Source organism: Aegilops tauschii, chromosome 5 (genome assembly GCF_002575655.3).
Source record: "Aegilops tauschii subsp. strangulata cultivar AL8/78 chromosome 5, Aet v6.0, whole genome shotgun sequence".
In the NCBI taxonomy this organism is placed as follows: domain Eukaryota; kingdom Viridiplantae; phylum Streptophyta; class Magnoliopsida; order Poales; family Poaceae; genus Aegilops; species Aegilops tauschii.
Window position 1 is genome coordinate 575,448,085 of NC_053039.3, and position 72,089 is coordinate 575,520,173.

At 43.4% G+C, this 72,089-nt stretch overlaps 3 protein-coding genes across 4 annotated transcripts; 2 read left to right on the plus strand and 1 right to left on the minus strand.

Moving 5' to 3' along the window:
• The first annotated feature begins 1,390 nt into the window (after positions 1-1,390).
• On the plus strand, positions 1,391-4,858 carry LOC109747419 (uncharacterized). 2 transcript variants are annotated; one of them, XR_006664800.1, is made up of 8 exons: positions 1,391-1,616; positions 1,720-1,776; positions 1,915-2,040; positions 3,201-3,276; positions 3,371-3,463; positions 3,560-3,673; positions 3,755-3,905; positions 4,565-4,858. XR_006664800.1 is itself a non-coding variant. In XM_020306480.3 (8 exons), the coding sequence occupies exons 1-7, from the start codon at positions 1,504-1,506 to the stop codon at positions 3,806-3,808; spliced, it is 633 nt and encodes a 210-aa protein (XP_020162069.3). In that variant the 5' UTR covers positions 1,391-1,503; the 3' UTR covers positions 3,809-3,842; positions 4,565-4,858. The 2 variants fall into 2 exon arrangements, 1 of the variants encoding a protein (XP_020162069.3); XM_020306480.3 differs by having other exon boundaries at positions 3,755-3,842.
• Positions 4,859-9,489: 4,631 nt separating this feature from the next.
• LOC109747417 (protein PSK SIMULATOR 2) lies at positions 9,490-11,664 on the plus strand. The gene has a single exon (XM_020306478.3). It carries the CDS (start codon positions 9,831-9,833, stop codon positions 11,457-11,459), a length of 1,629 nt encoding a protein of 542 aa, XP_020162067.1. The 5' UTR covers positions 9,490-9,830; the 3' UTR covers positions 11,460-11,664.
• Positions 11,665-19,570: 7,906 nt separating this feature from the next.
• On the minus strand, positions 19,571-24,491 carry LOC109747418 (uncharacterized). Its single transcript, XM_020306479.4, has 10 exons — positions 24,132-24,491; positions 23,666-23,771; positions 23,104-23,164; positions 22,739-23,034; positions 21,348-21,487; positions 21,188-21,262; positions 21,015-21,105; positions 20,416-20,619; positions 20,273-20,317; positions 19,571-19,973 (listed from the first exon to the last, which is right to left on the minus strand). The coding sequence occupies exons 1-10, from the start codon at positions 24,375-24,377 to the stop codon at positions 19,888-19,890; spliced, it is 1,350 nt and encodes a 449-aa protein (XP_020162068.3). The 5' UTR covers positions 24,378-24,491; the 3' UTR covers positions 19,571-19,887.
• Between the last annotated feature and the right edge of the window lie 47,598 nt (positions 24,492-72,089).

Here is a 72,089-nt window from a genome sequence, read left to right on the forward strand (position 1 = left end):
TCAAAATTTTATGAAGTACCAGCACACAACCATACCGGTTTTTTCTTTGCCATTATCTAGCAAATTGTTTGTTAGGATTGGCTTGGACTTAAATCAGAAGACATTCTTCATTGCCCCCAAACATTCTGAGGTGGGTTCCGAGCTGCATCCAAACCGGCAACCCAATGGTGAAGTACTTCATCATCAAGCTACAACACCCGGCCTAGAGTCATATGCATCCATTGGTGCCTTGGTTGGCCTATCATCTCCTACGTACACAACTTTCGACAAGTACCGAATGGGGAGAATATTAAAAGTGCATCGATTGTCTCATAATGTGTTTTGATGATCCATGACAGCTAGATTAAAGGGACTAATGTTTCCTCTAAGTGTTATAGGATTAGGTCCCAAAAGATGCAAGTTAGGAAGACGAATTTTGACTAAGACTAAGGATCATTTAATAGCTTTTAGTGATCTAAGATCACTTTTGAGTTCATAGTTGTGCCGATACTATCAAAAGGGGATTAAGGTTTGTGAGATAAACTCTCTATGGAACCATGTGGAGTTGTATGTGCCTTCGTTGAGCTCGTGGTGTTTCGGAAGCAACGGTGTTGATTTGATTATTCTGTCGACTTGGCCAAATGTCTACATGTTATCGACCTAGCCTCATATTCTTCTCCGGGCCATGGGTAGTTGGGTATCTAGATAATTGACACTTCTGGCAGAGATCGGGTTGCTTGTGTTCATGTTGCCTTATTGTTCCGACGGCGACATGGAACTCCAACGACGACAACATTAATATGTGCCGGATTAGGGGGGGGGGGGGGGGGGGGGGGGGGGGGGGGGGGGGGGGGGGGGGGAGCACTCCATAAAGATTGGATTGCCTTCTTTTGGAATTTTGTAGCAATGTTGGCGTTCGATAGTAGAGAGCATCAACTCCTTCAAAAATAAATAAATAGAGTGCAAACTAAGTGTAGCTCAGATGGTTAGGTTTTTTATGGTGGAACTAATCCATCGGGATTTATGTCCTAGATTTGGCACTGGCGCTTGCATTCTCCTGAATTTATTTCAGCCTTTTCGACAATGTTCGTTCAGTGGGAGGGGACATTCCCATCGACTGTGATGCGTGCGTGCGACTTCGTCAATCTCAAGATATTGTGTCAGCTTAGTATCTCGGAAGTGCTCTGGTAGGGTTTGCGTGAGCGCGTTCATAAGATTGAGTGTATGTGCCCGTTTGTGAGAATTTGCTTCTATGCTGTGTTAAAAAAAAGCACCAACTTTTTTCATATTTTTTTGATGGGACCAACTTTTTTTTCCTTTTTTTAGTAACACTTTTTTTCATATGCACTTCGTTTCTCTTGGTGGAATGATCCGGCCCAACAGTAAGCCTGGGCTGTGGGTTAGGCTGAACTCGGTTACACACTCGTGGCCCAGGCCGGGTCGTCCACTCAGACCAGCCTCCCGTCCCACCCCCATCCTTTCCACGGTGGCCGGAGCGAGTCCCTTCCACCGGACGAGCAAACGATGAACTCGTCGGCGGTCACCTGCTGCTGCCCCCCACCATCCCCCGCTCCCGGCGGCAAGGCATCACCCTCTCCACGCCTTAACAACAAGAGCAGCACAAGAATCGGACGAAGGTATGTATCCCCATCCGCTCACCATCCCCATCTCTGACTACAGACTACAGTACATCTGATGGTGGATGGCTGCCGTCTGTATGTAAACCCGGGATGAATTCAGGGACCTGGTGCTCAGGAGCAGCGAGCTCGCCACGCTCGCCGCCATCTTCCACTTCAGGTACCTACCTCACTTGGAAAATTCAGAACCTGAGCTCTCTCTGAAGAAGGGGATGCAGTTAACAGTTAACTGAATTTCTTGTTCCGGTGGTCTGACAAGTGTGTTTGTTTATTTCTCTTGCTCTCTTGGCTGCTCCAGTGGCACCAAGCCGAGCTACCTTGGCGTGCAGAAGAGGCCCCCCGCCCTCGCCTTGTGCCCGGCGACCAACAACTGCGTGTCCACGTCGGAGAGGATAAGCGACTCCAATCACTACGCTCCCCCATGGTAACCATCTGTGTTTAGTTCTTGCACCATGTATGTTCTTCCTGGTGCATTACCTGTGTGCCGCTTGTCCTCCCTGCGTATGTGCATTTACAGTTGCTGGATGTGTGCTGTGGAGTGTGGACACACAATGGGCCCTATGTTTATGTTAAACTCCAATTGTTCTCCGTTTTGAAACTGAACACCCAGCGATTCAAAACCGTAAGCGCAGCATAGACTTTTTCTTTCGACAGTAGGCCTGCTTCATCCATCCTTAATTTGTACGTCGTACGCACTGTGGAATGTTTGATTCAGTTTATTCTGTATGTGTATGGCAGCTCTTGATGATGAACCACAGTATATATGATAAATTCAGCGAGTCAGAAATTGCAGAGTCCTAAATATGAAAAAAAAAATGTTATCTGAAGCAATAATGCATCTGTTGACTCAAACCTTCAAGAAAACCAGCACTTTCCCTTAGTATAACAAGTGTCTGCCTTGAGCAATGCTCACAGTCTGCTGGATGTCGCTTGTCCTGCATATTTGCTTATACACTAAGTGATTCAAATCCATAAGCAGCACAGCATAAGATTTTTGTTCGACAATAGGCCTGCTTCTTTAATCCTTTGCCCAGCGTATGCATTATGTAATACTCCCTCCGTCCCAAAATAAGTGACTCAACTTTGTACTAACTTTGTAGTAAAGCTAGTACAAAGTTGAGTCACTTATTTTGGGACGGAGGGAGTATGTGTGATTCGGTTTATTCCGTATGGTAGTTCTTGATGAACCACAATATATGATAAGTTCAGTAAGTCAGGAATTGCAGTTCTAAATAGTATGACAAAATAAGAGTCACTGTTATCTGCATTTTCTAAAACAATTAATTGAAGAACTCTTCGTTTTTAAAACTAAACTTTAACTCGTCGCAGTACTGCACTTATATATGCATCTGTTGACTCAAACCTTTGAGGAACAACACTTTCCCTTTGTGAACAAGTGTCTGACTTGAGCACTGCTGACAGCCTGCTTTGCAAATGAATTTTTCATTTACAAATGCTGTATCGCGTATTCCGTCTAATCATCAGGTGCTCCTTTGATAGCTCTTTAATCTATCCGGATTTTGTAAAAATGTTTGAAAGACTCATCATCTGCAGTGTGGAGTACTGAACATGACCTTTTTTTAGGAATTACAATCCCAAGGATGGCCCCAGGGGTAAACCCATAAGCAAAGATGAGGCCATGAAAGAGCTCATTGAAGTTGTATGTAACATCTCGATCTTGTTTCTACAGTGTGCAGCGGGAGCGTAAATTCTCAAGTCATATCAGCATGATGTATTGTAATACCTGTTGGCAGGTGACCAAGACAAAGCCGGACAACTTCAGTCCTCGTGTGGTAGAGAAAGGAGACGACTATGTTCGAGTTGAATACGAGAGCCCTATATTCGGGGTAGCACCTTGTTACTCTTGTAACCCACAAGCTCACGCAAGTGTAGATTGCCATGTTATTATTCACTAATGACTTTATGTTCCTCCGTCCATGCAGTTTGTAGATGACGTCGAGTTCTGGTTCCCTCCTGGCAACAAATCAATTGTTCAGTACCGATCAGCGTCTCGGTCAGGATTCATCGACTTTAATGCTAACAAGAAGAGAGTAAAGGCAAGCACACACACCCATCATTTCTGTCATTTGTTCTGCTGTATATTTAAGGTATGATGTGCGATTTTTGTTCTGTGGCAGGAGCTGAGATTGGGACTGGAAAAGAAGGGCTGGGCTTCAGAAAGCACCTTCTGAATATGAATCAGCATAGCTCTAAATTGATCAATTGGTATAGCAGTATATCACTGTTCCTCTTAATTTGTCACCCTACAGAATGTCTACTGGAATTCTGGTAATTAAATTTGCATGACACAGCTTTTATCATGACATCAAAAGAGGTTTGTACATGGATGCTTTCCACGCAGAGCGGATCCTAATCAGTAGCAGCACTAGTGCATATGTTTGAGTGCATGCATCGTTTGCACTCCAAACAAATTAGCATCATTGTCATGATACCATACCATACCATACGGCAGCATATGCAACTTTGTGAGGCATACATGGGTGGAATATCTCCTCCATTGAACTTGGAGGCGCACATCCGTCGAAAGGCGTCGACTTTGGGTGCTGGCCACGCAAAGTGGGGGGCTGGAGATGTCACATTGCTCCATCTCTCTCTGCTTTTCTCCTTGTTTCAAAGCCTCTTCTGCGGAATCCCGTCTGGTCAGCGCTGCCGCTGACCGTTGGCTTCGATTGGTGGCACACAAAAAAATGAAATAACAAATTACAGCCACTTAAGCTCCTAGTGTCTTAAGTAACTAACTGGGCATTGCACTGCACCGTCAAGCATGGCATCATGATGGCTGGTTTGACAAAAGAAAACCGAATTGTTGAGGTGCATATGTGATGCAAAAACAAGGATATCTGAATTTTGATTTTGCATATACTGCGCCGGATTGAGTGAGGTGGCTATCAGTATCATGACCCATGACTGCTGCTTTTGATTTCCAGCCAAGCCAGGAGGAACAGCCAGGCGCACTCACTATGCAACAATGGAATGGGGTCAAAAGGAGGAACCATGCATGGATGGGCGCCATTGAGGGGTCAAACCCAACAAGATCTAGTGTAGTGTACTCCTTTTCTTTTTTGACTGCCTAGTGTGCTACTACTCGACCAGCTTTCATCCTGAGCACTACTTAATTGACTTAGTGCATTCGTCCGGCACTTGGTGGCTAGCTTTCGTCGACCAGGTGTCGACCAGGCAGGACTCCAAAAAGAAGCTCAATATATATTTATGTTTCATTATCCAAGTGGCAAAACAGAGCAAGTGCCAGCTCGGATGCCATGTCACTCAAGTGATTTCATCTGCAGTTGTCTTTTGGCTCAAGGTGAAAAGCAGACTTCAGAAGAGTGTATATATTTTTAGGGTGGACTAAAAGTAGGCATGTTTTTTGTGCTTCTTTTGGGGTATGACCAGACCAGTATGATCCATGCAAGCATGGTTGACAAACAGAAAGCATCTTTACATGGCGTGGACCGAATGTGATGATATGGCAACGGTGGGTGCAGATGCAGATGCAGCAGCTCACCTCAAGCCTGTACTCAATCTATCCATCTCCTACCTAGCTAGGTTGTCTGCACGCATGATTGCATCCTACTGCTTTCCTAACACTAGTCAGTAGTACTGCTATCTTATTGTGCAACTTCCCTAACATCTTCCCTAACACATGTTCGACACTCAGGGCAGCTCCAACACGACACGGATCACCGAATCGAACACAGCAAACGTCCACAACGCATCCACGGACAAGGATAGCAGAGCCGATCATCCAACCGCGTGCACCAAATGTCCGCCCCAGGTCCGGCCTCGACCATTTGACAATAGCAATTTGATCGTATGCAACGCAAACATATACAATCACAACCAAAAAGGAGGGGATGTTCAACATGCTGCCAGTCCGGCTATCCGTGCAAAAAAGTCATTTTTCTGCCTCGTAGTCCGGCTGTCCGTGCCAGATTCTTCACTCTGTGGCCGACTACTCTGCAGTGGCCGCCTCCAAGTCGGCCACGACACGCTTGAACATCCTAGCATGGTAGGCTTGCACGAGCTTCGCTGCATCGGGATTCACGTCTTCCATCTTCAAGGTCACCATCTTGGCATTGTCCGAGTTGGCCGCGAGCTCAACCCTCTTATCTTCGAGGATCTTCTTTGTCGCCGCCATGAACTTGTCAAACCTCTTCGCCTTTTCCTCCTTCACGTCATGGCGCTTGGCACATGCCTCCCCCTTCTTCCTCTTGATGTCCTCGAACATCTCTGTTATCTTGGCAGCTGCCCGTTCTTGTTTCTCCTTCTCCTCCTCCCACTTTCTCCTCCGATGCCTTTTGAACTTTTTGGACTGCTCAAGCCCTCCTTTTGTTGAGGCGGTTGGATCACCATCTTCATCTTCATTGGTGATGGCGGCGGCCTTGACGGAATTCGCAACAAAGTGGATCCACTTGGGTTGCACATTCAACTTAGCCCAACAAATGTGAAGCGGAATTGCTTGCCCTCCACCTTGAAGTACAATGCGCATGCACGTGCTGGCTATCGTAAAAAGACATAATCAACAAGTTGCATATTCGGCCAAAAGACCAACACATAGAGTATATTCAGCCAAATCCAACACAAGCTGCATATCTGGCGAAATGACCAACACATAGAGCATATTTTCGGCCAAATCCAACACAAGTTGCATATCTGGCCAAATGACCAAAACATAGAGCAACAAAACACTTACAAGCTCGGTAATTTGCGCTTCACTTGGCCATCGATTTTGGATTTGTTTGTAGAAGCCGCAATTCGTGTTGACGGCCTCTTGCATGATGTACCATCAATGGGTGAGCGACTTCAAAGCACGAAGACGGATCACGTCCCCGCGATTGGGATCGAAGTACTTGTCCTCATTGAACCAAGAAGTTGGGTGTATGTCTGCTGGGTATCCGGTTGTGCCTGCTCTGGCCGGGAGTCATCCACGTGTCCATTCTCGAAGCTGCTTCCATCGTGGATGACGTCCAACATCTCATATGGTCGTCTGCTGGCGTCGTGCCTGGTTGAGATATTCCGACAAACAGAGGCCGAGCATTGATGGGCATTAGATCCACGCTCAACGTCCGTGATCGGACAAGTTTCGGCGACGACGGCTCGGTCAAGTGGCAGACGTGAAGGAGGCCGGAGAATTCTGTTGCACACCGAGCTACATGGCCACGTAGTAGTACACCCCCTGCAGCTGCTCCAGCTAGGACGCTGACTGCACAGGTGCCGCCCGCCGCCCTGGCCACCTTCTTTGCCGGACGAGGTGGTGGTCGACCGCCCGCCACAACTGCTACCTCACTGCTCCTCTGTTTGCGGCGCTCGGTTTGTGCCGCCGATTTGGCCTTGCAGGCGGCTACCACCTTTGGGTCCTCCATCTCCGGCTGGCGGCACGACGAACATCTCCATGGGGTCATGTGACTCCATCGCGGCGGTGGACGGGAAAAGGGCAAGATCTGGGTGGAGGGCGACGGCAATCGGAGCGAAGAGGGTGGGAAACGGTGGACGTTCACGCAGAAACAACATGGAATGGTCCAAATGTGTGGGCTCTGCCTCGGTTTTGGTTGGGTTAGGGGTGTCAGACACCTACGTGGGGGAAGTCTGGATGCCTGCAAACCTCCCCTAGCTTTTCCACCAGCTTGTAGGATTTTAGATGCCCGCAAACGTTTGAGGCATGTTGTTGGATGGCAAAAATTGTCCGGACACCCCGGTCCGTATGTTTAGGGGTTTAGTGGCTAGCTTCGATCGACCAGCTGTCGACCAGGCATGAGACAAAAAGAGTGCTCAATAAGTTATTCTTCACCCGAGGTAATCTTACGATCGCTTCCTAAATAAATTACGTTTACAATATAAATAGTTACATGCATATTGATTCAATATGTAAAATTTGGTATAAAAAATAAAAAATAGGTTATAAGACCAGAAAAGTCACATTTTATGTATGTTTTACACTATATTTTTACTTTTGTAATTTTACATAACATAAAATATTTTTTACGGCGAGTACATATTTTCTTACCTTCTCTTTTTATGTATGAAATAAGACAAAATTTACGAAACGTAAAAATACGGTGCATTGATGTCAAAATAGAGAGGGGGTGAAGAATAACTATTCCTCACCCAGGGTGACGAATAGCGCAAGTGCCAACCAGGATGCCAGGTGGCAGAACCAGAGCAAGTGCCAACCAGGATGCCATGTCACCGAAGGGGTTTCATCTGCAGTTGTCTTGGGGTCGAGTGTGAAAAACTAGACTTCAGAAAGGTATTTTTTTCAGGGTAGACTTCAGAGTCTGACTAAAAGTAGCCGTGTTTTTTGCGTTTCTTTTGGGGTATGACCAATATGATTCATGCGTCCATGGTTGACAAACTGAAAAGCTGGTAGCAGCATCTTTCCATGGCGTGGACCGAATGTGATGATACGGCAACGGTGGGTGCAGATGCAGATGCAGCAACTCTCAAGGCTGTAGTCCATCTATCCATCTAGCATGATTGCCTCCTCTCCTAGCTAACTTTCCTAACACTAGTCACTAGTACTAGTACCTTAATTATTACTAATTTATATGCTAATCTGGACTAGAGAATTCTCCATGAAACTTCAAATCACACACCTCAGATCTCTTCTTAGCCAGACATTGCAACCTCACCCACAGGCCAGGTGTTGAATGTTAATCTGAGTGTGTGTGATGGTGACTGAGCAGAAAAATCATGTCTCCCAACAGTTTCAGCTAAGTGGACTCACACACACACACACACACACACACACACACACACACACACACACACACACACACACACACACACACACACTATCTAGCTTTACACTTAAGCAGTGATGAGATCTGCTCCTTCCACACAATGTGCAACAAGCAAGCAGGTGGATCTAGGTAGCTTAGCTAGATTAGCTATGAGCCAATGTGGTCAAGTCAAAAGAGATGATGCAGATGGATGGATGGGGATGCAGCACCACTCCACCACCTTCACTTGTCTAGCTTGTGGTTTACCCCTCACTCTCTCATGCACCAGGAGAATATGATCCACCAGCTAGTGTGAGTGTGACCACACCTCTCTTTCTTCTCTTGCAAACCCCCAACCCTACTTAATTCTCCAACCCCCTTTCCTTGTCCAAAATTGGTCATACGTGTCGGGACGAGGATTCAGCCGACGTCACGCCCCCTCCTCTCCTCTCTTGCAACCCTCCACCCTCCTCGTTGACATGATAGAGAACATATGCGATAAATCATCCGATGTCGTTCAAAATAATACCGAAAATTTCACTCTTTGGATTTGTGTAGTTATTTTTCGCTGATTTCGTAGTATTTTTTTTCTTTCTTGAAGGAGGATCACCTACGCCTCTGCATCGATCGGTAGATGCACACAACCATACATTATTATTGAAAACAATGATTAGCCCCAAGATTTGCTTTGTAAGATTGGTTTTTTGATCCGGTGGTATGATCAACACGACACAAGGCATGTCATTGTCCTCACGAGCAGAGGTTGACACTCTATGCCCCCACCATCCTACAACTCATCCTCGAATTGATGCAATTCCATCACTATATCACCATCACCACTCACCTTTCACACGTCGCAATTTCGCTCTCTAGATCTTACTATAACGCACCAAACATTCCAAATCATGGTTCCTACCACGCGTTTACAAACCATTCTTTCTTTCTTTCCTTGTAATATTAATATTCCTAAAAATTCTTTTATTCCAAATTATTAAGAAAATAATATTAATGGATATTTATGGGATTACCAAAACTATCAATCAGTTCATGCTTCATGTTCACATTTAGGAATGATGCTTTCATCAACCTTTTCAAACATGCGCGATTCACACTCAACATTCAAACCGAATTTCAACCATGTGTTTTATTTTTTCATCAACACTTTGATCATCTTGTGACCAAATTTCAACCATGTGTTTTATTTTTTTCATCAACACTTTGATCATCTTGTGGTCATTTCAAAATTGTAGAGACCTTTTTTTTTTGAGAACTCAAAATTGTAGAGACCTTTTTGTGTTTCCTTCCCCAATAGTGTTGTACTATGATAGGAAGCTCTTGAAACATTTTGACCTTGACACCTTTCCATTCCTTGGGCTACAACTATCCTCTTATATATACACACACGAAGGCAAGTGGCTAGCTCTTGCTCTCTTCCTTGCTGGTGCGTGCCATTGACAGACAGATCGATCCACCGATGCCCATGGCGCGCGAGTCATGGCTGGCCAAGGTCCGGTCGGCCATCTCGTCGAAGCCGTCCTCGTCGGGGGCGCCGCCGGCCGGCGCCGGTGGCAAGAAGGGCAACGTCGGCATCCTGGCCTTCGAGGTGGCCAGCCTCGTGTCCAGGCTGCTCCACGTGTGGCGCGCCGTCGGTGACGCGGCGGTGGCGCGGCTCCGCCACGAGGTCGTCCACCTCGACGGCGTCCGCAAGGTCGTCTCCGACGACGACGCCTTCCTGCTCGGCCTCGCGCGCGCCGAGCTCGTCGACGCGCTGCGGGGCGCGTCCGACGCCGTCGCCGCGCTGGCGGAGCGCTGCGCCGACCCCTGCTTGCGGGAGTTCAGGGATGCGCTGCTGGAGTTCGCCGACACCGGCCGCGACCGGCACCGCTGGGCCGCGCCCACGTGGAAGGAGATGGACGCGCGCGCGAGGAAGTTGGAGAAGCAGGTGGCCACCACCGCCGCGCTCCGCAGGGCCATGGAGGAGCTCGCGGAGGCCGAGCACGGCCTCCGGAAGTTCCTGCGGGCCGACGCTGCTGCAAGCGGCGGAGGAGGGTGCCACCGCCGCAGCATGTCGGCGAGCAAGATCTCGGTGGCGTCGGAGCAGCAGCAGCTCATCTTCTCCAAGAAGCAGGACGTGAAGAACCTCAAGCAGACGTCTCTGTGGGGGTGCACCTTCGACGCCGTCGTCTCGTCGCTGGCGCGCGCGGCCTTCACCATCCTCGCGCGCATCAAGCTCGTCTTCGGCGCCGGCGGCCAGGATCAGCGGCACGCGCCTCTCTACCGGAGCCTCACGCTCTCCTCGGCCGTCCACCCGTCCGCCGACGCGCAGTCCCCGCCGCCGCCGTCGCGCAAGTCCATGTCGATGGAGGCGGTGCCGTTCGACGTCGCTGCCGTCGTCCAGAGCGCGAAGGGCAGCAGACGGCGCGGCTTCTTCGAGTACAGCACGGCGACGCTGGTGCCGCCGGCGGGGACGCTGGGCGCGGCGGCACTGGCGCCGCGGTACGCCGGGCTGGTGATCTCGATCGAGCGGATGGCGCGGTCGCCGCAGCGGCTGGTGGGGCCGGACGAGCGGGACGAGCTGTACGGCATGCTGACGGCGAGCGTGCGCGCGCAGCTCCGGGCGCGGCTGCGCGGCGCGGTGGCCGAGGCGGACGCGGGGCTCGCCGGCGAGTGGCGCGCCGCGCTGGGCGGCATCCTGGAGTGGCTGGCGCCCATGGCGCACGCCACGGTGCGGTGGCAGGCGGAGCGCAGCTTCGAGCAGCGGAAGACGACGTCGACCTCATCGACGACGGACATAGCCCGGCTCCCCCCTCGCCACGGCGGCGGCGGCGGCGGCAACACGTTCCTGCTGCAGACGCTGCAGTTCGCGGACCGAGACAAGGTGGAGGCGGCCGTGGCGGAGCTGCTCGTCGGGCTGAACTACGTGTGGCGGTTCGAGAAGGAGATGAGCTGCCGCGCGCTCTTCGCCGTGCACCGCGAATTCGTGGAGCGCGGCGGCCGCCCCAGCGACTTCGACGGTGGCGCCGACAGCTGCCGAGGAGGAGGAGGCCACCCCCACCACGCCGTCGACGGCAGCGGCAATGGAACAGTAAGCTCGTGCGCCTAGGCCGTCCGATCAGAAACCAACGGCCCTGGTCAGGCATCCGTGTGTTTAATCGTTCCTCTTATTTTGTCCACCCCCTAGTTAAAGGATTTTTGTGGTAATTGGGGCCGGATGGGATCTCTTGTTCACCTTCATCTTGATGTGAGTGGTTAATTAGCATGTAATCGTACATAGAAATCAATCAAAATTCTCATATACACTATGATAATTAAGTAGTGTTTTTTCCCTTGTGTGCTTGACAAAGATGAGTTGAGATGAGAGATGATGGTGAACCAACATGTCTGATGAAGCCCCTCCATCACCACAGACAGCAACCCTACACTACACCAGTTGAAGTGAGCAAGATGATGATGGTGATGCATCTGTGAGCCCATTGTCCACTGCATGGGAGGCAATGGAGGCAACAGTAAATCCAAGGATGTAGATTTGCTGCTCCTCTCCTCAACAAGTTGTTACATATCTAATCTACCAATCTACCCTTTCCATCTCATCAGCAGCAAGCAACAAAGTTGCTGCTGCTAATTGTTAAATAATCAGGGTGCATGTGGTGGCTGTGAGTGACCACAGGAGGTGAGGTTTGAGATGTAGAATTGGGGGACACATGGGGGTTGAGTCAATCATGATGGAGGATTCCATCCATCCATGCAGCACATGCTTGCCTAGCTAACTAAGCTAGCTGCTCCTGAATCAGAGAGACACTTGCAAGAGCCTGATTAATCTATGTGTGTATGTGGCAGTTCAGTTGGAAGAACTATGCATACCTGATGCATGCACCTCTCTGTATTTTACACCAGGTATCCCTGTGTTCATACAGTGGAAGATCTCAACCCCTTTTGTTTATTTACAGTACCTGCAGCCAGCTCCCCACAGCTGGTCATTTGGGTGTTCCAACACCCAGCTGCTTGTCCTCATGCTGTATTATTATTATCGTAGGTTCTTCATGAATTTCTGAAATTGTTCCCACTCAAATACATATATTTCTTTCTTTTATACAACAGAAAGAGAGATCTAAAGCTGACTTATATGCTCTGTCAAGTCCTAATCACATCTTTCGATCCGCTGAGTCGCGCTAAATTTCATTCGTTTTGCACATGTCTGCATCAACCTTGCATGCACAGGGGGCTGGGTGTGCGGGATGAAAGCTCCTGGACATTGATCACAGAATCATGTCACATGGAGTGCTGCATCTCTGAAAGCACCCTGTGCCTTAAGGGATCAACATGAGCATTTCCCTTTTTGATGCCATGTCATTGTTAGTGAGCTGCGAAACACTCATCTTATCTTCCTTGAAAAAGCCCATTCAGTTTCAGGCAGACATTTGAAGGACAAAAGTGATCTTTTTTTCTCAAGGAAAAGAAAATACTTTGTGCAACTGCTGAAAAATGAAGAACAGCTGCTTTAATCATGTCACAGCTGAAAAGAGCAGAGCGCCGGTGGTTACCTGAAGCTTTAATTCAGATATAATACTAGTAGTGGTTAGTAGTAGCTGCTGCTCTAATCTCATCATCTCCTGTAGTAGTGTAGTCCAAAAGCAGATAGACACTCAGTCCATGGACCTACCTACCATCTACAAGGAAAAAAAACATATGGTATATAGTAGCATGATTTTGTAGAGAGCTTTTTTCCAACAACAGAAAATAAATTATTCTGTAGCGCTATGAAGATGGGTGTGCTTAGATGCATGATTGGTTATGGTTTTGAAAGCAAATCTTTGCCAAGATTTCATTTGAACAGATAGCAACAAAATTAGTTTACTTGTTTATTTTCATGGTTGCTTGTATATATAGACACGCATTTGTTGCTTTAAACTTGACGCATCTTCTTATTCAGAATAGCGCGGTGCAGATCGCAGAAGAATGTACCAACAATCAATTGCTTCCACTTTCTGCTCATCCCACTAAGCTACCTTGCTCAAGTTGTGTGTATAGATATATATATATATATATATAAGTTGATGTTCTACCTTTGTAGGTAAAATTAAATAGACAGGAAAGGTGCAACTTGTAGCAATAGACTACAAACAAGATAGATATAGTCACTCATGATTCGTCGGCAAGAGCTTTGACTCGAAAACACTCGACTAGCTACCTCGAGTGCGTCGATCGATCCATGGAAGTGGAGTGAGGGGCCTCCGAATTCCTAAAGAAAAGAAAAAGCAGCAGATTTTCTTTCTCAAGAGGAAAGCATGTCATGGCATTGATATGGATCTCATTTCTCTCCTAGTTATTCTCTTTTTCAAAAGAAGAAACAAAGGGAAGTAAAGTCTAGAATTGTGCTCTGAAATTCTCCGATCCAATGACGACGGTGGACCCCTAAAGGCGAAGATGCTCGATCGTGTGCGCACAATTGAAATTGGAACATGGCCAGGTGCATGATGGCCTCTCTCCATGGCCGTGCTGCTGATGGTAATTTAGCAGCATTCTTCATCATTTGCAGGGCATTGCCGTAATTAATTAGTTAATTGCTTAATCAATGTAGGAGGCAGTAGATAAGTAGTGGACATATCACACCATGGTTAGCTGCACAAGGAACCAATATGGATTCCAAATGTTCCTGCCCAGGTGGTAATATGGGCGTAAAGTTAGGATCGGATTGGGTGTCTGAACAAGTGTCCATTTCAGTCTTCAGAGAGCTGATTGATGTGTACCTTAATTTTCCTACTTACAGTACCTCATGCTTGGCAAATAATTAGGTCTGTTGGTGCATAGAATCTGCCGATGTTCTGGTTAATTATCACAGAAACGCCAAGCACATAAAGAAGAAGAACTGATACGGTGCGATCCATGAGTATATGTGCTTATTATTGCTCATATTATATATATATACTACTAATAAAGTGCATTGTGGGGAACGTACGGCTCAAAGGTTGGTGTGTAGGCTTTATTCGACATTGTCAAAACATTCCATCTCCCTGTGGTTTCTTTATCAAGGAACGTTGGTTCAATCAAGGATGGACAAATGTATGTGTTTATATTAACTTTTTGGTTGATTACACTTCATTTAGGAGGAAACTCTCTGTCCAGACACCGAGAGTATGCCTATGGAGACGATTCGATGGTATCACGTACATGCTACGAACCTAGAAGGTGACACGAGGCCATATCCCAGATGTATATTTTGATTGAAGACTTAAAAGACATAAAATATTATTCACTTATGCTTCGGTGCAACCCTCCTAAACATATTAACGGGGAAATCTCTCCATACTCCTTTATAATAATAATAAAAAGGGTAGGCCGGCCAATTGGTGACGTTTGTAGGGAGCATGGTCACTAGGAATCGTACCGTGGATCTCTTGTACATAAGAGTGAGTGGCTCACCAATTGAGCTGACTAGTATATGTGACAAATGAGGAGCATGCAAAGTTGAGAACTAACACCAACACAGAATCTGGACACCTTTTCAATCTTTTTGAACATTTGTCGAAAATTCTGAATAAATATTTGAAAATCAAATAATATTTGAAAATCCAAAAAATGAACAAATTGAACACATCTTGATATTTTCAGTTTTTCTTCTTGTTAAAAGCATGAACATTCCAAAAAAAAGAACGAGATATGTTAGTTCAAATGTTAAGAACATTTTATCAAACAACATTTTCAAGGATTTTAAAGAGATATGGGGACTGTGCAAACTTAAGAACTAACATATTGAACAATCTTTTGAACGCAACTTGAACACTTGCTTTCTTTTTGGCTTCTTATGTGTCAAATGTAACTTTGTGAATTTTTAGGACGGTTTTTTCATGTTTTTTAAAATCGGATTTTGTTCTATTTTTTAAATTTTATTTTTTGGTTTTTACCTATTTTTCCAAATGCGTGAACTTTTTAAAATTTTAAAAATGCAATTCATGAATGTTTTATCAAATTTGTGAATCAATTTTACTATATCTAACTTTTTGGTGAACATTTTTTGAAAATCTATGAAAGTTTTCAAATCCATGAACATTTTTTTTCAACATTGATGAACTTTTTTTCAAATCCGCAAACACTTGGGCCAGCCCAACAGGAGTGATGCCCTGCCTATCAAGGTGGTAGAAACCAAAAATTCGGTTTTTATACCATTTAAAAGAAAATTAGGTAAGCAAACCTAAACACCGAAATGTCAACCCAATACAACAAAGCGATATTTTGGTTAACCGACTGATTCGGCTTGGATTTCAATTTATACCGGAAACCTTTTTGTGGCCTGTACCTACAAGCTACGACATATTCCCTTCGTTTGGAATTACTTGTCACAAAAATGGATGTATCTAGACGTATTTTAGTTATAAATACATCCATTTTTATCCACTTTTGAGACAAGTAATTTGGAACGGAGGGAGTAGCTACCAGCGGTCCAGCGCTTCCCCTGTGAGTCATCCTCTTATATCCACGAGCACCTTTACCCTTTGAGCATACCTAGGGGATGCGGCACTAAACAAATAAAAGATTTGCCGCTTCGCTAGCCACAGAAAACTTAGATGGCTTAGCAATTAGGTGGACAACGAAGCCTGGCAATAACTTAGATGGCTTAGCTCTCACGTGGGGAACAAGCATGCATTGGGCCGTTCGTATCCTACGTGGCCGAACACATATTCTTTGGATTTCTTTTGGTGTTGCGCGACACATGTGAGGGAGCCTCGTACTGGATGCCTGAACTTTGGTTTTCTTTTGGTTATACTGTTTATTAATACCGAATCTGATTTGAATTTGGTTATTACAACAAAAAATTGGTTTTAACTGCACTAACAATAAAAACCAAAACTTCGCCATTTTCGGTTTTGGTTTCGGTTCGGCATTCGGTTGGTCAGAATTTTATGCCCACTCCTAGTCACCTAGTTGGATCAAGGCCTAAGCGTTTTTTTCAATTTTTCTCTTTCTTCTGTTTTTTGTTAATTAAGTTGTCTCCTTTAAAAACTTTATTGTTCTTTTTGAACCTATTCAAATATTGCTTATAGTTTATAACATATTCTGGAATTTTAAAAATTGTTCCCATTTTCGAAAGAAAATCACCAACTTATGAAATGTTTGTGTTTCAAAAAAGATTGATAAATGTAAAACAATGCAGGTTTGCAATTCTTGTTCAAAATTTTCATCAATTGTTCGAATTTGTTTACAATTTTGAAAAAGGTGTTCTTTGTAAAATTTTCATACCCAATTTGAAATTCCAAAATTGTTGACAACTAAAAAAAAACAACTACTACAAAGTCTTTACTCCAAAACAAGTTGAGGTGAGTTAGAGCTGAAACTCATAAGATCTCGCAACTAACTAATGGTTTTGCCACATGTAACAAGTTTTCACGCACCCATGTCTATGGTTAGTTCTTTGGTGACACTTCAGTCTTTCAGTTCTCTCTTTATGGACTCTTCACATGTCAAGTTCGGTCTACCCCGGCCTCTCTTGACATTATCGGCACACTTTAGTCATCCGCTATGTACCGGAGCTTCCGGAGACCTGCGTTGAATATGTCCAAACCATCTCAGGCTATATTGGACAAACTTCTCTTCAATCGGTCCTACTCCAACTCTGTCTCGTATATCATCATTCTGGACCCAGTCCTTCCTTATGTGGCCACACATTCATCTGATGATGTGCATCTCCGCCAAGCCTAACTGTTGAACATGTTGCCTTTCAGTTCGTCAACACTCAGCGCCAAATTGTTGACAAATTTCAAGAAATGGTTAGGATATAAGAAAATGTTCATGTTCATTGATAATGACAGAAATTACAAATAACATAAGCATTCAAATTAGGGAAAACTTTATGTTCACGGATGCACCCGTCTGACCTACTATGGCACAGTCCTCTCAACCGATGTTTTTTGGACTATGGATAAATGACCCCAACTTCTTGCTGACACAGACATATGAGGTATGCATGCTAGGTTTGAACGATTTCCGACACCGTATGCAAGTTGCGACACGTCCGGCCATTTATCAAAATTTGTAGAAAACAGAAAAAATGGCATGATGCCTTGACTTGGTCATACAAGCCAATAAAAAGAATTGGTGTCGAGAAACAATGTGCTCTCAAACGGAGCTTTCTGGCCTACCCGCACACCCTACTTTGAGCATGATCTTTTTTTGGACATTCATGAAATGACCTTAACTTCTGCTAATAGGTGGGCATGCACATGGTAGGTATCCATGCCAGGTTTGAAGAAAAAAGTATTTAAAATCATAATTTAACAGTTACTCAAAATTGTTGTTTTATTTTTCCATATTTTCAGGCATGACAAAAGGCAGGCGCAGTTGGGCGGCCTCATGTGAAATAACTATTTAATATAAAAAATATATCAAATTTGTGACTTTTTTCAAATAGATGAACTTTTTTCAATTTTGTGAACTAATTTTTCAAATTCATGAATCTTTTTTTTCAAATCGATGGACTTTCTTCCATTATGTAAACTTTCTTCAAATTTGTGAATATTTTTTCCAATTTGATGATTTTTTTCAATTTTGCATACTTTCTTCAAATTCGCAAACTTTTTCCCACGTTGGAGCCTTATGCACCCGAAAGATAAGTTGGCGCTCAAGTTCGCCTTAGTGGGCCGTGGTCCAAGTACCTCACTCCTTCACTTTGCGTTGACCGCTTTTTGGTTTCCTCACAATATTTTCTCGGTTTCTCTACTGCCGCTGTTTTGTTACATGAAAAAACCAGTTGTTGGTGTTTAAATTTGAAAAAGGTTCATGGATTAAAGGAAAAGCTTACAAGTTCAAAAGAAGTACACGAATTTGACAAATTAGTTTGCGGAACAGAAAAAAGTTCATCGATTTTAAAAAAGTTCATGAATTGGACAAAAAAATCATGAATTTGGCAGAAGTTCACAAAATTGAAAAAGTTCGTTGATTTGAAAACATGTTCACGAATTTGATAAAACTAGTTCATTGATTTGATAAAAAGTTCATGAATATGACATAAAAAAAGTACACAAATATATGAAAAAAAGTTCATGAATTTAACAAATAATTTCACAAAATTCAAAAAACAGTTCACAAAATTGAAAATTTTCATCGATTTAATTATTTTTGTGAAATTGAAAAACTTTCATTCATTTGAAAAGATGTTCATGGATTTGAAAAAAGTTCAACAATTTAAGCAAATGAAAAGGAAAAGAAAAAAGAAGAAGAATAAAGAAAAATAAAAACGAGTAAAACCGAAGAAAAAAAGGCCAAGCAAAGCAAAACAAATAAGAAAACCAGACTGAGAAGATGCACAACAAGAAGAGAAAAACAAGTAACTAGGCACAGCAAGGGAGCTATCCTAGTTGGTTATAACAGGTGAAAGTAAACCAAGAGGTAGAGAGTTTGAATCCTACTTCATGCTCCTATTTTTTGTAGGTTAAAAAAAATGGGCCAGGCCCAGGACGGAGGGGGTGTTGCCGAAGCGGGCTCAATAGTCTTTCGAGCGTTTTCTCAACAACAACAAAAAGTCTTACAAGCATATCGCCATATACTCTACATCCATTTGTGCATCAATCTCCGCTTTCCTAACCATATCATCAATAATTAGTACTCCCTCCGTCCCAAAATAAATGTCTCAACTTTACACTAACTTTAATACAAAGTTGTACTAAGCTTGAGACATCTATTTTGGGCGGTGGTGGTCGACGGTTCAATCGGTGGTACATTCGGCTGGGGAAGAAGAAGGGATGGAGATTGAATAGGGCTGCTGACAGTTGGATCTGTAAAGGACGTGGCTACAAGTAAGTCCACTGAAAACGCAATTTGGGTCAGACGGTTCATTTGGGACGTCGGATCTGATTGCTTTTTTTTTTTGGCATAGATTTGGTTTTATGACTTTGCTATTTGTCGACGTGTTTTTGTGCGCGTGCGTTGATGTTGGCTATGTGCATTGCATCCTAACTATGCAGTTAATGTTGGCTATGTGCATCATAGCTATGCAAAGGTTAAGTGTGTACTCACTGTGTTTGTATCCTCTTGATGTTCCATTTCAAGTCAATTAAGGTGCATGCTGCATAGAATCTGCTGGTAGTCCAGTTATTTTCCAAAGGTTGGTGTGTAGGCTTTATTTGACATTCCAAAAACATTCGTTTCCTTGATAATTTAGCAATGCTTCAAAACCAATCTATGCAACGAACATTTTGAAAACATCACTATGGGGCATGCATAGATAGAAACTATGGGTCTGCAGATCATAGCATATATATATTATAGTCGCACGGACTACTATGTTTATAGTTCAAAGAACCACCGCAAAAACACTTTTAGTTACCTTCAGAAAACAACAGATTCACAGAGAAACTATAGTACAATGCACGTTTACACAACACGTTATCTCTCTTTTTCTGTAAAACTCTCGTCAGCCAGGACTCTGGGCAACTCTCAAGCTCAAAGGAACCGAACTGCGAACACTGAGGTTTTAATCTTCCCTTGTTTCTTTTTGTTTCCTCGGGGAAGCTATCTAGCAGAGGACGCCATCAAGACGCTCATGTCGAGCTGACCTCCGGAGCTAACCACAGTTTCACCTTTTTGTCGTCCCCGCAACTCGCCAGAATGAACGTAGGAGCACCACCTGAGAAAAATCAACAAACAATGTGATTTAACACCTTAAACACATAATATTTCCAGCATGAAACTAGATCAAATAATTTACAAGATGGTGACGAGGATGAGTGAGCACGACACATGAAGTCCATCAGCCATCATATATCAGTATTGTGGTGCGCCAAGGGCTGACAAACTAACTAGATCCAGTCCACAAATTCCATTGCATTTGCACTACTAACCTAAGCAGGTTCCTAAGAGCTCTAGTGCAAGATCTAGCAAACAACAGAGATGCAGATCACAAAAGAAATGGAGATAAAACGTTACCATTTGGAATTGTCCGTGGAGCCCACGCAATGCCAGAAATAGCACCTGAGTATATACAGAAAACACGTCAGCCCATACATTTTTCTTTTAGAGCAGGAGAACCTAAAGAGGATTCGCCCTGGAAAATATGAAAAATTACACACCTTCATGGGCCTTCTCGGCTGTATCCAAAACCACACCAGTTTCTGCACATAGCCATTGCAACGTCGATCCACTTGTTACAGCCAGAACTTTACCATCTGGGGAGATGCCCATGTGTTCATACAGGCAAGTAGAGCCTTTTGAATCATGCAGAGGGACTGGCAAAACTCTCAAGGTTTTGGGATCCTCATCAAGGTGATACCTTACTGCAGAAGTAACAGAAACCATTAACCCTTAAGAAAGACTTGTACATTGCAATATCTGACAAACAACAGGGTTACAGTTGACAAGTGCCATGACCTCAAAAGAGATTATATAATCATGCAAATGTGACAACTTTGGCCATGTCCACTACATATCAATAGCCTAAACTGATTGCTTAACTGATCGATTAACATTTTCTGTAATGAAGGGCTTATCAACCTTGGTGAAGAAAGGCAAAAAAAAGGTTTTCATGCATTATCCTCTTGATGCAGACCGAGCAATCCCAAAAAGGATATATATACAAAAGAAGCTGACATGACTTTATGGCAACTTCCGGTAAACAGGGTTAACATATTAAAAATCAACAAGCACAACTGTTGGTAAATATAGAACATACCATTGATATTCCATACCCGGATGGTACCATCTTTCGACGCAGTAATAATCTTCTCAGAATCCGGAGTGAAACACAAACTAGTGACAGCACTCTGAATTCAAAACCTGTCAGTCTCTGCTCACAGGAATAGTTTGAAACTTGCGTAATAAAATGTAAGCAGGGAGGAATTTGACCTTGTGACCCTTGAGCTGCATGACCCTGTGAACCTCCTTCACTGAACTATCCTTCGAATAAACAATCTCCCACACCTAAAGAAAATGTGAATACTATCGTAACTGGGAGACAGTTAATGGGCAAAATAGTGAGTTTTATTACAAAGAACACTCTACCAACCTTGACATCAGCAGTGAAAGCTGCAGCAGCAATGAAGCGGCCATTTGGGGATATGTCAGCCATGTTGTTTTTCAACTGATTAGTGTCAACTGTTCCCAACTCTTTGCCACTCTTTCCATGCCATATTTTGATATCAGTTGCTGCAAACAGTTTTCAAAAACAAATGTTAATACAAAATAGAACTTGTAACCTGGAATTAAGTACATAATGTCACATGATTATATCTAATAAATTTGTTATATGTCTGCATATTCCCAGTGCACATGTGTTGCATCAAAAATTTGAATGTTGCTTCGCAAATAATAGACGCAGAACTTCAGGCTCATGGATCAAGAAAGGAAAGCAGAGGTGATTTTTTTTAAATTACTACCCCTAAACAGTCGCATGCCATAACTGCCCAATTCCTCAATCGAAGCATGGTGGGCCTCCACGTTTCCCACGCTACCCGATAGCAAAAAGAGTAAGTGCGACTTTAATTTGCCGGCTAACAGATTGGGAAGAGAGACACCGTCGAGTGCTAAACAGAGAACCTCAACCCATAACACTATGTGCACGCAGAAAGCACAACACCAGTTGGACTATCAATTCATTATAATGGTATTGCAAGCGAGTAATAACATATTAGGTCTTTTCAAAGAACATATTTACAAAATGACCAAAAATTGATGCCCAATTAATTCTGTAGAGCGGTTGGACAGGTTGATCCGGACAACTGAACGGTGAGGCAGATGGTTGACCAGTTCCCTGACTGATCCAGTTTTATAAACTGGTGTTTATTCTACCACTCAAAACATCATACCTGCCCCAAGATAAAAAAAACTCCTTGCAACCTTGCTACCCTCAATCCCACTATATCCATGCACCTGAGAGATCCAGGCTAATTAGAGACCAGTCAGGTCACCATGCACCCGTTAATCAGCACTTAATTGTGAAGAGTGTATATTACTCCCAAGAGCAATGGCAGACTTATGGGGGGAGGCCTATGGACTTTTGTTTACCCTCCTCCCGTAAGTCTAGCATTTTTGTTTTTCGCAAAAAAACATGTCTAGTATATTTGTACTCCCATATATATAAGTGAAACATGGTGCAGCATTACTCATTAAAGCTTACTAGTCTAGAAAATATCATTAAAGCTACTAGTTTAGTAAACATTCTACACTGTACAGTACTGCTTCCAGCATACGTGAAAAAAGCTCTAGCTCCATATACGGCATTACAATTCATGGTGAATAATGAATGGTGAAACAAAAATTAAGATCTAAATTAACACAGTAATTATGCATGTTCGCAGGTCATTGCATCTTGATTTAAAGGCTACTGCAGTAAGCAATCCTGATTCGAGAGTAACTACTTGAAATGGAAACAATCCTAAGAAAGTACACAGCCCATACCTTCAGAGCAAGAAATCACTATTGTGCTCCCATCACCAGTCCCATGAGTTGCACGAGCTGCCGCAAGGTTCAGCACCGATTCCTTGCCGTGAATCTTCTTGTGGTCCCACTTGATCTCAGGAGGAGAAAGCTTGCCCTGCTGTTTGTTTCCACCAGTTGGAGGAGCACCAACATCCGCATACATGTAGAGCGACGAGCCTAACAGCGCCTGTGCTGCCACAACAACGGATGATGACCCTTCTGAGTAAGCAATGGCAGTGGGATGTGCCCCAGCAGGCAAGTTTATCTTCAGAATCCTGCAAAACTCTCTTGGTGTTAGAATATGTTGTAACAAGGACTAACTCGCATAGAATGAAATGACTTACTTAAAGCTCTTGCTTGAGGCATCATCGATCCTGAACACTCTCACAACCCCATCCGCGCATACTGCCACAAGAAGATGCAGCAAACATATAAATATTGAAATTCGAGGAAGCGGACATGATTGGTCGATAAGTGCAACGTTTTTCCAAACTGGATGAATCATTCCAAGGCAGGACCCTTTAATTATCACTAAGCAAGCCGTATGAGCCCGACAAATAACTGGTCCGTGCGAGAAAAAAATAAGAAACTTATGGCACAAAACAAATAACTATCTTCACAGCTCCATCCGCGCCACGAGAAGCAGCAAATATATAAATATCAAACAAATTCAGGGAAGCAGCCGTGATTGGTCAAACAAGTGCAACGTTTTGCAAACCGGATGAGGGGTGCCAAGGTGGAGACCCTTTAATTTATCACTAAGGTGTGCCGTATCGGCCAGACAAATAAATGAGGCACGCACCGTTTCGGCCGACAAATAAATGGCCTCATACAAGGGAAAATTAAAGGTTTTGCGCGCGAAGCAAGATTGATTCTGATCAAATGGGAGGCTGGGGGTAGGCTCACCGGTGGCTAGGTTGCAGGCGTCGCTGGAGAAGTCGAGCGCGGTGACACAGTCGGTGTGGCCCCTCAGGGTGTTGACGTCGAGGTGGTGGTGCTTCTTCCCCGCCTCCTGAAAGAAAACACACAATACAATACAGCTGAGACCACATCCACTGCACATTCCAATATGTCTATGAAACTATGCCTGTCTACATTTCAACACAGTTGGTAGTACCAATGAATGAACTAGGAAGATTATATGCTCTACTACGATACACCCCGAATCGAATTGAAACACAGTTGCTTGCGCTGTCTGATCAGAGTCGAATCGAATCGAGGACACCACTGACTGATCCCTGTCTCTGTGAGAGCAAGATCGGTACTAGCTAGTACTATGTGTGTTGAATCATGGATCCCAATCATCCCATCCCAGTGTGCAGTATGCGTGCGAGCGAGATGGGGGGGGTGTAGATGCGATGAGATGGGGGACCTTGTCGGCGGCGGAGGCGTGGTGGTGGTGGACGCGGGCGTGCCCTCCGCCCTTCTTGTTCTGGCCGGCGGGGCGGACCTGCTTGGGCAGGTCCGGGGCGGCGGCGGCGGCGGAGGGGGGCAGGTGCGCGATGTCGGCGCGCTTGCGGCGCAGGTACCCGGCGAGGAAGACAAGCGCGACGGCCCCGCCGAGCAGCGCCGATAGGAGCGGCACGGAGAGCCCGGACGCGACCTGCACCGCCGCCATCTTCTCGCCGGAGAGTGGAGAGGGGTGGGGTTGGGTGTGTGGAAGAACTGGAACTGGATCGGCTTTCCTTCCGTGCTCAGGAAGAAGAGAGCGTGGCGTGGGCGCGTCGGCCGAGCCGGGCCGTTCTGGGCTGGATGGACCGAGCAGCCCGAGCCTCCTCCTCGTCCCGGAATGAAAAAAAAGTGGCCCAACCCGCATCTCTCTCTACAAATGCATGGAGACATGACCGATCAAGGAACCCTAACCCGGCAAAGCTCTTTTTATCCATTGCGGTATGTACCTCGTTCGTCCACTTTGCGATTCGTGCGCTTTGCTGGCCCACATCTCATGTATATTACTGTATTGCCAAAGAACATGGCGTATTCAACATTGCGTCACATCAGATGGCAGACCCATGTCAATGATAAAGGGCATGCCTGATCCATTTTCTATTTTCGTTCACGTAAAGGTGCATCCGCATGCGAGATTAAATCTTGCCTTTTATTTTTCTCTTTGGCAATTTCATTCATTCATATCTTTAAAACTATGATATCACTTTAGAAACATTTTATATATTTGAACTCCTGGCGCCAAGACCTTTAGAACAAGATCAATCTTGAATACATTTAAACATGATTAAATTTCAACGTTTCAAATGAGTGAAATCGGTTTTCTGAAATAAGTGAACTAGGTTCTTTCAATTAAGTGAAAACAATTTTTTTGAAATGGGAAAAAAATTGTTTTTCATGCATATGAAACATATTTCAGTGCAAAATATGTGAAACTTTTTAGTTAAAAAATGTGAAGCTGATTATTTTCAATCAGTTTGAAAAATAAGTGAAATCTATCTTTGAAACAAGTGAAATTGTTTTTTAAATTGAGTGACTGTAATGTGTTTTTCTAAAACTAGTGAAATGAGTGAAATCTATCTTTTGTAAGTAGTGTAATCAGTTTTTTGAAACAAGTGGAATATAGTATTTTAATTGAGTGAGTGTAATGCGTTATCTGAAATGTCAGAAATAAGATACTTGAAAAAAGTGAAATATATCAATTGTTTTGTGAAACTGTCTATTTCAATGTTTGAAACTAATTTTTGTGATAAGTGAAATAAAGTTTCGAGATATTTCATAAATATGAAGTCATATTAGGTTTTGAATTTTTTTTTGTAACGAGTGAATCAATTTTCCAAATCAGTGAAATGTGTTTTTTCAAACTAGTGAAATACTGATTTTGGAATAAGTGGAATTATATTCATTCAAATGAGTGAAACAGTAAAAGTAGTTTTTGAGATATATTTTGTATTGAGTGAGAATAGTTCTCCAAGTCAGCGAAATGCTTTTCTTCAAATTAGCGAAATACAGATTTTGGAATGACTGAAATTACATTCTTTACTACGAGTTTTAGCTGTAGTAGACTAGTAGTATTCCATGATGGCAAAAAAAGGAATTACATTTCTAAGATACTTCAATAGAGTAATTCCAGTTGCAATAATAAAATATTACCAGGTGCACAAATAGAGATATTCATTTATGAAACCCGAGCAAGTATTTAACATCACCCAGCCAATGCGCTTCTCCTTCTGTCAGAATAAATAAAAAGAATATCTATATCAATGAAAAATACTGGGGTTCTTATTTTTTCAAATATTTATCTCATTGAAAATTGTTGAGTGCTCACTCGATGAGGGATCTCTCATTGAATATCTGCTTTTGATCATTATTTTCTACAATTTAGGACCATTATTCAAACTCGTGAATATTTTTTCAAATTCCTGAACATATTATGAGTTTGCTTACATTTTTGTAAATTCGCAATCATTTTCAAGTTCATGAACTTTTTCGAGTTTGGGATAATTTTTCTAACTCGTGAACATTTTTTCTAATTTGAAAATATATTTCTAGTTCACGGATTTTTTGACATTTACGAGTTCATGAATATGAAAAAAAGCAAATTAATAAAATGTTTGCAATTTTTAAAATTATTCAAAAAAGAGAAATGTTTGGGGATTTAAAAAAATTCTTGTATTCAAAAAAGTGTTAACGAATATGATGAAATATTGGAGAATTAAAAAAAGTATCATGAATTAGATAAAATATTCATGGACTTTACAAAATGTTTGTGAATTTAGAAAAAAATTGTAAAAAATGTTAGAGAAATGAAAACGTGTTCGTGAATATGAAACAATACTACGACATTAAAACAATATTAACCTGAAAAAGCTTCATGAATTTTCAAAAAATAGTTCAAGAATTCAAAAAATCTTCATGAATTTGGAACTGTTCGTCGGTTTGATTTTTCTCGCACATTTATGAGTTCCTGAACGTATATATTTTCTAGTTCACGGATTTTCAAGTTCATGAATTCCTGAACATATTCATGGTCATTCCTTGTATTTGCATGAACATTTTGCAATTCGCTATTTTCCAACACTTTTGAATTCAATTTTTTAAACATTGGAAACAATTTTCATGTTTGTGAGCATTTTTTAATTCATGCATGTTTTTTAATTTATAAATATTTTTTAATAATTTATGAACATTGTTTTGACACTAATTGCATCATGCTACCATTCGGCGCGAGCTTAATAAAGGAAGTCACACACTTGTTCTCCTAAAATTGTTTTGTGGTTAAGATGCGCCACCTGATGAGACTGACCCGTTGTGCCAAGACTGCAATGAACCTGTTTAAGTAATAGAAGTGTTATATTCACAAAAAAATATGACGTGCTCGTATGCTTTTTGTTTCTCCTTCATTCATTACCTGATTGCTACCAAACATATTAGTTAGGTCGGCTTAATTATATTAATTATACTGTGTTGGTAGTACCCCGCGCGCTAAATAGGATTCCCCATCAACTAGGAGGAATCTGTCGTTTTTATTTTGTTTTTTAAATAAATGAATCTATGAAAAAAAAGGAAAACTTGCAGGTTATGGCAAGTGGCGCACATGCATCACACCACTTATCGCAACACAGAAAGGAAAAAGTGATCTTTGGAAAAAGTACTCATCAATCAGTTTTTTAAAGTGATTTCGCCCTTTTGTTACTTTTTTTTAGGGGCGCCCGTTCGTTTCTTGTTCATCAGGAAGAAGAAAGAGTGCGGGCGTCCTACGGGCCGTGCTAGGCTGTGCTGGGCCGCATTGCTTTCGGGGCCGAGCAGCCATCCCGCTTCTCTCTCTACAAACTAGTCCCAGACACCACTAAAAAAAAAACTAGTCCCAGACGAAAAACATTCCCCACCCACCCACTCGGTAGGGTTGGTCGTTCCCTTCCCCTCCGCCACCTGCCCCAACACCAGCGACCGGCCGGCGAATCGGAGACGGAGCGCAGGCACGCCGCCTCCACTTGCCACCGCCCTCTCCCCGTCACCAGATCGCATCCATCCAACGCCTCCACGCCAAGGTAAGGTACCCTCCCCTCCCCTCCCTCATGCGCCTCTCTCCCTCCCTATGCTCCTCTCCATGTGTGTGCTGTGCCTGTGCGTGCTATGGCCGTGCGTGTGTGATCCGTCACCTGTTTGGCTGCTCGATTTGGTACTAGCAAACTGCTGGAATTTTATCTATTTATGGGCCTAGCCCAATAATAATTTCAGAAATTCCTAATAAATCCTAGAGGCCCACTTAGCCCATTCGTGCAAGGCAAGGGACACTACTAAAGTTTAGTCCCGCATTGCTAGTTTAGAGGGAGTTGGACCTCTTTATAAGGGAGGTTCTTTCCCCACTTGTATGAGCATGAGAACAAGAGGGACATCCACGCGCGCTCCTCCTCCGCCGCTCGCCTCGCCACGCCACGCCACGCCACGCCTCGCCTCGCCTCGTCACGACGCGGGTTGCGGGAATGAGCCAATGTCTAAATTTTTGACCTCCGGCCGCAGCCTGTTCGCGTCCTTCTGAGTCCTGTACGGGAGAAGGGTGATAAGGTTTTTGGGGAGCGCTCTGCGCGACTACTGGCTTCTTCATCACGGACTCCGACGACTACTTCCCCGACGTCGACTACCTCAGCAACGACATGGCTGGAGAGGATGTCGACCCCAAGTCTAGTGCTTCTGCTGCTGCTGTCCCGTACGTGTTCTTGCTCTTTCTGTTAGATGTCATGACATAGTTCTTTGCTCTAGTTTCTGCCCTACATATGATAGGTTCTACTTCATATAAGCAACTTCATCTAGTGTCTGTTCTAGATGTGTTTAGTTCAAGTTCATATATGCAGATGCTATTTACTTTCTCTCTGTCTGATTGCATGACTTGCTTTATCGCGGCTATATTAGTCATGCTTTATCTAGTATTTCTGTTAATAAAATCATTTGGTAAATTGCTCATATTTCCAACAATCCAAAAACCTTATTATAGGCAATTTACACCAAGTGGTTTTGCTGCTTCCATGAGACCTCCTATGTTTGAGGGTATCCACTATAAGAGGTGGCGCGTGAGAGCAGTCTTATGGTTTCAAACCATGAGTTGCTAGGACGTCACTCTTGGCAAACCTGAAGGAGAGCTTGATGCTCAACAGGCACAAGCTTTTCAGAAAATGGATACTCTGTTTAAGGCTGCTCTCTTGAGTGTTCTTGGTGAGAACATAGTTGATGCTTATGCGTCAATTGTTAATGGAAAAGATATGTGGGATGCACTCGAGGCCAAGTTTGGGGTCTCGGATGCTTGCACTGAGCTGTACATCATGTAACAATTCTATGATTACAGGATGACTGAAGCGCGCTCCGTGGTTGAGCAAGCTCATGAGATACAGTCATTTGCTAGAGAACTTGAGCACTTCAGTTGTATGCTACCGGACAAGTTTGTTGCCGGAGGTATCATCAATAAGCTTCCTCCTTCATGGAGGAACTTTGCTACCTTACTGAAGCATAAGAGGCAGGAGTTTTCCATTCCGGATCTCATTGGCACTCTTGATGTGGAAGAAAAGGCGAGAGCAAAGGACACACATGCTCGAGGTATTGAGGGAGGATCTAGTGCCAATCTGGTACAGAAGAAGAACTTCCAGCCCCACAAGTTCAAGAACAAGGGCAAGTTTGATGGTAAAGCAAAGTTTGATGGGAAGAACAAGGCTGTGCAACACACGAACTTCAAGAAGAAGAATGACAAGAAGAAAGGTGCTTGTCATGTGTGTGGGGATCCTGATCATTGGGCTCCTAGTTGCCCTAATCGCTATGACAAGCGTCATCCTGGGAAAGGCGGCAAGACCGCTAATGTTGTCATTGGAGACACTGACATAAAGGATGCTGGGTATGGTATATTTCCCACTATTCTTTCAGTATGTCATTTTCCTGATTGGTTGATTGACACGGGTGATAATGTGCATGTATGCGGTGATATTTCCATGTTTTCATCTTATCAGACCGCAGGGACTTCAACCGTGCTGATGGGCAACAGTTCAACTGCTTCTGTTCGTGGTGTTGGCACGGTCGATCTGAAGTTTACTTCGGGGAAGATCGTGCGGCTGAAGAACGTGCATTATGTCCCCTCCGTCAATAAAAATCTTGTTAGCGGATCTCTTCTGTGTAGAGATGGCTACAAGCTTGTCTTTGAGTCGAATAAATTTGTAATATCCAAGTATGGAACCTTTGTTGGTAAAGGTTATGAGTTAGGAGGCCTATTTCGTTTATCCTTATCAGACGTTTGCAATAAAGTTGTTAATCATATTTGCAACAATAGTGAATCAAATGTGTGGCATTCACGTCTTTGTCATGTTAACTTTGGTTGCATGTCGCGACTAGCGAAGTTGAACTTAATCCCTAGTTTCACCACTGTCAAGGGACCTAAGTGTCAAGTGTGTGTGCAAGCTAAGCAACCTCGTAAGTCTCACACGACTGCGGAAACGAGAAATCTTGCACCACTAGAGCTCATGCATTCAGATCTATGTGAAATGAATGGTGTTTTGACAAAAGGTGGAAAGAAATATTTCATGACGTTAATTGATGACTCCACTAGATACTGCCGTGTGTATCTTCTGAAATCTAAGGATGAGGCTTTGAACTTTTTCAAGATCTATAAAGCTGAAGTGGAAAACCAACTTGATCGAAAAATCAAGAGGCTTAGGTCCGACCGTGGTGCAGAGTATTTTTCCAATGAATTTGATGCTTTTTGTGCGGAACATGGTATAATCCATGAGAGGACGCCTCCCTACTCACCTCAGTCAAATGGGGTGGCCGAAAGAAAGAACCGTACTCTAACTGATTTGGTTAACGCCATGTTAGACACATCGGGTCTCTCTAAGGCATGGTGGGGGGAGGCGATATTGACATCATGTCATGTCCTAAACCGAGTCCCCACAAAGAACAAAGAGATAACTCCATTCGAGGAATGGGCGAAGAAAAGGTTAAAACTCTCTTATCTGCGAACATGGGGTTGTTTGGCGAAAGTCAATGTTCCAATTCCAAAGAAGCGGAAGCTTGGACTAAAGACTGTGGATTGTGTTTTCCTGGGATATGCTTTTCATAGCATTGGCTATAGATTCTTGGTTGTAAAATCGGAGGTACCTGACATGCATGTCGGTACGATCATGAAGTCGAATGATGCGACTTTCTTTGAAGATATCTTTCCCATGAAGGATATGTCTACCTCGTCTAATCAGGAGATACCTAGTTCATCGAATCAGGAACTAGTTACAATTACCGAACCTGCCATTTCGATGGAACACTTTGAAAATTCTGTGGAGGAGAACAATGAAGTTCCTACTAGGAGCAAGAGACAGAGGATTGAAAAGTCTTTTGGTGATGATTTTCTTGTGTATCTCATAGATGACACTCCCAGTTCTATTTCAGAGGCCTATGCATCTGAAGATGCTGACTACTGGAAGGAAGCGGTCCGTAGCGAGATGGATTCCATCTTGGCGAATGAAACTTGGGAGATAACTGATCGTCCTTATGGGTGCAAACCTATAGGATGCAAATGGGTATTCAAGAAGAAGCTTAGGCCTGATGGTACTATTGAAAAGTACAAGGCTCGGCTCGTGGCTAAGGGTTATACCCAAAAGGAAGGTGAAGACTTCTTTGATACTTACTCACCTGTGGCTTGACTGACCACTATTCGATTTCTACTTTCACTAGCTGCCTCGCATGGTCTTCTCGTTCATCAAATGGATGTTAAGACTGCTTTCCTAAATGGAGAGTTGGACGAGGAAATTTATATGGAACGACCAGATGGGTTTGTACTAGATGGTCAGGAAGGAAAAGTGTGCAAGTTGCTGAAGTCTTTGTATGGACTCAAGCAAGCACCCAAACAGTGGCATGAGAAGTTTGAAAGAACTTTAACCGCTGCAGGCTTCGTTGTAAACGAAGCTGATAAATGTGTGTACTATCGCCATGGTGGGGGCGAAGGAGTTATTCTTTGCTTGTATGTTGATGACATACTGATTTTCGGAACAAATCTGAATGTTATTAAGGAGGTCAAGGATTTCCTATCTCGTTGTTTTGAGATGAAGGATTTAGGAGTGGCTGATGTCATTTTGAACATCAAGTTGTTGAGAGACGATGATGGTGGGATTACATTGCTTCAATCTCACTATGTGGAAAAGATCTTGAGTCGCTTTGGCTATAGTGACTGCAAGCCCTCTCCAACACCATATGATGCGAGTGTGTTACTTCGAAAAAATCGAAGAATTGCTAGAGATTAATTGAAATATTCTCAGATTATTGGCTCGCTTATGTACTTAGCCAGTGCTACAAGACCTGACATCTCTTTTGCTGTTAGCAAACTGAGTCGGTTTGTCTCAAAACCAGGAGATGTGCATTGGAAAGCTCTAGAGAGAGTTTTGCATTATTTGAAAGGCACCGCGAATTATGGAATTCACTACACTGGGAACCCAAAGGTGCTTGAAGGGTATAGTGACTCAAACTGGATCTCAGATGCTGATGAGATAAAGGCCACGAGCGGTTATGTATTCACTCATGGAGGTGGCGCTGTTTCTTGGAAGTCTTGCAAGCAGACCATCTTAACGAGGTCAACAATGGAAGCAGAACTCACATCACTAGATACAGCTACGGTCGAAGCAGATTGGCTTCGCCGGCTCTTGAATGACTTGCCGGTTGTTGAGAAACCTGTACCGGGTATCCTTATGAACTGCGACAATCAAACTGTGATCACGAAAGTGAGCAGCTCAAAGGATAACATGAAGTCATCAAGACATGTTCAGAGAAGGTTAAAGTCCGTCAGGAAAATGAGAAACTCCCGAGTTATTGCATTGGATTATATCCAAACGTCTAAAAATCTGGCAGATCCTTTTACTAAGGGTCTATCACGTAATGTGATAGATAATGCATCGAGGGAGATGGGTATGAGACCCACAATATGAGTTGTTCACAGTGGTAACCTATTCTTTGTGATCGGAGATCCCGTGAATTAGATGTGGAAGACAAGCTGTTGATCAACTGAGAGGAGAGTATCCTTACTATTAACAATACCACTCCATGAAGATGCAATACTCTCCTAAACTGCATGGCAGGTTGATGTATATCTTAATGTGTTCTAAGTGGCTCATTTAAGCAGAGATGTTATCCTGCAGAACATCTTTTGAAGAACACACCTATATGAGTCTGATTATCAAACGTCGCAATCTATAAGAGTAGGGTTCTCTCTAGTAAACTCATGAAAGGTCACGGAGTATGACGCATAAGCTCCACCCGCGGGGAAGACCCACGGTAGCCACGTATCGGTCAAGGCTTTATGTGAAGCTAGATTCGCAGAAAACTTGCAGTTCAAGGCCCAGTCCACTGTTCAAGTTGCTTACTAGTGTAGCATAGAGTTCTTGGTGGAAGTTCAACTTAACAGTCTCCACTGCAGTACCGATATATAAAACAGTGTTTTGGAACCAAAGGCAATTTTTGTGTGCCTCTGGGATCTGGTGGGGGATTGCTGGAATTTTATCTATTTATGGGCCTAACCCAATAACAATTTCAGATATTCCTAATAAATCCTAGAGGCCCACTTAGCCCATTCGTGCAAGGCAAGGGACACTACTAAAGTTTAGTCCCACATTGCTAGTTTAGAGGGAGTTGGACCTCTTTATAAGGGAGGTTCTTTCCCCACTTGTATGAGCATGAGAACAAGAGGGACATCCACGCGCGCTCCTCCTCCGCCGCCCGCCTCGCCAACAGCGCACCTCTTCGGCCGCTGCCTGTTCATTTCGTCTCCCTCCGTTGCTTCACCTCCCGCCGCAGCCTGTTCGCGTCCTTCTCCTGTGCCTATATAAGAGAGGTCGCTCCTCTCAGAGAACTGCGCTGCTGCTACGTTCTTCTCCATCCCGGCTTGCAGCGTGCACTGCAGGTCGGGACAGTGGGCCTCCGGAACCGCACCTTTTGAGTCCTGTACGGGAGAAGGGTGATAAGGTTTTTGGGGAGCGCTCTGCGCGACTACTGGCTTCTTCATCACGGACTCCGACGACTACTTCCCCGACGACGACTTCTTTCCCGACGTCGACTACCTCAGCAACGACATGGCTGGAGAGGATGTCGACCCCAAGTCCAGTGCTTCTGCTGCTGCTGTCCCGTACGTGTTCTTGCTCTTTCTGTTAGATGTCATGACACAGTTCTTTGCTCTAGTTTCTGCCCTACATATGATAGGTTCTACTTCATATATGCAGCTTCATCTAGTGTCTGTTCTAAATGTGTTTAGTTCAAGTTCATATATGCAGATGCTATTTACTTTCTCTCCGTCAGATTGCATGACTTGCTTTATCGCGGCTATATTAGTCATGCTTTATCTAGTATTTCTGTTAATAAAATCATTTGGTAAATTGCTCATATTTCCAACACAAACTACTACTGCGTGCTCTCTTTGTATAAACTAAAAATTTGACTGTTTGATTTGGTACTAGCCAACTGCTCTTGTGTATTCTGCCCTGCTTATATAAAACTGCAAATTTGGCTGCTCGATTGGGTAAAGACATGAACTGCTAATGCTATTTTCATCTACTACTAGTAGTGACTAGTGAGTGACACTGCTCTCTGGGATCTGTTTATATATATAGATGTGCAGTTTCCAGCTCCTTCCAGCCGGAGCCCTTGCAAACAAACACACCCTAACCCAGCGACCAAGAAGCCCAGGCCAGCGACGATCCATGGCCGCGGTTCGAAACACAGCGAGGAGGCTCGGAGGCTCCCTGCTCCAGCGAACGGCCACCTCACCGGCAGCGGCGGCGCCAAGGCGGCTCACGCACACCTCGGCCTCGGCCTCGGAGCAAGCTCGTTGCGAGGAGGTGCTGCGTAAGGTCCAGCAGAAGACGGACGAGCTGTACGACGTGCTGTGCGAGGCGGAGCGGAGCGGGACTTCTCGACCAGCAGCTGGCGCAACATGCGCATGCTCCAACACCTCTCCATGCGAGTCACCCCAAGGCCGTGGACTGGAGGTGGCGCATCCGGCGCTTCAACAGAAGGTTTCACAACGTGGCAGAGCTCGCCGGGTTTGTCTCGCTCTACTTGGCCTCCAGGTGCTGAAACAAGACCTCGAGGAAAAGGAAAAGCTTGCGGCCGAGGCAACGACGGTATCTTGCCCGATCGACTGAGAACCAGCCAAAGATCCATGAAGGACGAGTAGGAGAGGCGATAACATTATCTTGCATTGCGTTACGACGGACAACCGAAGATGAGATGGCGATCTTGTCTAGTGTTACTTTGGCAGCTATCTTTTGTGATCGATGTTGTCTTGTGTGACATGGTACCAGGTTATTATATCCATGAAACCATGACTTGTTTTGGTTATCTGCGAATGCACCAAATCCTAGTTGAATGTTAAATGTGTATGGATTCTCCATTTAGCTGGATTTTATAGGAGAGTTGGTTCTTTAACCAAGCATGATTCTCCATCTATTAGTCTTGTATATATTCTTCAACCAAGCATTGTGTGGGCTGAACATTCATATATAGGAGCACTTGATGCAAACTAGTGGTTGGGGCGCACGCCGCCTGAGAGGAAGCTCGGGCGGTGCTAGGTAGGATGCGCCCCTTCCATTTTCTTGATTGTACTACGTGATGTTATTTCGTCAGACTCAAAATATAGCAATATGAAGTACGGGTACATGCAAGTTCACGTCTAAAACCAGAGGCTGGCGACGGTCAATGATACATCTTGAGACAATGGAAAATCACTGCTTGGGTCATGAGCGAGTAAAACGCGCCGGTCTCCTTGGCGCACTTGACCACCAGGATCCCCATGCCCTGGACTCACTTCCACAGCACCTTGAAGGCGTCATCGTAGGTGCAGGCGTCCCTGATGTACACCGGCAAGATGTCGCTTCAGTAGCCAGCAATTGTTACCACATGCTTTTTCAGCTGTGAAACAAGGAGACAAATTGCATGACACTAGTGCAAAACCGGGCTTTAGCGCCGGTTCATAAGGGCCTTTAGTGCCGGTTCTGCAACCGGCACTAAAGAGTGGAGACTAAAGCCGATCATATATATATAATCGAATGTCTCACAACCACCATTAATTATTCACACATACACATGTATATATATACAATTTCTCCTACATGTTGCCTTGGTGCCTTCGGAGCACGATGACAAGTGGTTCATGGGGCGGTAGCGGGTAATAGTATTCTCCTTTGAGATCTATGACCTGGTCGAGCAAAAATCCTGCTATTTCCTCTTGAAGTGCTCGTATGTGCTCTGTTGGTAGGAGCTGGTCCCGCACGTCTTTGAACTGTTAAGAAGGAGATCAATATGCACATGTATTAGTTGTGTGACTAGATATCGACAATCATGTAAGATTTATGAATAGTGTTCTGGCAAACGTACCCATTGCTGTCTATCAGATCTGCTCCTTTCAGACGCCATCATGCGAATGTTCTCGCAAACGTAGTATGCACACACTTCAGTCCCCGGCGCCTGCTTCAGGGCCTTTACGAGAATAGAATTTAATCAGATAATAATTAATCAAGCATGATAATTAATTAATGGTATTGAAACAAGAATTAAAGAGATGGTAGCTAGCTAGCTAGTACTACTTAATTACTTATCTTGGGTCGATATCAAAATAGCTTTTGTCGCCATTTTCCTGGAGTCACCTTGATGTACTTTGCCCAAGGCCTGCCCGCCGGCAAAGAAAATTAATAAAGGGGTTATTAAAAATAGTTCATATCAGGAAATGACGAACTAAATAGGCCGAGATATAGTTAATAATGATTGAAATTACCTGTTGACTATCCCCTTCACGATGCTGTAGTCACTTTCTTTTACTTCAACTTTTCCTTCGTCAACTTTAATGTCTAACAAGATCCAATGAAACCTGCATGTGCCTACGTTTGCATGTATAAATTAAGCGGGCATGTGCATAACACTAATCAACTATAACCCTAAACCCTATACACTTACTAACATCTAGCTAGTAAGCAAAAACAGAATTTGTAGTACAAGACAGTGTGACTCACTCGAAGTTGTAAGGAAGTAGTATATCTTCATTGCTATTGAGGCGCTTCAAGAACTCTAGCATGTTTTTCTCTACATCTTGTCTACACCATTCCAATTTTCATGTGTATTCATTAACGGTATTTGGGTCAATGAACCCAATGCCATAGCGTCCAGCTTTTTTCATTTCATACATCTTCATCCTGCATAATACCACAGAAAAGAATATATAGCGAGGATATATAATTACATGTAATTAATGATCAATCAATGAGCACTAGAGCTAGCTTGAGACTTAAATTATAGAAAGAAATTACTTACAGACAATAGCAACTGACGATAGATTTGTCGAGTGCATCTTGATTGAATAACTGAAATAGTTCTGAATACTCAACGGACAGAGCTTTCTTATTGAAGTAATGATCTTCCTCGACTTGCACCATGAGGGACTCTCGATTGGAACTCTTGTTAATTTTCATGTACCAATCATGCAATTCATACATTCTCGTTGGGAGGTTCTTGACCTCCTCGGGCTCGACCAAAGGTTGGCCCCGGACATATTTCCGTTTTATTTCCTCCTCTCTAAGCGGAGACATGGGCTCGATATCGAGGAGTTGTCCAACAATGATCTTGACCATTTCAGCCTGCATTATATGCTCCTCGGTTATTACCACATCGCCCAGCTCGGGAACGTAAATGGTTTGCCCACAATAATATTGGGCGCACGTACTCTCATGTGTTGTTGGCACAACAGGCGGGGGGATCGATTGCGCCGCCTGTTCTCCCAGCTGGGGAACGGTTTTCCCGTATTTTTTTACAGCTGCTTGTTGGCTCGAGCTCGCTTCTTTATGTAGTCGTGCTCGATGTGCCTTCCTGATTTGGCGCTCATAATCTGAGTCAACAGGCTTGGGAGCTGGTGGTCTAGCCATACGAATGAAGTGGTCAATCTTTTCCTCAGGTACTTTCTCTCCCTCGGCGGCGGTGCCGGTTTCGGTCCAAAATGGGCGTCCACTTCGGCCCGCACTATGGCATCGTTTTGCTCCTCGGTCATGTCGTAAGGCCTCTGAGGAAGAGGAGCGAGGCTGCTTGGACCATATTTATACCGCTTGTCTCCGCCTGTACTTCCTGTACTACCTCGACTCGTACCGCTACGCACCATAGCTGCGGCGTGTCTCTTCTGCGATTGCTGAGGCGGCGGAGACGGCTGACGTGGCTGAGTTGGAGCAGGAGGAGTGGCCTGACACTGTGCCGGACTTGAAGCAGGAGGTGTGGCCTGACACGGTGTCGGACTTGAAGCAGGAGGTGTGGCCTGACGCTGTGCCGGACTTGAAGCAAGAGGTGTGGCCTGACACGGTGTCGGACTTGAAACAGGAGGAGTGGCCTGACGCTGTGCCAGACTTGAAGCAGGAGTCTGCTCACGCGTTCGTGGACTTGGAGGAGCGGGAGTCTGCTGACACGGTGGCGGACTTCGAGGAGTCGGCAGACGCGGTGTCGGTGGACTTCGAAAGATGATGCAATCCTTTCTCCATAGGATGATACAATGTATGGCCTCTCCTAGTGTGTGCTCGTCGTCACCTCCAGGAATGTCAAGCTGTAGCCCCGAATATGGGTCCACCACCTCATCAACCAAGACACGAGCATAGCCCGCTGGAATCGGGGCGCAATGGAAGGTTGCTTCGGGGGTAATTGTAAAAGCAACGGCGTCCGCCACCTTCATGGATATGTTCTTCATTTTGAAGTGTAGATCACAGTTAGTGTTCTCTATGATGTCATCCACAGGGTATGTATCCAGCGGTGCGTCGCCCTGGGCGGAACCAACGCTGCTTCTCGACATGGATGGGACGGTGCTATCCAATGCTGGATCATCATCCGCTTGCCGCTGCCGCTGCTGAGACCCCCTTTCCTGGCTAAGTGAGTCGATCTGCTGCTGCTGGAATTTGAGTGCCAAGTCCGCGTGCCTTGCTTCTAGGCCTTGAAGGCGTTCCGCGTCCTGCTTCCTCTGTTCCTCCTCCAGCTTCCTCTTCTTCTCCTCCTCCATCTTCTTTCTTGCATGGGTCCTGTAGTCGTCGTTCCATTCCGAAAAGCCATCATACCAGGGAATAACGCCCTTGCCTCGTGTTCTTCCCGGGTGTTCAGGATTTCCCAGGGCGCGCGTAAGCTCGTCGCTCTCTCTGTTGGGCGTGAACACCCCCTTTCGAGCATCTTCTATTGCGTCAAGTAACTTTTGTTCGGCTCCTTTTAGACTTGCCTTCTTCGAAACCAGGCCTGTCTTCGGGTCCAACGCCTCCCCATGCGCATAGAACCAAGTTCTGCACCTGGGGGGCCAGCTCCTTGTAACCAGAGTGACCCCTGCATCCTCCATCTCTTGCTCAGACTTATCCCACTTAGGCATTGCCACCGCGTAGCCACCTAGACCCAGCCTATGGAACTGCGTCTTTTTTGCGGCATTGGCCTTGTTTTTTCTCGACCGTTCCTTAGATAATTCTGATTCCTTGAATTTCATGAAAGCGGGCCAGTGTCCTCTTTGCTTCTCCAGTGTTTCCTTAAATTTTGGAGTCTTCCTTTCTGCAGCGAGGTAGTTGGCCCATACAGTTTTCTTGTGGGTGTTGAATGCAATTGCCATCTTCTTAAGAGCAGCGTCCTTGACTTTCTGCACATCTGCATCAGTGAAATAATCTGGTAGGGTGAAATGTTCCATCAGAGATTCCCAAAACTTTTGTTTTGCTCTGTCGTCGACCCAAGTAACATCTGGGCGTTTAGTTTTTGGCTCTTTCCATTCTTGAATGGAGATCAGGAGTTGGTCCTTCACAAGAAATCCGCACTGACGAACGAACTTGTTCGCAATGTTCTTAGGCGTGAGGGGTTCGCCACTAGCTTTGATGGAATCGATGTTGTACTTTACACCCTCCTTCAACTTTTTGCCCGGGCCGCGCTTTGTCCTGCTGTCTATAGAAGTAGATTTGCTCGATCCGGAGGGCTGAAAGAAGAAAGATCGATTCGTTAATATATCTTCAAATAAAAAAAATGTGATGATCACTAGATGCCTGCTTATATAAATATACCTCGCCGGTAGTCTGTTATTTCAAGATCAACATTGTATTCGTCATCATAATTATTGTCTGCGTCATCATAATCATAATCATAGTTCATGACTTCATCAGCTCGGTCGTTGAGATCGAATATCTTATCATTACCCTCCCCGGTATTGTTCAGATATTGGGAGCCGTCATTTGCTTCATTCAGATCATCTGGCCTGTTAGGGCTGCGTATGATCTCGAACAGGGCCTCTTCTCCCTCTCTGCCAGTATTGTCCGCCATAGCTTTTATTTAACTAATACAGAAGAAATATAAAACAATTTAGTATTCAAATTACAATGCATGGATGCAATCAATAAGGAAAAACTGAATCATATAGTACATATTATGCATTGTCTCGAATAATATATAATCTCGAATACATCGTCTCGAATAATAATCTCGAATACATCACTGGCTAGGTAGCTAATAAAGATCGAATACTACAGAAGAATCTAGGCCACTCGCGGTTCCTGGGGCTCGGGGCGGTGGATACCCAAAGACAAGGAACCATCACAGGATCATATCTCCGGTCATCTGCCCAAAGAACCTGCCAGGTTTTGGAGAACCTGACGTCCATAGCAGCCATGTAGCGATGGACGTGCTCGTCCTCCTCCCTGACATGACGACGCACCACCTCCGGCGGGGCCGGCTCCCTCTGCACCGGATGTGGCCCACACGAACGCCACCAAAGGAGATCAGGGTCGACGACGGGACCCGAGGCCAGGTTCCTCACCAAGCGGCGCGCCCCTCCAGGTAGCACCTCCCAGTGCCAGCCCGGTGGAGCCCAGTCCCGGACATGGGTCAGCCGGACGTCGTGGCGAACAGGTCGACGGCGAGGATGCGGGCCGGGCATTGTCGAGAACAAATACTATATGCCCGCAAAAAGTAACATTTTTTAAATGATTGGATTGTGATAACTAAAATTCTATATGCAAATTCTAACAATTTGACATTAATCTAATTCATCTAGCTAAAACTAACTCTAAAATTTCTAACATTTCTATATATATAACTAACATTTCTAATATTTCTATAACTAAAAAACAGAAAAATTGCTAACATTTCTATAAATATTTCTATAACTAAAAAACAGAAAAATTTATAACATTTCTATATAACTAACATTTCTAATATTTCTATAACTAAAAAACAGAAAAATTGCTAACATTTCTATAACAATGTGTGTGTGTGTGTGTGGACATGGCGGCCGGGGCAGGAGCTGACCGGCGAGGTGTGGCGACGGGGGGCGGCGACGGGGACGGAGACGGGCGGTGACGACGGGGATGGGGACGGGGCAGCGACGGCGGGGACGGGGACGGGCCGGGCGGGGACGATGGGAGGACGGGGCGGGGTGCGGCGACGGGGACGGGGACGGCGACGGACGGCGACGGGGGCGGCGACGAGGGGCGGCGACGAGGGGCGGCGGCGATGGGGCAGAGAAGAAAGAAGCAGAGGGAGAGATGAGAAACTTATTTTTTTGAAGTGTTTTCTTATATAGAACAACTTTTAGTACCGGTTGAAGCCACCAACCGGTACTAAAGGTCTGTTTTGGCCATGTAGGGGAACGCAGCAGAAAACAAAAAAATTTCCGACCTACGCACCAGCCCAGGACCACTATGGAGACTGCATACATGGTTTGATCTTTTTCGTTACCGACTCGTAGCGCAGCGGGAAGTAGAGTCGATGACGATCGGCGATGCAGATCCCCGCAGCTAGGATTTACAACCTCCCAACCGCGAGGATGTATACCCTCATCTGCTCCTCAGACAGCCCTCCGGGAGGCGGTCGAACAGCCCCCCGGACGGTGTCGCGGACAGCCCTTCGGGAGGACCTTCGAAACTCAAACGGTCACTCGGACAGCCCTTCGGGAGGACCTTCGAAACTCGGACGGTCACACGGACAGCCCTTCGGGAGGCACTCACGAACTAAGACCGAAACTATGATCTCTCTACAGAGTTGCACACATACGGTGTCATCTATCCGGCAGGGCTTCGCCGTCCAGAACTAGTTCCTGCCGGAACCCAGACAGCCTTACGGCTCTACGAAACTCTTTTCGTGGGAGGGAGAGAAGAAGCCAGATAATGCATGGCATGTGTATGAGAGCAAGGGATGAGTGTGGAGGGCTGCCCCTCCACCTCTATTTATAGGAAATCCCAAGGGGGTAGGGTAGTTTCACAAAAAACCCAAAATGCACATGAATGAAGTCCTTCCACAAGGACCTAGGAGTGAAACCAAGGAACAAGAGGGTCCCCAAGGGGGGATACCCCATGTGGCCGGCCACACCCCCATGAGGGGCCCAAAAAATGGCTCCTATCCATCCATGTCATCCCCAAGATCTTTTGGAGCAAAGCCCCAAAAGGTGGCTTTCCATAAAGTAACCATAAAGCTGATTTTCACTATTCACGACGACATTTTTCAGCGTCTGATCGAACTGAAAATATTTATGTGGGCTAAGAACATTTCCAGTACCCACTAAAATGATTTTCAACGCGTTCCGAAACAATTCCGGTTTTAGTGATTTTCATCTGCGAAACGCATCTGAAGTGGCTCCGGCAGCTCCGGAACATTTCCGGTTTTTATCTCAGAAAATTCCAAAAAGCTTCCAGAATGATTCTGGCATCCTCCAAGAATTATCAGGCATGTGCCGAAACCAATTTTACTTAATGGTGTATCCCGAAACAACTTTTCGGTATCATCGAAACTTATCTGATGACCTCTCTCTGCGGTACGATTCCGCTGTCCGAAACTTTTCGGTGTCCGAAACTTTTTCGGTGATTTTCTCTCAGACTCCCTGTCTAGTATTCAGCAGATAGATGACCCTTAAGCGTGTGACCCTATAGGCTCGGTGAAGTATAGACATGACCCGGAACCCCTTCCGATCAATGATCAACATCGGAGCCGTGGACACCCATATTGACCCCTATACCCACACGAATAAATATTCGAGTGAACCTCCAGTTGCCGTGTGCTATTCCTGTTGCTTCGCGATATGTTACAAATACCCGAGGTGAGACATGTTGGCATTCCCGTGGATCAACAACTTGTCCACTATGCTAGTTACCTCGTTACCGGTATTGTTCTCTTTTCTCGTTATCGTGTTCCGGCATCCCCGTGATCAAATCACAAAGTGTCTGGCCAGACGATGATGGATACCGTAACACCGAGAGGGCCCAGAGACATCTCTCCATCGTCGGAGGAGCAAATCCCAATCTTGAGCTATCAAGTTACTTGACACACTTTTCCATGAACCCGTAAGCCGCCGTAATAGCCACCCATTTACGGATGACGTTTAACAAACCCCAAAGTTCATGAAGCAAGCATGAAGAAACTCGATACTCTCATGGTCTAAGGAATCATGCAAACGTTAACCATCTCTGTGTTATGTACCAATAAACTTGTGACGAATGAATCTCATAGCATAACATCATGCCGGGTCGATTCAACACAAATGTTCTCTTAACATTATGCCCTCAAGGTTGCTGACATAGACATGCCCATGATCAGGAAAACATAACCATCATGCAACACTTGAGCTAGTCTTAGAGGCCAGACTAGGAATACATTTTACCGTTTATTATTCCACACGTGCATATGAGTCTTCCTCCGAGCCTCGTGGTTATTGCAGACTCGAGAACCATAGCAGTTATAGCATGGAACATAAACATAATTATGAACTCGGAGATAAACAATATCATTTATTATGCCTCTAGGGCATATCTCCTACAGACTCCCACTTGCACTAGAATCAATAATCTAGTTAATGCTAATGCACTTTACACCTGTGGCACACCGGTGTAAATATGCTTCGCTTGTGGTATAGCCTGATGTCCAACGGATCTGACGACTTCAGTTCCGTGTGTATCTTTGCATGTCCTCGCGTTTTCACGTTTTCACAAAATTCATATTTTGTGTGGACTTGGCTTTGTATGTATGTGAATCACAGGTCGAACCTGGATTCCTCAGACTAAGTTATGGAGCAACTACCTGCAGTAGTGTCCCATTGTCAAAAGCCATCTTGGAACTATACTAAGTTGATGAATGAACTATATGATTCAACATCTTCTTTGTCGCTTCTAAAGCGTCAACATACTTAGCCCTTGTTATAGAATTCGCCACAGTAACTAGTTTGAACAAATTCCAACTAACTGTGCCACCACATTGTGTGTTACACAAAACCCTTAACTTAAATCGAAAATCGCATGGTGAAAAGATGAAGACTATCGATGTAACATTTTACAACGAACTCTTCATGATCTCCGCTTGCAAGAAAACATATCATCAGTACTTACTCTAGTACTCAATGACATCTTTCACTGTTGTCCCACGATCAGTACTTTGATCACTTTAGTATCCATACTCGCAACACCTTGGGAGTATCGGACATATCTGGTTGTTTTACATACCATGGAATACATGATTAATCCAAACACAAAAGTGTGTGGAATCTGCATCATGTATTTTACTCATCAGTGTTTTGCGACACCGAGTCTTGCAAAAACTCCATCCATGTGACTTTGGCAAGAATCACTCCTTGGCGTTTTAAATGCTAAAAGGTTTTAGCATCTTGTCAATATGTATTCATTGCTTAGCCCCATTAGGTAAATCTATCTCCATAGATCATGATGCCTAATATTGAGGCTATTTAGCCTAAGCACTTCATCGAAAAACTATTTTCAAATGAAGTCCTAATTCGTGTCAAGAAATTTATTTCCAATTACCAATGTGCCAAGCACATAAGGTTTTTAGAAATATTATTACGCTCCCACTTACTTTCTTGAATTACAAGCATCTTCGTTACCCATTGATGAAGTCAAAACCCCTTTGACCATTTCATCAAAACACGAAGATTCCAACTCCATTTTGCTCTCTTCTGTCCATTGCTGGAACTCTGAAGTTTGCATACCTACTAGCATCCTCTGGATCGACAAATTACTTTGGACTGTATCATATACAAGTCCTAGCTTTCATTTCCATCAGATGGAAATCCTTTTATCATCCATGTTTCATATCTCATGATTGAAATATGTATTAATTGCTAGTTCAACCCGAACCGACTTTAAGCATCGCTATGATGAAAACAACCTCATCGTAGTCAACTCTTGAACTTGTTATTTCAACAAGTCGAGCTTTATGGATAAAACATTTTTATCCATATCAGTTTTAAGTTCCATAAATATTCGTTAGACTCTAAGTCTTCCGAAAGGTGTATCAAGGTTTTAATCTTGAATCACTTATATGGAAACTAACTTGGGTTGTATTGGCATTTAGCCAATTCCGGAGTCAGGGCCCATCAACGCTTCCTTGTGTATCGTAGGTATAATGTTGTCTAACAACAATATCTCGTTTGCGCACCTGAGAGGTTTGCACGAGCCTTGCCTACGTGGTTCAGCTGCAAGTTCGACCGAAGTTCATACATTTTATTGTAGAGATTTCCGTATCAGTCGCAGTAGGAAACTCTGGAATTACTTCCAAGGTCTCTTTCCTTTGATCTGATGACTTAGATACTGTTTATCTCGTCGAGTTGCACTATTCTCCCACTCACCTTTTTGAAAGAACCATTCTCTTTAAAAGCACACCGTTTCGCGGCAAAACTATTTGCCTCGGTATAGTGAGGGAGGAATACCCAACATTTTGGTATAACCTACAAAGTAGCACTTGTCTGATTTGGAATAGGTTTGTAACCTTTTACACAAGCCCCATATTCCAAATGTTAAGAAAAGATATAACATGGTTGGGCGTACCATACCATGGCTTCATTTCAACAGACCCGATGTAGCTCTTTTCAGTGTAAAAGCCGCAGTCTCTAAAGCATCACTTTAAAAAGGATAATGGCAAATTTATTTATGTCATCTTTGACTTTACCATGTCATAAATGGTTAGATTACATCTCCACGGACTTTTCACTTGTAGTGGTGTTCCGGGAGGTGCAAGTTATGAAACCCCTTTCACAACTCATCAGACATTCGCTAAACATGTAACTCAAATATTCCTTTGTGCAATCAAATTGCAGAAACATAATTTTCTTGTTACAATAACTTCTACTTCATTTTTGAAAACCTTTCGAATGATTTCAAAAGATCCAGACTTACGTCTCATCAAGTAAATATCCATATATCTACTTGAGTCATTTCTGAAGATAAATAAATCCACCACTAACAACACTTATCGGACTACACACATCAAATGTATGATCACTAATAAGTTTGTTGTTCGTTCCTTATTGCCTGTGAACGGTATTTTAGTCACTTCACTTTTCGGAGGAAAGTTGCAAGTGTCAGATGATTCAAAATCAAAAAGACTTCAAAATCCATCATAATGGAATTTTCCATGCGGGTTTCTCCAATGTGACCAAATGTAGTGCCACACTTGTGTGGTATTCTTTTAGTCTTGCGACATTTAGCGTCAGTGTTATGGATGTATCATATTACCCTCAATATTCATAACATACGTCCCATCTTGGATGGAAGCATGGCCCTTCATGTTATTCATAATACTTAACAACAATTGTTGTTTTTATGAACAACTCTTTTGCAACAAACATTGTGCAATGGGCTAGAGTGTATGAAACTCTAAAATGAATTATGAAAGTAAACCCAGAGGTATTGTATTATTATCAATATTCATAACATACATCTCATTCATAATGAAAGTATGGCCCTTGTGTTATTCATAACATCGAACATAAAAGGTTCTCTTATGAACAACCTTCTTGCAAGATACCTTATGCAATGGGCTAGAGTTTGTAAAACTCTAAATGAATTATGAAAATAAATACAGACGGCAATACACCGATGGAAGGTATAGTAACATTTACTATGTTCCCTGTGTATACCTTAACCTCATTTCTGGCTAGTCTTTTTAGGCCACAGTAGCTCTTACAGTGATTCGCAATTGAATGCAATCGAGCGGGTATCTTTGTGATTAACTCACAATACCCAAGAATTAGTGATTAACATGTTTAACCAGAATTCCCAAGAACTATATCTTTGACCAGCCTACTATACAACAAAAACTTGTATGACATTCATACATGAGCTGGATATTCCAGTCATCTTTCTTTCTGCCTTTTTACTTCTAACAGTTTAACTTTTAGTATTTCTCCTACTCGCAAAAGAAGCACCCAACTTAAGAGTGGCGTTAGCCCCGGACTTCCTAGGCGTGTAAGTCATACTAACACCCTTTGGACACTTCCTTTCTCTTTAAGTTGTTGTTTTATTCACCTTTCATTATATGACAGGCGTTCTTCTGGATCCCTTTCCCAACAGTCAAATGCATAGTAAACACTTTTACTAATACTTGCAAACAAACATTGCTTTGTTTGTATCTGAAAATAATTTTCAGTTCCATGAATATCATATAACTATCCCAACTTTCGAAGTTTGGGTTTCATGGAAGCAAACATATTGCACTTGACTGAAACGGAATTATAGCTTTTGGATCGAAGGACGAGAGTCACATGATCCATAGCTTTAGCGGGAGGATACGGAAAGCATGCGATAGGACAAAGTCCTTCTCGGCACTTTTGAGGACAATCCTCATATTACGTTACCAATCGTAAAGTTTTAACCAGATATTTAACAGTTATTCAATTTTAATAGGGAAGGTGGAAACGCGAGCCATTATTCTACAACTATTTTGCAAGAAACACTTAGACAGTGTTCATAATTAATTGCACTGAGAATTAAACATGTTAATTCAACAGTGCGCTCCCACTCAAATCAATATCTCTCACAATTAATTTTGAGTGATACAAGATCCAGACTTCAATTCATCGCCATAGAATCATCATCTCATAACGGGAATTTTAATCGGTAGGCCAACTTGCCGATCACATCTCTATGTGACTCTTGCTCATCTTTCGATGCGTGTGTTCCGAGCTCAGGACGATCCTGCCATGAACGTCAAGACAACCAAGTGATCTTGCTGCGAGGTTTGACCTCACCCGCCTCACACTTCTCTAATCGTTCGTACCCATGCATCCATGGCGCACCCCGAAAAGATAGGTGCCGTGACGGTGCTACACTTGGGAGAACACTAACTACTTGATATTTTAAGTGAGAGATCACCCTAATAAAAGCGACTACCGCGCAATCAAGAAGGGTGCATCATAAGGGATAAACATCTCAGGCAATTCATAATAGCATGATATGGTATAGCCCTTTCTGACGGAGAAGTATTTCATTTCTTCGTCTTCGGCATTCACGTCGGTGGTCACCTTCACGAAGATTGCCACCACCTTGTCGATGCACCAGATAATATTGCTATCTCTATAGCTAACAAAATAATGCATTACAACAAGGTTGACACGCAGGTCATTAAAATGCAATCATATGGCTCCAGCCATCATGCCGAATCATGACACGCAGGTCATGTTAATCAAATTACATCATATAGTCATCTCATACATAATCGAATTAGTATGAGCACTGCTATACCACATCACATGCACATCCTGCAAAACCAAGTTAGACGCCTCTAATAGGTTTATGCAAAATTTTATTTTACGTGGCTTCTAAGGTTTTGACTTAAACCGCAGCTACCAACGTTTTATCATCAAGTATGATTATTCAAGTTGCTAGATTAACATCTCGGGGTGTATGAAACACGGGACAATTAAATCTCGAGCCCCATACTAAACTTCGTCATACGCATGACCCCCATGCAGATCATATCTGCAATGCCCTTTCATCTGCGAATTTCATCTTTCTTTTGACTACGGCAGAACCCAAAGAACTGATAGCACTTCAATGATCAATCAGGATCACGGATTGCCAGAACTTTGTCAAATTCCACCATGCTGTCTCGAGATTGAGCAAACGCAAACTCTAGGGAAGCAACAAGAACCTCGGGTAACAGATTTCATCTGTCACCCGCATAAATAATTTTCAGCAATAGATCTCATCTACTACCTAATTATATTATGCAATACCCATACATCTCCATATATTCTAGATCGAAACCTGCATCTACGCATAGCACGGCTCTTGATGCCACTGTAGGGGAACGCAGCAGAAAACAAAAAAATTTCCGACCTACGCACCAGCCCAGGACCACTATGGAGACTGCATACATGGTTTGATCTTTTTCGTTACCGACTCGTAGCGCAGCGGGAAGTAGAGTCGATGACGATCGGCGGTGCAGATCCCCGCAGCTAGGATTTACAACCTCCCAACCGCGAGGATGTATACCCTCATCTGCTCCTCAGACAGCCCTCCGGGAGGCGGTCGAACAGCCCCCCGGACGGTGTCGCGGACAGCCCTTCGGGAGGACCTTCGAAACTCAAACGGTCACTCGGACAGCCCTTCGGGAGGACCTTCGAAACTCGGACGGTCACACGGACAGCCCTTCGGGAGGCACTCACGAACTAAGACCGAAACTATGATCTCTCTACAGAGTTGCACACATACGGTGTCATCTATCCGGCAGGGCTTCGCCGTCCAGAACTAGTTCCTGCCGGAACCCAGACAGCCTTACGGCTCTACGAAACTCTTTTCGTGGGAGGGAGAGAAGAAGCCAGATAATGCATGGCATGTGTATGAGAGCAAGGGATGAGTGTGGAGGGCTGCCCCTCCACCTCTATTTATAGGAAATCCCAAGGGGGTAGGGTAGTTTCACAAAAAACCCAAAATGCACATGAATGAAGTCCTTCCACAAGGACCTAGGAGTGAAACCAAGGAACAAGAGGGTCCCCAAGGGGGGATACCCCATGTGGCCGGCCACACCCCCATGAGGGGCCCAAAAAATGGCTCCTATCCATCCATGTCATCCCCAAGATCTTTTGGAGCAAAGCCCCAAAAGGTGGCTTTCCATAAAGTAACCATAAAGCTGATTTTCACTATTCACGACGACATTTTTCAGCGTCTGATCGAACTGAAAATATTTATGTGGGCTAAGAACATTTCCAGTACCCACTAAAATGATTTTCAACGCGTTCCGAAACAATTCCGGTTTTAGTGATTTTCATCTGCGAAACGCATCTGAAGTGGCTCCGGCAGCTCCGGAACATTTCCGGTTTTTATCTCAGAAAATTCCAAAAAGCTTCCAGAATGATTCTGGCATCCTCCAAGAATTATCAGGCATGTGCCGAAACCAATTTTACTTAATGGTGTATCCCGAAACAACTTTTCGGTATCATCGAAACTTATCTGATGACCTCTCTCTGCGGTACGATTCCGCTGTCCGAAACTTTTCGGTGTCCGAAACTTTTTCGGTGATTTTCTCTCAGACTCCCTGTCTAGTATTCAGCAGATAGATGACCCTTAAGCGTGTGACCCTATAGGTTCGGTGAAGTATAGATATGACCCGGAACCCCTTCCGATCAATGATCAACATCGGAGCCGTGGACACCCATATTGACCCCTATACCCACACGAATAAATATTCGAGTGAACCTCCAGTTGCCGTGTGCTATTCCTGTTGCTTCGCGATATGTTATGAATACCTGAGGTGAGACATGTTGGCATTCCCGTGGATCAACAACTTGTCCACTATGCTAGTTACCTCGTTACCGGTATTGTTCTCTTTTCTCGTTATCGTGTTCCGGCATCCCCGTGATCAAATCACAAAGTGTCTGGCCAGACGATGATGGATACCGTAACACCGAGAGGGCCCAGAGATATCTCTCCATCGTCGGAGGAGCAAATCCCAATCTTGAGCTATCAAGTTACTTGACACACTTTTCCATGAACCCGTAAGCCGCCGTAATAGCCACCCATTTACGGATGACGTTTAACAAACCCCAAAGTTCATGAAGCAAGCATGAAGAAACTCGATACTCTCATGGTCTAAGGAATCATGCAAACGTTAACCATCTCTGTGTTATGTACCAATAAACTTGTGACGAATGAATCTCATAGCATAACATCATGCCGGGTCGATTCAACACAAATGTTCTCTTAACATTATGCCCTCAAGGTTGCTGACATAGACATGCCCATGATCAGGAAAACATAACCATCATGCAACACTTGAGCTAGTCTTAGAGGCCAGACTAGGAATACATTTTACCGTTTATTATTCCACACGTGCATATGAGTCTTCCTCCGAGCCTCGTGGTTATTGCAGACTCGAGAACCATAGCAGTTATAGCATGGAACATAAACATAATTATGAACTCGGAGATAAACAATATCATTTATTATGCCTCTAGGGCATATCTCCTACAGGCCAGGCCAAGCGGCGGGAAGCGCACACCCTTTAGTACCGGGTGGTGGCTCCAACCGGTACTAAAGACCCCCCCTTTAGTACCGGTTTGAGCCACCACCCGGTACTAAGGGGGTGCGCTGGCGCAGGTGCGGTGCGTCATGTTTAGTCCCACCTCGCTAGCCGAGGGGCGTCCGCACTGGTTTATAAGCCCCAGTGCGGTAGCTCTCTCGAGCTCCTCTCCAAAGCAGGCCTACTGGGCCTAAATGTTCTGTGCTGCCTTGTGGGCCTACTGGGCCTTTGCGGGCCTGCATCCTGGCCCAACAACAGGTTGGGTTTCTAGTCGTATGCAGGCCGCTGTGGCGCAGTAGGCGAGCTTTTTTATTTTCTTTTTTTGCTTTATTTATTTTCGAGTTGTTTTTTGTTGTATTTAGAGTTTCTTTGTGAATATTTTTGCTTTAAGTACAAAAAATTACAAACTTTCTATTAGTGCCGGTAGTTTACAAATTTGAATAGTTTACATTTTGAATTATTTGAAATTTGTGTGAATCACTAGTTTGTGAATAACTTAACTTTGAAAATAGATTTTTCAGTGATTCTTCTTTCTTATGTTTAATTTTAGTGTGTTTTATCATTATATTCAATTTGGTAATGCTTAGGTTATTTAAAAAATGAAATGCCTTTGTAACGGATGAGTTTTCGTCCGAAACCCTGATACTTCGGAAGAGATTGTCCATTTTATACACGAAGAGCATCCAGTTTTTGCGGTAACCCTCTTTACTTTTTTGCACATGCTATGTGGGTGAAATTATGATACCATGCCAACTTTCCACCTTTTCTGAGTTCATTTGAAATGCTTTTCAATTTCAGGGTCATTTAGCTGAAAAAATCAGTAAATGCATGAAAGAATTTGTTTGCACATAAAATTTCTTCGCGTTTCAAATGCCAAAACACATAACTACCCTAACTATTACAGAGATTCCCTCCTGGGTGTGAAACACAGAAGAAAGTGATGATAGTGAAGCCGATCACATCCCAGATCTTTGGGTGTGAAACTTTTTCTTCGCGTGTGTCCCTTTGCACCGTAGCCATGGAAAATCTTCATCATTTAACTGGATGCTCGGGTCAATATTCACTGTGAATGGAGCAATTTCATCAAACTTTTCATAATCTTCTAAGATGTCTGTCTTGTCATCCACTCCCACGATGTTTCTCTTCCCAGAAAGAACTATGTGGCGCTTTGGCTCATTGTATGATGCATTCGCTTCCTTATCTTTTCTTTTTCTCGGCTTGGTAGACATATCCTTCACATAGAAAACCTGTGCCACATCATTAGCTAGGACGAATGGTTCGTCTGCATACGCAAGATTGTTGAGATCCACTGTTGTCATTCCATACTGCGGGTCTTCCGTTACCCCGCCTCGTGTCATATTGACCCATTTGCACCGAAACAAAGGGACCTTCAAACCACGTCCATAATCAAGTTCCCATATCTCCTCTATGTAACCATAATATGTTTCCTTTCCCGTCTTGGTTGTTGCATCAAAGCGGACACCACTGTTTTGGTTGGTGCTCTTCTTATCTTGGGCGATCGTGTAAAATGTATTACCATTTATCTCGTACCCTTTGAAAGTCATTATATTCGAAGATGGTAACTGGGACAGCGAGTACAAGTCATCTTCAATAGAGGCGTCATGCATGGTACGTGTCTGCAACCAGCCGGCGAAACTCCTGGTTTGTTCACGTGTAATCCAGTCATCAGACCGCTCCGGGTGTTTGGAGCGTAGAAAATTCTTGTGTTCGTCCATATACGGAGCCACCAAGGTGGAATTCTGTAGAACTGTGTAGTGTGCTTCAGTGAGAGAATGTCCGTCCATACATATTTTTTGATTCCCTCCTAGAGTGCCTTTTCCATCCAGTCTGCCCTTATGCCGCGATTCAGGAACACCAATCGGCTTAAGGTCAGGAATAAAGTCAATACAAAACTCAATGACCTCCTCATTTTCATGGCCCTTGGAGATGCTTCCTTCTGGCCTAGCACGGTTATGAACATATTTCTTTAAGACTCCCATGAATCTCTCAAAGGGGAACATATTGTGTAGAAATACAGGACCCAAAACGTTAATCTCTTCGCATAGGTGAACTAGGACGTGCGTCATGATGTTGAAGAAGGATGGTGGGAACACCAACTTGAAACTGACAAGACATTGCACCAAATCATTCTCTAACCTTGGTATGATTTCTGGATCGATTACCTTCTGAGAGATTGCATTGAGGAATGCACATAGCTTCACAATGGCTAATCGCACATTATCCGGTAGAAGCCACCTCAATGCAACCGGAAGCAGTTGCGTCATAATCACGTGGCAGTCATGAGACTTTAGGTTCTGGAACTTTTTCTCTGCCATGTTTATTATTCCCTTTATATTCGACGAGAAGCCAGCCGGTACCTTAATACTGAGCAGGCATTCAAAGAAGATTTCCTTCTCTTCTTTGGTAAGAGCATAGCTGGCATGACCCTGATGTATGCCGTCTTTTCCATGCATACGTTGCTGGTCCTCCCGTGCCTCAGGTGTATCTTTTGTCTTCCCATACACGCCCAAGAAGCCAAGCAGGGTCACGCAAAGATTCTTCGTCACGTGCATCACGTCGATTGCAGAGCGGACCTCTACGTCTTTCCAATAGGGCAGGTCCCAAAATATAGATTTCTTCTTCCACATGGGTGCGCGTCCGTCAGCGTCATTCAGAACAGGTTGTCCGCCAGGACCCTTTCCAAAGACTACCTTCAAATCCGTGACCATATCATGTACATCAGCACCAGTACGGTGGCGAGGCTTCGTCCGGTGATCCGCCTCACCTTTGAAATGCTTGCCTTTCTTTCTTACGGGATGCCTGCTCGGAAGAAATCGACGATGTCCCAGGTACACATTCTTCCTACAATTGTCCAAATATATACTGTCGGTATCATCCAAACAGTGCGTGCATGCGCGGTATCCCTTGTTTGTCTGTCTTGAAAGGTTACTGAGAGCAGGCCAATCATTGATGGTCATGAATAGCAAGGCCTTTAGGTCAAATTCTTCCCCCATGTGCTCATCCCACGCACGTACACCTGTTCCATTCCACAGCTGTAAGAGTTCTTCAACTAATGGCCTTAGGTACACATCAATGTCGTTGCCGGGTTGCTTAGGGCCTTGGATGAGCACTGGCATCATAATAAACTTCCGCTTCATGCACAACCAAGGAGGAAGGTTATACAAACATAGAGTCACAGGCCAGGTGCTATGGTTGCTGCTCTGCTCCCCAAAAGGATTAATGCCATCTGCGCTTAGACCAAACCATACGTTCCTTGCGTCATCTGCAAACTCCTTCCCGTACTTTCTCTCGATTTTTCTCCACTGCGACCTGTCAGCGGGTACTCTCAACTTTCCGTCTTTCTTACGGTCTTCTCTGTGCCATCGCATCGCCTTGGCATGCTCTTTGTTTTGGAACAAACGTTTCAACCATGGTATTATAGGAGCATACCACATCACCTTGGCAGGAATCTTCTTCCTGGGGCGCTCGCCCTCGACATCACCAGGGTCATCGCGCTTGATCTTATACCGCAATGCACCGCATACCGGGCAAGCGTTCAAATCCTCGTACTCACCGCGGTAGAGGATGCAGTCATTAGGGCATGCATGTATCTTCTGCACCTCTAACCCTAGAGGGCAGACAACCTTCTTTGCTTCGTACGTACTCTCGGGCAATTCGTTGTCCTTTGGAAGCATATTCTTTATCATTACCAGCAACTTTTCAAATCCCTTGTCAGATACACCATTCTCTGCCTTCCATTGCAGCAATTCCAGTGTGGTGCCCAACTTTTTCTTGTCAGCTTCGCAATTCGGGTACAACAATTTCTTGTGATCCTCTAACATGCGCTGCAACTTCTTCTTCTCCAAATCACTTGCGCAGTTTCTCTTTGCATCGGCAATGGCCCGACCTAGATCATCAGCGGGCTCATCTGATGCCTCTTCTTCAGCTTCTTCCCGCATTGCCGGCTCAGCTTCTTCGCCCATTGTTGTATCATCGTATTCAGGGAACCCATGGCCAGGATAGCTGTCGTCGTCCTCTTCTTCTTCATTGTCTTCCATCATAACCCCTCTTTCTCCGTGCTTGGTCCAAACATTATAGTGGGGCATGAAACCGGACTTAAACAGGTGGACGTGAATGGTTCTTGACGTAGAGTAATTGTGATCATTCTTACAGACTAAACATGGACAAGGCATAAAACCATCCGCCCGCTTGTTTGCCTCAGCCGCAAGCAGAAAAGTTTGCACGCCATTAATGAACTCGGGAGAGCATCGGTCATCGTACATCCATTGTCGGCTCATCTTCATTACACAACACCGAAAAGACCAAATTAATACAAGTTCATACAAGACTTAAATGCAACAAACAAATAACTCTCTAACTAAAGCATTTAAATGCAACAACAAATGCGATCAAGATCGCAACTAAGGTAACAATTGATCTAACAACATAATGATACCAAGCCTCACTATCAATGGCATATTTTCTAATCTTTCTAATCTTCAAGCGCATTTTCTCCATCTTGATCTTGTGATCATCGACGACATCGGCAACATGCAACTACAATTCCATCTTCTCCCCCTTAATTCTTTTCAATTTTTCTTTCAAATACTCATTTTTCTCTTTCAACTAAATTTAACCTCTCGACAATAGGGTCGGTTAGAATTTCTGGTTCACAAACCTCCTAGACAAAAATATCTATGTCAACTTGATGGGCATAATTTGTCATAAACACGAAATGCAACAACTAGTTTTAAAAGAGAATATACCACATCCGAATCATAACAAGGATGAGGGCCGACGGGGACGGATATCAAAACCATGGCACTATGTATAACAAACAACGTACGGGTAAGATAATTATACGAGTAACTATATATCCAAATCACACAAACATCAATTTGGTAATGTAAAAAATTCATGAACAAGAGGCTCACCACAAGGTGGTGCCGGCGACGGAACGGTGCGGGCGATCGACTGTGGTTACGACGGAGATTTAGAAGGCACTAAGTAAACCACACCTACATATGCAAACTAAGTGTTATTTTGACCTCAAATTGCATATAAATCAAATACTAGCACATATATTTCCTCAAATTACTAAACTCATAAATTAATCACTATACAAAGCATTGCAAGATCTAATCTAGCAATGAGATATGAAAGGACAAAGTTGCTAACCTTTGTGATCATTTGAATGGATGGGAGCCTTCAAATCTTGACAAATTTTGGGCAAAATGTGTGATGAGCTCGAGAGGAAGAGGGGAAGAACAGAGAGGAGAGGGGAAAGGGGAAGAACAGAGCGAGCTCGGGTGGACGAAGGGTTTATGTAGGACGACCTTTAGCACGGGTTCGTGCCACGAACCGGTACTAAAGGTGCTGGAGGGGCCCCGGACTGACAACATTCTGCAACCACTCACTTTAGTACCGGTTCGTGGCACGAACCGGTGCTAAAGGTTCGCCACGCACCGGTACTAATGAGAGCGGCCGGCTAGCCGTTGGAACCGGCACTAATGCACACATTAGTGCCGGCTCAAAATCAAACCGGCACTAATGTGCTTGACATTTGACCCTTTTCTACTAGTGTGAATATGACAGATCATGTGCCTAAAACATGCAACGTAGTTTTTGTTTCTATTCTACACAACTACACCTCCATCTTACTTTGTTTTTGTTGCATGTTCCATCTGATTCGCCAAACGGGTAGTCATCCTTCGTGTCACTCCCACCGTTATTAATCACAAACTTATAAGCATAGTTCATGAGCCTACCGGCCACAACCAGCATTGTGGGATCTGTCACAGCTGATTAGTTTCTACTCAGGAAGGCTGAGAAGAGAGCCCGTTGTGATCTTGTTTATTCCTTCCATGGCACATGTAGCTGGGAAGCTCCAACAAGCACCTGAATGACAGTCCAGACCACATTAACCGGAAGTACGGTTGTGGGTTAGTAATAAGGAACGAGGTAAAACCGAAAAATACTTAAGTATCTTGTATCAAGGCACTTGAGTAAAATGAAACAATACAAGTACAAAGGAGTGACTTCGCGGAAACAGATACTTGCATCTTCACTTCTTTAGTGTCACTGTTGTGATCCTAATTTGTAAAACATGAGTGCTCACACAGTTCTTATGTAGCATCTCTAAACTGCACATTTCCAGTATAGCCATCGGCAACCTAAAATAATCCCAAACCTAGAATTCTAGATTGCGGCGAGCATAACAATTTTTTATAGGATTCTTATTTAAGGCGTAATACATAACTGGTCTACATAATAAAGCAGCACATGTCTATTTCCATGGCCAAATCGCAAAAGCTAACAAAATGGTTAGAAGAATTCTCTTCTGTGGAACGCCTTAAAAAGCAATATCACCTACAAATCACACAAGGAATTAGAGCATAACTCTCTAGCTCTAATTTATTTATCTAATTTTCCAAGCAGTCAGTACTGGAGCAGGCACTTGATATATTTCACATTTTAAGGATAACAAAGTTCATGGATCTACTATTGGGAAGAGCTTAAGGACTAAAAACCAGCATAGCTTGAAGGAATGTAGTCAGTAAAACTGCAAACTGGGCCTGCGAAAAACTAAACAGAGACATTTTTTCAACATATTCTCTAACTGGGCTTGATTTTTTTAGTACTGCAAGCAAACATGTTGCTAAATGCCTCTAATTCCTAACAAGTTATGTAATGGGGAGATTAGCTTGTTTGTATCAGCTTCTGCTCGCTTGCATGGATTCTATTTATTGGAATTATTTGCCGTAAAACATGCCTTGGCCATACATATCTAAGTACGACTATGCTTATATGTAGTTGTGTGACAACATCTCAATATCAAAGTTTTAGTATCAAGGATTAAAAACTTTGTGGATGTACTATTAGGAGGAGAAGTGATTACAGCCAGTATAGTCTGGAGAAATGTAGGCAGTAAAACTGGAAACTGGGCCTGCAAAAAACTAAATAGAGGCATTTTTCAACCACTTCTCTAAGTGGGCACGATGATCTTTGCCAAGTATGATAGGCAAACAAGTTGCTAATTGCCAAGTGCTAACCAATTTATCTACCACCATTGTTACCTAACGAGTTATGCAAGGGTAGTTAGCTTGTACCTGTCAGCTTCTGCTCCGTAACATGGATTCTCTTTAATGGATCACTATGCTTTTGAAGTGCTTATGCACCACATCTCAATATCTAAGCTTTAGCAATAAAACCAAATAACTACACAAACAATAAAATTCTAACGGGGAATATAGATGAGCGCTGCAATGTCAAGTGTAGAACAACAGATTCACAAGCATGGTGCTTACCACGCTTGCCCTGGTGCTTGACCATGGTGATGGCGCCGCTCGGCCTCCAGTCCAGCGCGTCGGGCACAGGAATGTACATACCACATATGATGTACTTTGGAAGGTCATCTTCGTTGCGCTGTGCATTTGAGAAAAAAATATAATAATCGGTAAGAAGCAATTGCTGCGACGATTGATCGAAAGTGAAGCAAGATGAAAAAATAGAGAGCAGAGAAAAAGGGAAATAATAAGACAACAGAACTAAAAGTATCATGTGAGTATGTCGGCAGATTGTTTCACGAACAATTAATCAGTACAAATGTGTGCACATGTGTATGTTAAAACATAAATGGAAAATTAACATATGCTGTTTCCACATGCAAATTAAATAAAAGAAGTTGAATGATTTATTGAACCAAAAATGAGGTTCATGGCATTCTCATTGACAGTTGGATTTCTAATGAACCTATCTAATTGGCAAATGGAAAGGAAAGAAAAAGGAAAGAGAATGATTAGCATATGATAATTAGTTGGAAGTCTCTGAATAATAAAATGAGCTAAGATCAGTTGTATACAATCTATCATGATACACACAAGAAGTCATATATAAGAAATGAGCTCTGAAATGTAAATAATCGGCATCACAATTAAAAGCAAGATAGTTACTCTGACACTTGGGTAGACTCATAAAACAACTACTGCTGGCATATGACACCTCATCTGAGAACTCATTTCTTAGCCTGGATTAGCAACGTTTCCTAAATTAGCCTGGTCATTAAAAAAACAAGCTTTATCATTTGGGTGTGGAGGGATTCAGCTTGAACAACCAACTCCTTGATGAACCTGTGAAAGCTACTGAAGCGACTTTTTGTATTCTTACATTAGTAGCCACATGTACTGATGTATAGGGATACTTTATTCTCTTTCTCCAAACCGAACCACTACACTTGTCAATGTCATATTGCCATCATCTGGGAAGAACAGCATCAACACAACATCATCTAGTAATTAGAACAGAACTCGGGTAAGAACCCCAAAACGGCGCCAAAGGAGGCCTCTTCTTTGATATGAGCAACCATTTCAAGAATAAGCATCTGGTTTCCATGATAGTTCCATAGGAAAAATTATGCAGACACTCCAGTTTTCTTACATGGTGGTACATCAAGATTGCACATACCTCACCTTAGCCTTTGCACTCATGCAGGTCATCTCCTTTTTGCAGGTGTACATGCGAAATTTCAATTTCAATTCGCCTTGCACATGTACTGTTCTTAGTATAACTCTAAAATTGCATTCTTGAATTAGGGGTGCAGTGCTATTCTATTGAACTGAATACAGTGCAGAAAGACATCACTTGCAAATATTCTGAAGATCAAATCTAACAGCACATAGGCAATCTCGCGCGTTCATAGGAAAATATATTCTAGATGTTGCTCCCAAGTGGGGAAAACACATCCTTGACGATGATGCACCTAGCAACAAGAACCGCTTTTGTAGAAATCTAACTGATTCATATAACAAAGAACCAAGCTTCAGTGAATGGGAATGACTGGGTGCAGATATTTTTTGTGTGCATCTTACTATTAGTGATGGAGTCAAATATCTGATCTTTGGCTGCTTAATAGGCACGACATAATAAAATCCATCATTGAAGATGAGCTTGTGGCATCTACTTAAGACAAGTGCTTGTAAGAAACAGAGCAAAATAAATTCATTTTGGTTCTCACATTACCCGATCAGATTCAACAGGGTGAGGCTAACCATCACCAGTTAGGCTACCTATCCACATATCAGCAGAATCCAATTATAAATTTACTTAGCACTGCCATGGTCAAGGAAGCTGAACTTAACACCTGATAAAAGTGTGTAATCCTTTCGCTGTAGGTTTTATGTGTCCTGTTTGCTCTAGTTTCAGCAATGGCATCTAAGACAGAAGTTTAACCAAAACGAGATTTGTATAACTGAAATAGAGTATAACCAAAACGTACAAACTGCAGTTGATGTTCAGATCTAGGGGTACATGGTGGAGAGGGGAAGCTCACCACGTTGGTGTTGGGTGGGAGGTAAAGAGGGATGTTGGCCTGCTCCTCTGGCCGCTCTACCTGCAGAAATGAGACCAGAAGGGTCAGTGAGAGAAGAGAGGGGAGATGAGAGGAGATAAGATCATGTCAACTAACAGATCAAACACACGAGGGGCCGCTTGGATCCAGATCCGCCCCCTCAGCCAGCCGGCCTCGAGTGACTCTTTTGGATCCAAATCCAAATCCAACTAACAGATCATCTCGCACCCCGGCCTCGAGTGACTCTGGTTCCGTCGCGAAGTCGGGGAAGGAGGGCGCCGCGGGGAAGTGCCAGCCCACGCGGTCCTTGGCCAGCGGGTGGTTTCCGGCGTCACCCTCTTCCGGCGAGGCCTTTTGATAACTTATTACTTGTATGTGATTTCTTATCTGTATAGGGAACACACCTCTCTTTTATATAGGCGAGTGATAGGTGTCGGTTAGCTGGCTGAAATTTCAGCTGGTCACCGTGTGGCCGTTTGATCTGTTAAAACCTGGGCCGATGCGAGAGCATAAGGCAGCTAGAGAGATAAAAATAAAAATCATCAGAACAAGAGCGCGGTTGAAGTTTCGCGTGTATCAGCTGTTGGATTTTAAGCGTTTCTCTAGATTAACAGCCTGTGCAAAAAACACGGATTAGCTAGCGACAGTGGATATACTACAATGAACAAAGAAGATCGACTAGCAGTAAAACAAACAATCGGCCTGAGAGGCTAAAGTGCTCTTTTGATCTGAGCACACATGCTCCCTCGTGAAGTAAAATTCAAAGAAAATGTATATAGTACTCCATCCGTTACATAACTGCTGTCATGGTTTCAGTTCAAATTTGATCTAAAACCATGATAAGCATTAGTGGAATGGAGGGAGTGATAGTTAAGAATTCAGGCCGCACAAAGTAGTACTTCAATGGGGCAAAACAAGCAATGGGGTCGAGTACATCCATCGATCATAAAAAAAACATTAGTAAGTAGGCGCGCAATAGGCGTTGCTCTCGTCGGACAGCGACGACAGCGGGGAGTTGCCCATGAGTTTGAGCGGGATGCAGATGTAGGTGGCGCGGTGGGCCACACCCGGCCCGTAGTCGGTGAGGAAGCCATCCACCTCCATGGCCACGTCGATGGTGTTGTGGCCTGTTTGGTTGGGGAAGAGCTTCTGGAGGTACGACAGGTTCAACTTCATGCCTACGGGCTCCGTCAAGAAGTATTCGGCCTCCTTCCCTTGAGACAAGAATATCTTAGCCCTCAGGTTGAACGTAGCGATGAAGGTCCGATTCTCCCGTGGCAAGGATAGGTACTCCTGGCTGTCGGCGAGCCGGATGGTGACGTTGTGGTAGTAGATGGAGGTGCGATTTCTGAGGTTGGTAGCCTGGAGAAAGAAGGTGAAACGGTACCGGTCACCGGATTCGGGGACTCTTCTTACCACCACGGAGCTGCTAGGGATCCGGAGTTGGAGCTTGAGGGGATTGAACAGCAGGAACACCGCCCAGACAACGAGGACGCCGGCGAACACGGCGACCGCTGTGGCGACCACGCTGCGCACCAAGCATAGCCAACGGAACCTTGAGGCCTTGCAGAAGACGCCGGCCCGGGCTGCCATATATGAAAATGACGCTGATAGCTGGTGTGTGAATCAAGTTACGTTCGTTTATAGCTATAGTGTGTTTCAAAATTCTGAACCCATGAGGTACGTACCTATGCAGCTGGTGTGTGAATCAAGTTACGTTCTTTTTTTTTAAATGATAAGTATATGTTCTTTTGAAAAAGACAAAAAGGACCGGTTGTGTGCCTCAGAGAAAAGAAAAAATCAACTACCCCAAAGGCATAGAAAGGGCCCTACGTAGATTTTGGCTGATTTCAGTGAGGTGGGTACCCATGCGTGCAGCACAGGATTATCTTTTCTTTTCAAAAAGAAAAGAAAAGAAAAGAAAAGAAAAGAAAAGGCTGTGTGTTTCGGAGGAAAAAAGTTATAACCATCCCAAAAGCAAAGAGAGAGGCCAATACGCAGATCTTGGCTAATTTCAGTGTTGTCATGGCCGCACAATGACTTTGAGATCGGCACTAGTGCTCATTCCATTTTCGAATATAAAGGATCCTAGCCGAAACACATGTTAGATATCACTAATTTTTTCATAGCTTTCTGAAAATATTTTTAGTTTACAAAACCTTGATCAAAATTTTAAATAGTTTCAGACATGATAAAACCTTTCTATAGTTAAAACATGGCAAAGACTTCCTCTTGTTTCCTTTCCTAACCCTAGCTAGATGGCTAGGGTAAACTCTCCCCTCCCGTCTTCACCGACAAACCCGTGAATTCACCTCCCTTCTGCCTACTGCTCCAGCGGCCATCGATGGGGAGGGGAATCCTGGTGCCTTTGATCCAGTTAGTAGTTTAGCTTAGGCTTTTTATGTCCTCGCAGGCATGGCAATCGGGCGGATGGCGGCGCTTCTTCTTTGAATTTGTCTTCCAGGCTCCAATCCTCCTTGATTTGTCTGTTGTATGTAGTCGACGGAGCTCCGGCATACATTCCCGCTGTCTCCTTGGGGCGATGAGCTTAGAGTTTCTCATCATGTGGCAAGATTTGATGTCTGGTGCTTCAGATCTAGGCAAGAGTTCAAAGGAAACAACTCAGGCTCCGTCCTTAGGGGCACGTGCATGAAGACTTTCTGACTGTCATCGACAAGGTCAAGCCAGCTCCGGTAGGGGAGCGGCAACAATGGCACGTCGGTGACTCGTTCTGGCAGCAATAGTGGTCATTCGGCGGTCTCGAAAATCTCGATGTAATTTTATTATGTTTGAGATGCTTTGTACTTTCGGTGAACTTTCATAGTATATCTGATTATTTTCACCCAAAATAAATCCTTTCTGTAGTTTTCCAATGTTCATAAAAACTTGTTTACTATCTGACAAGGTGTCCAGCAAGAATGCATCGCATCAAGCACATCCAATGGTGGATGTAGTTTGAGTATACAATCAAATACATACCTGTCTGTTTCAAAAGTTTGAGGGATTGTGTGTTTCAAAAGAAAAAGTGTGTAGCAGACTCACATGCATCTACGATTTCTATCCCAAAGGGAAAGCAAAGGGCCCTACGTAGATTTTGGCCAACTTCAAAGATGTACCCGAACGCATGATTACCTTTTCTTTTTCTAAAGAAAAAGACCGGCTGTTATTTTTCCTTTCATTTAACATCATGGTCATGGTCATGACCGGCTGTTACACATGACGTAATGATAGATGCACGTGGATACACACAATGACCGGATGAGATAAACCTACAAGTTTACCACTCGCTCTCTTCCGGGCCTACCGGGACTCCTTGGGCATATCTGTTTAGTGGACTGTGCAATGACTTTGAGAACTACACTATTAGTTTTATTTACTAGAGCATATTGCACACACTTGCTGATATGGACATATATTTTGGAGGGGACACATATGACAGATCTCAGTAAACTTGCCATAGCTTTCCGAAATCTTTCATCGTTTACAAAAAAATAATTAAAATTTTAGATTTTTCAAACTTCATAAAAACTTAATGAGTAACTGAATTCTCCTTTATTTCACGAAAACTTGGTGAATTTTTAGTAGTGCACAAAACTTAATGGAAATTTAAAAAATCTTTCAGTTCATAAATATTTGATGAAATTATTCATTGCTTACACAAAACTAATGGACTTGGTCCAAAATTCTCATAGGTTTTTTGATTACTTATAAACTTGATCTAGGGTGTACGTAACACCAGGTGTCCTACATCAGCACCTCCCACTAATAGCCTAATTACTTTCCCGATCCAGTCCCGGTTTGCACAAATTTGTTTTTTCTAACACGTGTTTAAAAATGGACTTGGTTTTTTCCTTAGAAGAAGTGCTAAAAACAGTAAGTAAGAGTACTAAAATTCAATCTAAGAAAGAAAGAATTCTAGAAATGGTAGTACCTCAAAGAAGAAATGAACTTAAATAGAAGGAGAGAATAGAAAGTTTCTTTCCAAGTAAGAAAAAAAATTCTAGGCTGACAGAAGTAATGTACTAAGAAAAAAAACAAGAAATTTCTTTATAGGGAAGAATGAATTTTGTGAGTGGATTAACCCTAAAATGAAATTAATGGTATACAACTAACAAATCATAACGACCTATTGTCAACCTCTTTTCTTATATGCAAAAATCAGAATGATTAAAACTTGCAAATCAATTACAGAAAACTTGCACTCTTTTGTGCTATGCAAGAACAAGTGTAAAGTAGTGCAACTTTTCAATAATAATTATGATTTAAGTAGTTCAATTACAGAAATGAATTCCAATCCATGTTCCTAAAAAAATTTTAAGTAGTGTCACACGATTGCACCATCAAATCTCTGCCGCAGGCGCACATATAGGAGAAAAGCCAATCAACATAAAATCAACTAAACAACACCAAAAAATAGGAGCCAGAAACATTAGCACAAGTGAAAATAAATGACCTTTTTATGTCTTACTTATTTTCTTAACAGTAAACAAAGATATCTATAGACCAAACAAAAATGTATTCTAAACAAATCATGACAGAACTTGCACACAGATTTCATACACTTTGCGTTGTTCCACAATATGCTAGAACGAGCATTTACAATAGTGTAAATTTGCAGATAACATTAGTAGAAAACAGGGCTTTGGTCACAGGGCAGTTTTCACATTAGTCCCGGTTCAGTCACGAACCGGGACTAATGTGAGCATTTATCCCGGTTCGTGCGGCTAAGGCATTAGTCCCGGTTCACCTGGGCCCTTTAGTCCCGGTTCGTGCCACGAACCGGGACTAAAGGGTGCGATGCCCATTAGTCCCGGTTGGTGGCACCAACCGGGACTAAAGGTCACCTTTAGTCCCGGTTGGTGCCACCAACCGGTACTAATGGGCTTTGAGGCATTAGTACCGGTTCATGGCACGAACCGGTACTAAAGGTCCCATTTTCAAACTCCCCCCCCCCCCCCCCCCCCCCGGGCGTGGATCGCCTTTTCAGTTTTAGAAAAAACAAAAGAAAATGATGGAAATGTCAAAAAATAAAAATAAAATAAGTTTCCCATGTGATATGTGGTCTAGTTGTTGGGAAAATTTACAAATACGAATTTCGACTTTATTTGCAAAATCTCTCTGGAATTTGTAAAATGGGCATAACTTTTGCATACGAACTCGGATTAAAAAGTTTTTTATATGAAAAATCATCTACTCGAAAAGTTACATAAGATCTAGAGTGGAAAAAATCTAACAGAAAAAAGTTACGGGGCTTTTAAGATCTAGAGTGGAAAAAATCGAAAAAATTTCAAACTTACTAGTGGCGCACCATTTGCTAGGTGCGCCACTAGTAACAGAAAAAATATAGTTTCAATTTTTTTTTGGAAAAAATGTGGTCAAATCTGGTCAAACAGTGGTCAAGCAATGGTCAAACTAATTATTCTAGAATATTAGTGTTACTAAATAATTATTTCAGTTATTTTGAATTTTGGTCAAATCTGGTCAAACTATGGTCAAACAATGGTCAAACTAATTATTTAAGAAATATTAGTGTTACTAAATAATTATTGTTTTTTAAAACAATAGTTTCAAACTCAAACAGTGAAATGTGTCACTTCATGCTCAAGCAAAATTCCTGAAGGTTAATAGGATTGACATCTTACTATTGTCAGGAAAACAACAAGTGCAGACTTGGAAACGAGGGAGAATAGGACCCGGAAGTTAAGCGTGCTCAGGCTGGGGGAGTGGGAGGATGGGTGACCGTTCGGGAAGTTAGATGATTTGGAATGATGAGGGGTGATTAAAGGATAAATGGATAAATTGAGCAGTGATGAGGGATGGTGATTAGAGACTAGAGGTTAAAATAATCCAAAATTTTGAAAATAAAAAAAAAATTCAAAAAAAATTTTCAAAAAAAAAAAATTCATAAAATTTCCTTTAGTCCCGGTTGGTGTTACCAACCGGGACTAAAGGTGGAGCTCCACGTGGCCGCGCCCTTTAGTCCCGGTTCGTGTAAGAACCGGGACTAAAGGGGAGAGGCATTAGTAACGATCCTTTAGTCCCGGTTCGAAAACCGGGACTAAAGGGCCTTACCAACCGGGACAAAAGTCCATTTTTCTACTAGTGTAATGGTATTATTTTGAACAGAGATTGCATATATCTTGCATGTACACCTTCATGTTATACTCAGTGTTCAAACAACAGAACAACAACATTGAAGATTTGTCAACCATTGACATGACCATGGTGAATTACATCTCATGTCGGTGGTGCTGCCTCCCCCATCCTTCGATCTAAAGAACGACGAGTATGTCGTGTGCAGTGATTAAAGAGCTGTTAAAGGAAAAGCGTGTCCTTTACAATGAAGCGCAATGATGAGCGGCTGGGCCTAGCCCGTGGCAGGTTGGCCTAGCCGGTAAAATATAAATCCCTCGCTCATCAGTTCGGCTGGGCCGGAACGGACTGAACAAAATGGACAAAAATGTCATCTTTAAGGCATCTGACAAATAGCCATGTGAGCACTATTTAAAGTGGTAAGTCTAGCATTTACCGGTATGTAATGACAGAAGGTACGCCACTCAACTTTGTGTTCGTGATTCCTGCTAACTTTTGCCTTATTTTATTGATTGATATCTTATAAATATACGTTCAATTTTGACACTTTTTATATATTTGAAATCCTGATGATAAGACCTTTAAAATAATGGACATAGTATTAACTCATTAAAATTTCACTGTTGGACTGAGTGAGATATATATTGAGAAAAAAAGATTGTTTCACATATCGAAACAAATTTAACTCATTTGACAACACTGATTTCACTCAAATAAAAAAATCCCCCCAGTTTAGAAAGTATTTCATTTGTTTCAAACACCGATTCATTCATTTCAAAAAACACTGATTTCGTTAAATTCAAGTAATTTCACTCGATTTAAGATTTCAGACATTCCAAAAAACATATTTCACTCACGCCAATAAAACTGATTTATATCATATCAGGAAACTACGTTCACTCATTTTTAAAACTGATTCCACTCATTTCAGAAAAAATGATTTCACATTATAAAAAAACTGATTTCACTCTATTTTATTTTATTTCCCTCTCAAAAGCTGATTTCATTTGTTTTAAAAAGTAGATTACACTCACTTTAGAAAACAGACTGAAAAAAAAAATCAAACTAGTTAAAATATATCAAATTCTATTGGGATTGTTTTTTCTTTTTTGAATAGTTTCGTTTGCTCATATTGCCAGGAGTCTAAATATATAAAAAAGTTAAAATTGAAATATTGATTCTGTAGATATAAATAATTTAACTGAGGAAAGGTGAAATAAAATAGCAGATTTGTTTGGGAGAGAGAACATGCAACTCTACCCCGCAAAAAAAAAAGAGAGAACATGCAACTCTGTTGCACTGCCTTACAGAAAGTGGTGAACCACGTGACTTGGGTAAAGAGATATATGAAGGAGTGTTTGCACAATACAGTAAAATAGTAGAGTACTGGCATCATGGGACCCACCCCTATTACACGAATCTTGAAGCACTTGAGTGGTGGATTCCTTGTCATTACATACCGTCACAGGTAGAAATGTGGCACTATTAAAAGTCGATCTGCATCCGGCCGGCCAAGAGAAGCATTGGTTAGCTATAGTGCCAACTGCTCCGCGCGCAGATGCATGCTTTCCATGGCGAACCAGCTAGAGCCTAGAGCACCATGGTGGCTGAAACACAAGATCCTCATCCTGACAGGCATGGCCCTAATCCTCGCCGCCAGCACTGTTATCATAGTCACCTGCATCATCCTCAGCCCCGCGCACATCCACTTCTCCATCACGGCGGCTAACAGTACAGACAGCACCATGGACGGCGAGAACGGGCTGTCCTTCAACTTCACCCTCGCCGTCGACAACCCCAGCCGCCGCGCAGGGGTGGACTATAGGGAAGTCATCGTGAGCCTGCAGCTCCCCAGTAAGCGCTTGAAGAACAACTCGGTGCCGGCGACGGTGAATGGATCCATGCCGCTGTACCAGCCGCGCCACAGCCACATATCCATGGCCGTGGCAGCGTTCGTCGAGAAGGACTTGTTGGACCTTTACCTGAAGAAGTTCTACAGAGGCCATCCAACGTTGACAATCATGGTCACAGCACTGGTCCGTTTCAAGGTTGGGGTGGCCTACTCCAGGCTCTATGACATTACGGTCTACTGCCCGCCCGTCGTCTTCTTCGACGTCTTCCAGGACGGCAACTTCAGTTATCATTTTGCCAAGGGCAACGCCAATTGCTCTGCCTGACATGCATCAGTATATATTTCATGATTGGATCTGCAGATTTGTTGTGCAAATGCAGGTTTACAGTTAACAGTTGGTATGATGTATGTGCTCGCTTGAGCTTCGATCTGCCCTAAATGTAGTGTGCTGTTCTAGTAATTTTTTCACTGTGGTACGGATCTCATTTCTAAATTCATCGATTCCCTTCTTCAATCTTCAATTCTAGTATTAATAAAACTGTATCACGTCCGATTAGTCTGAGGGGTCAAGACCGTTTTTTGTTTGCTTCGGTATGTCCCATTTGGCCCAAACGTTATGCCAAAATTTTCTATAACGTCGTTTGTTATAATTCTTTTTCTTATACCTTGTAGGGCATTTGTTCGATCAAACGATTCTCTGGACAAACTACTCCCTCCGTTCCAAATTACTCGTCGTGGTTTTAGTTCGAACTAAAACCACGACGAGTAATTTGGAACGGAGGGAGTATAAATTGGTTCTTCAAGTTCAAGGTGGCAGAGGAAGGTATGATTCGAAAGGGTAACATAGAGATATTATGTCTTTGTAAGAAGTGCGAAAACAGAGTTTTGATCAAACCCAGTTTACTGGCGCTGTGAAGATGCACTTGCTCAAATATGGTTTCCTGCCGGGTCAGGACAAGGCACGAGGAAGAGGAGGATATTGTTTCTGACATTGATGAAGGGACGACAGATGAAGGAGTGGGAAACCATGTCGATGAAGAGCGAGAAGAAGGTAATGACCAAGAGGTGCCCAAACATGAAGAAAATTAGGACTGGCATGAAGAAGAGTCTCTGACGCAGGAGTGGTCATTGGCTACCATGTTGGAGGACGCCTCATTTTAAAACTGAAAAGGATGAGTAATTGAAGAGTTGTTTTTAGAGAGGCTAGCACAAGTTGGTGCAACTGGAAGTAGACTTGACAACTCTACTGTATGAGGCTACAATCCGAACACACCCACCAGGATGTCAGGCTCAAACTTCTAGGCATCAAGACAAAATACAAAAGCATGGGGGCAAGCCTGGACGCTACATCTGAGTATCTATACCGAGTTTTTTTTTTCGCGGAGAACATGTTGGCTCGTAGTGTCGAAGAGACCAAGAAAATCGCGTGCCCTCTTAATTTTCTGCACATAAGATACCACATGTGCGTCAATAGTTGCATCATTTATTGAAACCAGCACGATAAGAATAGAGTCCAAGGTGCAACAAACCCCAATTCAAGCGTGGAAAGAAAAATGCTCGAAAGATTGGAAGGTACTCTGTGCTCATTTCTCACCTGCAACATTATTACACAAACAAGAAGGAAGCTAAGCACTTACATTGGCACACCGAAAGAAGCTCGCATAAAAAATGATGAGATGTTGAGACACCCCGTAGATGGTTGCCGGTGGAAATCAGTCGACTGCGTATTGATATGTCTCCAACGTATCTACAATTATTGATTATTTTATGTTATTATATTATCAATCTTAGATACTTTATATGCAATTTTATATAATTTTTTAGAACTAACTTATTAACTCAGTGCCCAGTGCCAGTTGTTGTTTTCTGCATGTTTTTGTTTTTCAAAAAATCAATATTAAACAAAGTCCAAACACGATAAAACCTTACAATGATTTTTTTTGGACCAGAAGGGACCCTAGGAACCTCGGGATGAGACCAGGAGAGGTATGAGAGCGCCACAAGCTCACACGGCGCGCCTCCTAAGCTTGTGGGACCCTCACAGCTCCGTTTGATCTAATTCCAACTCCATAAATCCTGAAACTTACAGGGAGCCACCCTAAACACTTTTTTCGTCGCCGCAAACTTCTGTTCTTTTGCAATTCCATCTAGAGTCATTTTCCGATCCTCTACGATAGGGAGAATCTATGACGGTGGGCTACTACATCAATCTTACCGCCCTCCAATGATGTGTGAGTAGTTTACCATAGACCTACGGGTCCATAGCTAGTAGCTAGATGACTCCTTCTCTCTCTTTGATCTTCAATACAAAGTTCTCCACGATCCTCATGGAGTTCTATTAAAATGTAATCTTCTTTTGTGGGGTGTTTGTTTGGATCCGATAAATTTTTGGTTTATGGTCCGATTATTCATTAGAAGTAATTGAGTCTTTGCTGTACTTTATTATGCATGATGGTTATAGATTTGTATTTCTCTCCGATCTATCCGTTTGGTTTGGCCAACTAGATTGATTTATCTTCAGTGAGAGAGGTGCTTTGTGACGGGTTCAATCTTGCGATGTCCTCACCTCGTGACAGAAGGGCTAGTGAGGTACGTATTTGTATTATTGTCATTAAGGGTAAAACGATGGGGTTTATTCATATTGATTAAGTTTATTCCATCTACATTATGTCATCTTGCTTCATGCATTACTCTGTTTGTTATGAACTTAATACCATAGATGCATGCTGGATATCAGTCGATTGGTGCAGTAATAGTAGTAGATGCATAATCGTTTCGATCTATTTTTCACAAATGTAATGCTTATATACATGATCATTGCCATGAATAACATAATAACTATGCGCTTTTCTATCAATTGCTCAACAGTAAATTTTTTACCCACCGTATGCAATGTCTCAAGAGAGAAGCCTCTATAGTGAAAACTATGACCCGTGGGTCTACTTTTATCATATTATAACAACCAAAAATACCTTGCTACAAATTATTTACTTTATTTTGTTTTACAATTTATCTATCTACCGCTACCAGATTTGATCCTTGCAAGTAACGACTCCAAGGAGATTGACAACCCTCTTGCCAGCGTTGGATGCAAACATTTGCTCTTGTGTGTGCAGGTGTTGTTCACTAGGCTTTTTGTGATTCTCCTATTGGTTTGATAACCTTGGTTCTCACTTAGGGAAATACTTATCAGCTACTATATTGTTTCACCCTTCCTCTTCGGGGAAAATCCCAACGCAGCTCATAAGTAGCAGAAATAATTTCTGGCGCCGTTGCGAGAGAGACATTATCAAAAACCTACAAGTACCTGCACTCAAATTATCATGTACTTGCTCTACTTTTTTATTTTCTTTATTTTCTTTTACTAATCTCATAAAAAATATAAAAAACATAAAAATATATTTTACTTTGCTAGTTTGCTTGTTTGCTTGCTTGAAGTTGCTACCGTGTCTGAATTTGTTACCGCTAAACAAGAAAGTGAGGATAGCAAAACTAATGAGAATAAAACTTCCGTAATTTTGAATACTAAAACTTTTATGACGGAAGTGGGAACATTATAGGGAAAAGTATTATTCAAGAGTTCTTTACATGTAAAATCTTCTTGATGTGCGGGGTTAGTGATTATAGTCGCCATATTCATTGTTCCTGGCTTCCTAGTAGGATCATCGGCGACCACGTTGGATTTTCCTGGATGGTAAATGACCCCAAGGTCATAATCCTTGATTAACTATAGACATCTTCTCTGCCTGAGATTGAGGTATGGTTGGGTGAAAATATATTTGAGACTCTTGTGGTCCATATAT

What these genes read in the sequence shown, in the direction of transcription:
- LOC109747419 (XM_020306480.3), top strand. Translation starts at nt 1,504, where the DNA reads ATGAACTCGTCGGCGGTCACCTGCTGCTGCCCCCCACCATCCCCCGCT. An exon ending in TGAAAGAGCTCATTGAAGTT is followed by an intron (nt 3,277 to 3,370) that starts GTATGTAACATC and finishes ACCTGTTGGCAG; the next exon opens with GTGACCAAGACAAAGCCGGA. An exon ending in ACGAGAGCCCTATATTCGGG is followed by an intron (nt 3,464 to 3,559) that starts GTAGCACCTTGT and finishes CCGTCCATGCAG; the next exon opens with TTTGTAGATGACGTCGAGTT.
- LOC109747417 (XM_020306478.3), top strand. Translation starts at nt 9,831, where the DNA reads ATGCCCATGGCGCGCGAGTCATGGCTGGCCAAGGTCCGGTCGGCCATC.
- LOC109747418 (XM_020306479.4), bottom strand. Translation starts at nt 24,377, where the DNA reads ATGGCGGCGGTGCAGGTCGCGTCCGGGCTCTCCGTGCCGCTCCTATCG. An exon ending in CGCCTGCAACCTAGCCACCG is followed by an intron (nt 23,165 to 23,665) that starts GTGAGCCTACCC and finishes TTCTTGTGGCAG; the next exon opens with TATGCGCGGATGGGGTTGTG. An exon ending in CCGGGTATGGAATATCAATG is followed by an intron (nt 20,620 to 21,014) that starts GTATGTTCTATA and finishes TTACTTCTGCAG; the next exon opens with TAAGGTATCACCTTGATGAG.